This window comes from Sceloporus undulatus, chromosome 6 (genome assembly GCF_019175285.1).
Source record: "Sceloporus undulatus isolate JIND9_A2432 ecotype Alabama chromosome 6, SceUnd_v1.1, whole genome shotgun sequence".
Lineage (NCBI taxonomy): Eukaryota > Metazoa > Chordata > Lepidosauria > Squamata > Phrynosomatidae > Sceloporus > Sceloporus undulatus.
This window is the reverse complement of record NC_056527.1, coordinates 42,009,181-42,081,047: the sequence shown is the minus strand read 5'-3', so window position 1 is coordinate 42,081,047 and position 71,867 is coordinate 42,009,181. Positions and strand designations below refer to the sequence as shown.

Sequence of the window (71,867 nt, the reverse complement as noted above, 5' to 3'; positions counted from 1 at the left end):
TGTTACAGACTGCCAAAATAAAGCTGCTTCGGGTCTCTTTGGAGGTATGCTGTTTAAATGATGCATGGGTCCTAAGAATCCAGAAGCTGCACCAAAGCTGCACTCCAGTGCTTAGGAATGGAGTGTGGCTTTGCCGCGACCTCCGGACTCTTAGGACCCCATGCATCATTTAAATAGCATTCCTCCAAAGAGACCCGAAGCAGCTTTATTTTGGCAGTCTGTAACAGGCCAAGGTGTGGTGCCTTTAGGTTATTTAGGCCCTAGGCAACATATCAAACAAAAATAGAATCACACTTTCAGTTCTCTTAATTCAGAAAACCCTGGCAGCTTTGATGTTAGTGGCACAGTGACTCTATGTCTTAGTGTGAATGGTAACATAAAAGTAGGTTCATCAGCTTGGATAGGGTGACCATTAGCAATGTGATGCAGCAGCTAGGAAAGCCAATATAATTCTAGGCTGCAAAAATAGGAGTATAGAGTTTAGATGGCAAACTGGAGTGTGTCCAAAGGAGGGAGATCAAAATGGTGAAAGGAGCAGCTTAGGGAGCTAGTTATGTTTAGTCTGGAGAAACAAAAACAAACAAGCTTCATTTATATACCGCTTCATACCACCTAAGCAGAGAAGAGAAGGTTAAGGGGTGACATTATAGCCATGTTTATACATTTTAAGAGATATCATATTGAAGATGGAGCAAGCTTATTTTCTGCTGGTCCAGCAATAGGACATGAACAAATTCCACCTAAACATTAGGAAGAACTGGGGAGTTGTGCAGTCCCTTTCTTTGGAGGTTTGTAAACAGAGGCTGGATGGTCATCTGTCAGAAGTGCATTGATTATGTGTTTATGCACGGCAGGAAGTTGGACTGGATGGTCCCTGTGGTTTCTTCCAACTCTATGAATCTATATGATTCTTTAAAGTTTTGACTAAAGACTGGACTGAAGTCACTAATCCACTAAAACTGAAGCCACCAGCTACCACTGCCAGAACATCCTAGACTGGGTTGGCTCATTGATTATTTTCAGTGCAGATTATAGTAAATGGCAAATATGTGTGATGCAGATATGGCCAAGGAATGATAGTTTTAGAGAAATATAAAGTCTGCTTTTAGTTCTCTAGCACTCACTGAGTAAAACCAGAACAAAAGCCATATTAGCTTCTTGCATGGTTTCAAAGTATTTTGTTCTCCCTCTCCAAACTCAGAAGATGTTGTCATCTGCTTTGGCTGCTTCACCAGCTAGTTAATCCAGGTATAATTTGTTGACGTAAGAGCAGTTAATCTTTCTGCCCCATGTGGTGTAGTTTCACTGAAGAATGCTTCTAATTACTAGGTACTGAAGCGACCAGATCCACAGGTCATCTATTGCAATAAGGATGAATTGTCTCACCCTTTCTAGTCTTACCATACAAGATGGACATGGTATTTCTAGCAGTAAGTGCTTGGCACAGTACAGTGGTCAGCAAATAATCTAAAACAACATATTATTACATAGAATCATAGAATCATAGAGTTGGAAGAGCCCGCAAGGGCCATCCAGTCCAACCCCCTGGCATGCAGGAAATCTCATTTAAAGCATACTTGACAGATGGCCATCCAGCCTCTGTTTAAAGGCCTCTAAGGAAGGAGGGAGTGTGTTCCACAGTCAAACAGCCCTTACCATCAGGAAGTTCCTCTTAATGTTGAGGTGGAATCTTTTTTCCTTTAGCTTGCATCCATTGTTTTGGGTTCTAATTTCTGGAGCAGCAGAAAACAAGCTTGCTCCCTCCTCAATATAACACCCCTTCAAATATTTAAACAGGGCTATCATATCACCTCTTAACCTTCTTTTCTCTAGGCTAAACATCCCCAGCTCCCTAGGTCGTTCCTCATAGGACATGGTTTCCAGACCCTTCACCATTTTAGTCACCCTCCTTTGGACATGCTCCAGTTTCTCAGCATCCTTTTTAAATTGTGGTGCCCAGAACTGAACACAGTATTCCAGGTGGGGCCTGACCAGAGCAGAATAGAGTGGCACTATTACTTCCCTTCATCTAGACACTATACTTCTATTGATGCAGCCTAAAATCGCATTGGTCTTGTTAGCTGCCACATCGCACAGTTGACTCATGTTCAACTTGTTGTCTACTTGGACTCCCAGATCCCTTTCACACGTAGTCTCATTCAGCCAGGTGTCACCCATCCTATATCTGTTCATTTCATTTTTCTGCCCTAAGTATATACATATATATCCCTTCTCTGTTCCATTGAGCTCAAAGTAGCATTCATGTCTCCTTTCCTTTCTACTTTCTCTTTACAGCACCCCTGTGAAATAAGTCAGGCTGAGAAAGAGTGAGAGCCTGGCCTTCGGTCACCCTGTGAGATCCATAGCACAGTGGGCAGTATCTCCAAATTCCAGCCTAACACTCTAAACACTATACAACATGGACTGTTCAGATTGAAATTTTGTCACAGATCAATTAAAAGTCCACCATAAGTACCTGACTGCTCTTAATGACTAAATCTGGATCCAAACCTCTGTGAATATTCTGGGAAATTACTAAAGAAAAGTGTCACAAAACAACTGGAACATCCTATCTGCAAAGAGAAACATGCCTTCATTTGTACATGCTACCTTAAAACAGTAGCTAGACAGGCCATTACCATGCTAAAGTTTTATAGTATGAGAGTGCATTATCTCTAAATCATCATCATTCTTGAGAAAACCTTCTCCTTTAGAATAAAGCTCCCAGAATTTTGCAATAAACATGACCAGTAGTTACGCTGTTTGGGGGATTTGGGGAACTAGAATTTTTTTAAAGTGAAAATACATTACACTATTATAGCACTATGTTCCACTTTATCTGCCATGGCAACGTTGTGTGGAATTCCAGGGTTTGTAGTGTAGTGAGGGCCAAGAGCTCTGTGGCTGAGAATTCTAAATGCTTCTCCCTAAACTATAAATCCCAGGATCAGAGAAGTGTGACAACTTGGAAAGAGAAGGAGGAGCAGGAAGAAGATAACTCAAAAACAGTAAGTATTACTACTTATTTATTTGTAAAATTTCACAAAATAGTTTGGGCATGCATGATAGCAGAGTCAAAGACATTAATCATGTCTCAAATAATTTCCAGGAAGATCCCCAGGTACTTGTGTAACCACATTCCAGATAGCATTGCAATTACAGAGAGCAATGGCAGTGTATGAACATTAGAACTATACTGTGGTTTTCAAGCTGGGAAAATGTGTTATCCTTGCAATCAGAATTGTAAAGGTCTCGAAATATGCAGAAAGCATAAAAATGAAAAACAAATGGGCATATGTTGTGCAAATAACTGGTTGTGCAGGTAAGTTTTAATTAAAAAAAATAATTCATGACCTGTACTGTACTCAGTCCTCCTTCATGACAGCTGCTCCGGTTCCATTTACAACTCCGCTCTCTCATATCTCACATCTGTGCATTGAACTTTCTATAAAAAAATTGTCCCAGTTTTTCTACAATTAAGGAAAGTTGATGTGGAAATATAATTCAGAAAATCATAAAAAAAACCTAGAAATGGCTTGGGTACAGACTGTCTGAAGGTTTGTAACTCCCTATACAAGCCAGCCTGAGTGCTAAGATCAGCAGGAAAGAGTTTTTTCTGTCTCCTGGTGCGATTGGTGAGCACTCGGGAGAGATCCTTTTCTGTGGTTGCTCCCAGACTATGGAACTCCCTTCCATGGGAGGTCAGGTCAGCCCCCTCCCTGCTTTTCTTTCAGCAGCAGCTGAAGACATTTTTATTTAGGCGGGTGTTTGGTGGCTGAATTTTACTTGTGCTGGTTTTAACTGTGTTTTAACTTATGTTTTAATATTAATAATGTTTAATAATTTTTAACTTTTGTAAATTAATGGTTTTACTTTGGTCTTTTAAAATTATTTTGTCTTTTGAAATTATTGTATTCTAGGCTGCATCAATAGAAATATAGTGTGTAGATCAAGGGATGTAATAGTGCAACTCTATTCTGCTTTGGTCAGACCAAAATGATGAAAGGTCTGGAAACTATGCCCTATGAGGAGTGACTTAGGCAGCTGGGCATGTTTAGCCTGGAGAAGAGAAGATTAAGAAGTGATATGATAACTCTGTTTAAATATTTGAAAGGACATCATAGTGAAGAAGGAGCAAGTTTGTTTTCTGCAGCTCCAGAGAACAGGACTCAGAGCAATGGATTCAAACGATAGGAAAAGAGATTCCACCTCAACATTGAGAAGAACTTTCTGATGGAGTTGTTCAACAGTGGAATACATTGCCATGGACTGTGGTGGAGTCCCCTTCTTTGGAGGCTTTTAAATGGCCATCTGTCGGGGGTGCTTTGACTGTGTATTCCTGCATGGCAGGTGGTTGGGCAGGATGGCCCTTGAGGTATCTTCCAACTTCATGATTCTGTGATATAAGGGACACAGTTTTACTATGCCATTGTATTTAATGAGAATTCACAGATTTTGATAGCGACAATAGGTCCTGGAACCAAACCTGAGTGGATACCAAATGTGTGCTATATCCCCATTAGTGGGAACTACTGATGGTCTGCATTTTTAAATGCTGAAAACATTTTCAGGGTAGCTGTGTTGTCCATATAGCAAAGTATAATAACACCCCAAATCCATAAAATGGTTTGACCAACCAAAATGCACAAAATACATATGCAAGTTTTTGAAGCTCAACTGCCTTCTGATGAAGCCTGATAAAGACCAGTGGAGCTTCAAAAGCTTGCATATGTATGTTGTGCATTTTGTCTGATCTAATTTTTTTGGATTTGAGACATTTAAATGTGCCTTTATTTGGAGGGGAGAGTGTTACACAATTTTTCAGTGCCTTAAACCACACACTGTATCACATCAATATCTCTTTATCAAATTCACTGGCACTTTCCTGTACAGTATTTTATTATACACAAATATGATTTCTGTCATCTTATAGTGAGCATTGGTCCATTATTGGTTCACTTACTTATATTTAATCTCCAGGGTCTATGACACAAGCTATTTATCTGGAAATGCCAGGGATTGAGAATCAGACCTACATGCAAACTGGATGCTCCACTATATCATGTTGCCTCTGCCCATTGCTGAAACAGAAGTAAAGCTAGTGTATTCATAGTTTAAGGCCTAATTTTTCTAACCTAATTGAAATAATTATAAGTCTTGTAGTCAAAAACAGTGGAAAGATTAACAGCTATCCTGCAGGCAGGGGTGGGAAGAAGGTAGATCTGGTTATGCTGATAAAATCTCTACAGTATGTATAGTAGATCAACAAGGATTTGCCTATCAGTTGTTTAACAACTGTAACAACAAAATGAGTCCATCTGTATCCTAATACAGCTGAAATGAAGAAAGCTTTTAAGATTTTACATTGGAGGGAGGGTGTCTGGAAGATCTCAGAGTTTGTTGGGGAGCACATCTAAAACAAATAAGTTCATGAATACCAAAGAGTTATTAAAACAAATCCAGCGGAAAAATTGTACAGACAAACCTCAGGGTTGGGTTCTTTAAAAAAAATCCAAACTATTAACATGTCCCAAAGCTCCATTAAATGGAAAGAATTTGCCCCCCCCCCAACTGCTTAGAGAATGCTTTCCACCAAAACTCATTGACTAGGTAAGAGGGACATTAGTCAGAGAAGCAACCCAGAGGTTAATGGTGTCTCTGTATGTTTAGAGGGATTTGTAGCTGAGATGGGATGGGAAAAAAACATCCATGGAAAAACTGTCAGCCAAATATTACACAAAGTTAGGCTTTAAGAGTGCCAAGAAGAAAGCCATTGCTGAAACAAGCCTACATCAAAGCCTATTAGAAGATTTCAAAAGCATACGTGGGAGGCACAACAAACAAGTGTGAAAGGGGGTGGTGTGGGTTATGAGGACGGGGGGACAGTGAGATTGAAACTGGACTTAGGGGGTGTTCTCACTGGCTTATACTCCGGGTTACAAATCGAATCCAAGGTTTGGCGTTCCTATTAGAAACCGAATTAACTCTAAACAGTTCTAGATTAACCCGCAATCGTTCCCACTAAGATCTGATTTGTGTGGCACAAAGCCAAATGTTCACTGGCCTGAGAACACCATCTCCAAAGGAAAGCATAGTTATGACAACCTGATGGTGTGAGGATGCTTTTCTCAGCAGGGACTGAGAAACAGGTCAAGAATGAAGACAAGATGTCTGGGCCAAATGCAAGACAATTCTAGGGGGAAACCTGTCTTAAGCATGGTTGAATATCTTGTGTACACCAAGGGGTAATAATGTCAAATCCATTCCAGTTGCAGATTGTAACACAACAAAATGTGGGGGGATACTTTTGAAAGGCTTTGCTTGTCTTTTGCACTGGTTGGTGCTTCTTAGAGTTCTAACAACAACAACAACAACAACAACAACAAGTAATTTGTCTAACATCTCTGTGCTTTTGAACCAAATAGGTACAGCACTGGAAGCTACCAGCAGCATGTTTATGGCTTGCTGAGCAGTTGAGTACAGTGCCTCACATTTTCTCTTCTGTCTCTAAATCAAGATGGCCACAGAACTTCCCCTTGCTCACTACCATTACCTCTTCTTCATAAAAGAGAATGAAAGAATGACAATTCAGATATGGGACCTGGAATTCAAACTACTTTATAAGGCTCAAGAGGCAGAATAAGTGTGTCAGAAATAAGCAGATGATATTTTTAAGGGTATCAGAGTGGTGCAGTTTTCTCCTTGGAAAACTGGCTCCTCTGATGACTCACTCAGCCTTTATAAAAAATCTTCACATCTGCCAAATGTAGTGATCATCCCAAGTGCCCTTGAGTGTAAAAAACAAAAAATGTTAACTGCTTTCAAGTTGACTTTGAAGTATGGCAGCCTTATGAATGAGAGACCTCTAAGTCAACCTGTCCTCAGCTGCTCTGCTCAGCTCTTACAGATTTGTGGCCATGACTTCTCTGATTGAATCTATCCATCTGGTATGCAGTCTTCCTCTTTTCCTATTGCACTCAACTTTACCCAGCATTATTGTCTGTTTTGGTGAGTCTTTTCATCTCACAATAAGGACAAAACACAACCACCTTAGTTTAGTCATCTTTGCCTCTAGGGGAGTTTGGGCCTAGAATCATAGAGTTGGAAGAAACCACAAGGGCCACCCAGTCCAAACCCCTGCCATGCAGGAAATCTCAATCAAAGCATCCCCAACAGATGGCCATCCAGCCTCTGTTTAAAGACCTCCAAGTAGGGAGACTCCACTACACTCCAAGGGAGTTTGTTCCACTGTCGAAGAGCCCTTACTGTCAGGAAGTTCCTCCTAATTTTGAGGTGGAATCTCTTTTCCTGTAGTTTGCATCCATTTCTCCAGGTTCTAGTCTCTTTGTGACATCCCTTCAAGTATTTAAACATAGTTCTTCATAGGGCATGGTTTCCAGACCCTTCACCATTTTAGTCACCCTCCTTTGGACATGCTCCAGTTTCTTAACATCCTTTTTGAATTGTGGTGCCCAGAATTGGACACAATATTCCAGGTGGGCCTGACTAGAGCAGAATAGAGTGGCACTATTACTTCCCTTGACCTAGACACTATACTACTATTGATGCAGCCTAAAATCGCATTGGCCTTGTTAGCTGTCGCATCAAACTGTTGACTCATGTTCAACTTGGAGTCTATTTGGACTCCAAGATCCCTTTCACACATAGTTTCATTCAGCCAGGTGTCTCTCATCCTATATCTGTGCATTCTATTTTTCTGCCCTAAGTGCAGTACCTTACATTTCTCTGTGTTGAAATTCATTTTGTTAGCTTTGGCCCAGCTTTCTAATCTGTCATTTCGAATTTTGATCCTGTCCTCTGGGGTGTTAGCTACTCCTCCTAGTTTGGTGTCATCTGCAAATTTGATAAGTATGCCCCCAATTCTTTCATCCAATTCATTGATAAAGATGTTGAATAGCACTGGGCCCAGGACAGAACCTGATTTGCTTTACGAACAATCCTAACTTTAGTATTCAATTATATATTTTTACATGTCAAGTCTAGTTCCTTCAAAATATACATATTCATTGTGTGTGAACAGATTATTTAACACTTACAGCAAATACTATCTTCTTCAGTTTGTGAGTGCATGTATGTCCTTTCCTGGCAATGCCTAGTAAACAAAACTTTGGGCTAGGACCAGGGAAATGTAAGTTTCAGACCTCATTGGGTGGCCTGAGGAAAGGCTCTTCCTCTCTCAAAATGAGCTATCACTACGTATCATAAAGAAAACACATGTTAAAGAAGTACATGTGCTATCTTGAGACCAAATGAAGACATATAAATTGCATGAATAAACAAATGAATCTAATGTCTTGCCTCAGTGGTTCAGAACTAAAGCATCAGATTTGTTTTAGAATCTATTTGGACAACAACTACAAAATCCATTTGTGTTTTGAAGGAACAAGGAAAACAATGTTCTTGGGAGGAAAGAATTTCAGAACGGCTTAGCTGAGTTCTACCTGCCCAGAGAATGTAAAAAAACATCTATCACAAGATCTCTAGTGAGCCTTTGCCTTCAGTACACAATGTACTGATTGAATGTTTCCTTGCAGAGTTGAAGGAACTGTGGTGGCATTGGCCTAAATGACCTAGTTATTCTTCTAAACCTAACTCTAATGAAGAGTGCCATCTACTGAATAATCATCACAACTGCCAGAGACAACAGATTAGGCTTTATTTGAAGCAAATATAGTAACATCCATCTTCCTGTCTCTGTCAGCAAATTTATTGGGCTATAAAAATACACAGATGCAAGTGTGCAATTGTATTGAGCCTGCACTTGTAGGGAGAAAAGGCGCATATGTACAGAAAATATAGAACATATGGGGAATATACTCAGTAGTCACTGGTTCTAGATGTGGGGGGGGGGGGGGGGGGGGGGGGGGAGCAAGAGAAAGTAATCATTGTAAGCAACTGTATGTAAGGAGACCTTGTAGTCTCAAAGGTGCTACAAGATCTCTTTACATACTGATTTTATAGACTAACACAGCTATATCTTTAATAAGCAACTGTAAAATGTAACATATAGGGAATGGAGAATGACTTGACATACACACTGATGGAATCTGAGCTGGTGGTGAATTTAAATATCAGCCAAGTGCATGGTTACTGCAACAAAAAGTAAATTCCCTATCAGACATTATCTGAAAGGGAACTGAAAATAAAATATAAACATCATACTGCCTTATATTAATCTATAATCCGACCAACATGGCAGACTGTGTACCAGTCAATTCTGGTCTACATCACTGCACCTGAAAAGAGGTACAGTATTAACATCACCCTGGGGAAAAGTAATAGTCTGGAAATGTTTTGGGGAAAAGAAAACAGTGGAAATAATATGAGGTATTTTCTCCACACATGGTGAAGAGAAAGTAGACTGGGACATTTCTCCCTTTCTTTTTTTTCATATTAGAACTCTGAATCTAAAACTGAAGCTCTCCAATGGGAGATTCAGGACAGACAGGCTTTGGTGCTATCATCTTGGTCACCCATGATTATCACTGCATAGGTATTTTTGGAGTTATTCCATATACTTCTTTGTGAAATGTTCTCCCAAGGCATGTAGCAGTAGTGTCAGGGGGCCTTGCATGTGCAGCTCTGTCCCCCCGCTTGGCTCCAGACCAGATATGCATTTGTGGAGATTAAAATTACCCTTGGGAGGCTGCTCCTTCTGCCCTCTTTATACCTGACTGTGGTCAGGCACATTCTCACAGTTGACTGGTAGGCAAGCTGCTCCTATCAGCCACCCTTACCTACAGTTGCGTGCCTAGGAGAGAAGGTAGGCAGGAGGGAGCAACCTTTACTTCACTCCCAACAATGGTGGCATTTGTGATGGCGGGAATTTGCACCCCGCCAGTATGCCCATTGGATCTCAAACATCAAAACAAGTGTTATTTCATATCGTGCATATTTCTGCAGGCCACCTAATTCCAGTGAGCATGTACTTAGGCTGCATCCACACAGCAGAAAGAATCCAGTTTGACACTGCTTTAACTGCCATGACTCAATGCTGTAAAATTCTGGGAACTGTAGTTTTGTGAGACATACAGCCTTTGCTGTCAGGGAATTCTGGTGCCATAACAAACTACATATCCCAGGATCCCATAGCACACTGAGCCATGGCAGTTAAAACAGTGTCAGTCTGAATTATTTCTGTAGTGTGCATGCTGCCCTACATTCTTGTTATTACAGCAGTCTTTCTTATCCACAGCCTTATCCATGGCTTGAAAATATTAAAAATAAACAAGTAAATAAAAATTCAAAAAGCAAAAGTTGATTTTGCCATTTTATGAAAGGGACACCATTTTGTTGTTGTTAACTGCTCTCAAGCTGACCTCAATTCATAGCAAACCCATGGATGAGACATCTCAAAGATCCCTTGCCCACCAGTGTGCTGCTCAAGTCCTGTAGGCTCAGGCCCTTGGCCTGACTGAATCCAACCATTTGTCATGTCGTCTTCCTCTCTTTCTACCTGTCCTAGCATGTCTTTTCTAGCAATTAATGCCTTCTCACGATGTGGCCAAACTGCAACATATTTAGTTATTCTAGTTTCCAGGATTTCTCAGCACTCTTCTCCAGCACCACATCTTAATTGGGTTTGAGTAAAACCATTTTACTGTGCCATTGTATATGGGACTTGAGGATCCATGGATTTTGGTATCCATAGAGGGTCTTGGAACCCAATCCCAATGGATACCAAGGGTCCATTATACATGTCTGCAAATGGAATATCAGCAGGCTCAGTGCAGTATAGTAGGGATTTGTTATCCACTGGAGCTTGTTTCAAGGACTCCCCCATGAATACCATAATCTGTGAATGTTGGAGTCCCATTAAATACAATGGTGTAGTGAAATGGTATCCCATAGGTTCACCTATCATGGGCATAGAACAAGTCTGTGTGAGTGGCCCAAGGCCATCCAGTGGGTTCCATGGCAAAGTGGGAATTTGAACTCTGTTCTTCTGGGCACAATAGAATCCCTCAAATAGAACAGTCAAATAGAAGGGACAATCACTTCTTGAAGAGGCCTATCCAGCTTTTCTCCTTAGGACAATCTTTATTTTCTTCACAAAATTCATGGGATGTATGTGGAGATATCTGTAATAGGAGCACTGAACCCCTTCTAAGGCCATGTATCATTAGAAATACAGTTGGCCATCGGTTTTCACTGGGATCTGTTCTGCCCCCCCCCCCCCCAAATAGAGGTTTGTGCATATTAATGCCCCAAGAATGGGATGTGTACCTGTGTGCACTAGCAGAGGTTGCCCCTCTACAGATTTTCAAGGTCGTGGATCCCAGATCTACAAGTTAGGAAGGGCAACTGTACAGTCGGCCCTTCTTATACACGGATTTTTTATACATGGATTTAAGCATACACGGTTTGAAAATGTTCCAAAAAAGTATAAATTTACCTTGATGTTCCATTTTTTATAATGGACACCATTTTGCTATGTCATTATATGTAATGGGACTTGAGCATACACGGATTTTGTTATACACGGGAGATCTTGGAACCAAACCCCAGCGTATAACAAGGGTCCACTGTATATGCATAAATGCACTGTCACTTCAATTTTTTCCATGCCCCAGCCCAGGATAAATAGTGTTTGCCTGCCAGTATCACCTTCCTCCAAGTCTACAAGCTGGGGAGTGTGGTAGTTAAAAGGCTGATGTAGCCCCTAGAAAAGTATTTTACTTGCTTTACTTTCCCTCTTCAGACTTTTCAGGTCTTGAAAGAGTTTTGCGACCTGCCAATTCTGAAATTCTTTGGCTTCCTCAGACTAAAAGCCTGACACAGCAATGCAACAGCCTTGTCTGATTATTGAATTGTCCTCAAAAATGATCAGTGTGAGGATTCCTCATACTGACAGCCCAGTGTTAAACATGGAAGCACAGTAGTGTGCCCTCCCCAATGGTGAGCTTGCCACCTGTGGATTTGAGCTTCCAGACAGCAACCCCAACTGACTTCAATGGCCACGTGTGCATGCAGCTCCTTTCATTCACTTCAGTAGGAAAGCATTTTTGAGTGGAATTCACAATCACAAGTACAAATCACAAGGAAAATGTGTGGCCTTTCAGCTGGTGCTGAACTACAGTTACCAATATTTGTGATTCTGATCACTATACTTGTGATCGTTTGTGAATTCCACTAAAAATGCTTTCCAACTGAAGTGAATGAAAGGGAAGAAACCATCCAAGAATGTCTCTCTCCCCCGCAGGAAAATGTGGGGCCCTTCAGCTGGTGCTGAGCTACAGTTACCATTATTTCTCACCACTATCAAATATTTGAGCTGATCACCGAGTTGCAAATCAACAGACAATGGGTCACACATTCCTTATCCCCTGTATAAGGGCATAACTATCAGTAATAGAAGCTAACTCTTGTCTAAAGACTTTGTCTTTCACATTGCTCAGCAAAAAAACACCAAAAATATAAAACTATTTTATTGAGAACTCACCAGTATTTACAATAAAGTAAATAATATACATTGCACCTTCAACTTACTACAAAGATTTTACCAGGTCCCCTTAGAACCAAGAAACCACAAATACTAGAAAGAATCATTTTATAGATTTAAGAGGACTAAATAGGGAGAAAGATGCATGCATGTCTGTTGTACAGAGGTTACAAAAAAGCTTTTGAGTTTGAATAAACTGCCATTAAGAGTTACTATTAACTATTAAGTTTTTAAAAAACATTTTACCTAGGATGGAGGAAGCAGTATCAAATGCTCTCCTTTAATAAACAAAACAAGTAGCACAGATCTTTTATTGTTTCTGTTTAGGCAAAACACTTAACTTCAAAAATAAGCAAACTTGTCTCGTTAGAACAGCTTTCCACATTTCTTGTAAGTCAAACTCATATATATTTATATATAAAAATGAACAGGGAACTCAACAATTATTGTGCTTCATCTTCTGGGCACGAGTGCCAAGTTAGCCGTTCTTCATAAAAAGCAATTACAATTTGAGGACATTTCACATTTGCTTCTTTGGCCAGCACCAGGTCTGCTTCATCGGAGTCTTTCCTGTTTTAAGAAAGGATTCTGATTAAAAATATTACTTAAAAACAAATGATCATGAGTTTCCAAGCTCAGACTTCTAAGCATCACTACAAACACCTTCTAAAGCATGGTGTATGCACAACCTGTAAATGTTCATCCAGGCTAGCTTTATATACTGCATGAGACTTTATTCAGTCATGTCTGGATATGTTTATCACCCATACACTTACTAGGAGAGTCAAAGGAGCTGAAAGGATTCCTCCTCAAATCATTCAAAGTGTAATAATATTTGAGAAGTGTGAGGAACTGCAGTTCTTCAGGATCTTACTGCAAGAATGAGATTCTGGGTACCATTTCCACCAGAAGTAATGGCTATGTAGCTATCCACCGGATGTAATATACAGTATACTAGTAAAGTAGCTGATGGCAACTGAGAAGGGAGATTATTTGATTATAGCTGTGAATGCAGCAGTCCCATTAGAAGTATCTCTATGATGGTTTCTGTCAGCCAGTTTCAAATACACATACACAAAATTGGTCTCTCATAAGCTTTATAGAACCAAAGGTTAAATGTTAAACTGATTTCTAAACAGTTTGAATACACTGATACTAAATACTACTAAGAACAGTAGTTTAAGTTTAATATATGTTGTAAGCAAATACAGTATGAAATAGGTCTGTTTTAAAATAGCAGAAAGTACAATTCTCTATCAAGATGACCCTAAGGTTAACTTCAGACTAACTGCTAACATTTCCATTCCACTACTTACCATTTCATAAGAAACATAAGTTCTCCACTGCTGTCTGTGGCTCCAATTATTCGCTCAGGATCAAGTCCTCTTGCAAATCCCCTGGGCTTATCAACCTGTTTGATTAAATATTTAAAGAGAATAATATTAACATATTTTTCAACTAATGTAGACAAATCACCATAACCATTCCTCCGAACAAGCTCAGTAGCATGTACAATGGTGCACACAACCTGAGACCTTGGGCTCCATGTAGTCCTCCACCAATCCCAGTGAACTTCCATCACTCATTTTGTGTGTGTGTGTGTGTGTGTGTGTGTGTGTGTGTGAGAGAGAGAGAGAGAGAGGGGGGGGGAATGTATGAAAGAATGCATATGCAGGTCAGGCTGAGTGTGTGTTTGTGTGTGAATGGCCCAACAACACCAAGAGACCCACACGAGTGAATAGGGATTTGAATGTAAGTGGCAGTGATCCTAATCTGATATACTAACCATGATACTGCACTAATGCATTCAAGAATCAATCACATACCAAATAAAATTTTAATTAACTTACAGAATCCCGTTTTTTCTTTGCCTTGCTGTCATCAGATTCACTATCTGAAACAGATTTTCTTTTGGCACCCTCTGATTTCTCTTTACCAGCTTTCTGAGAGTTCAAAAAAGCTTCTATTAACTCTGGACAATCTAAATTTTCTTCAGGCTCCCATGTGTTATCAGCACTGAAACATTTATGGGGGGAAATGAGAAAAATAAATAATAAAGGACTAAACCTGAATTTCGACACAAAAGCAAATACAGCTCAGTTGTGCTCCATTATCAAAATACTGTTTTCACCAAAATCCTATCCTCACTCAGTATTTTATCTAAGCCAATTGCTACAGAACTGTATTCACTTCAAAGACACTTGTGTACAGTTACTTATACTTAATACTAATAATGTCTTTAAAACTATTGCAATTTACTAGGCTGTACTGGACACAGCTAGTAGTTTGTCAAGTGTATTGGATACTTATCACAAAGTCCACATACAGCAACTCCACAAGCAATGTTATTGTCTTAGCAATGCTTAGTGCACAGAAATCTAGTGAATGAGGAAATATTCAGGAAGTTTCTAAATTTAGTTTCCATTCCATGTGCACCTGAATGACTGAGCAGACTGCTTACTGTTGTACTTCAAGGGGTCCCTGTGAAATCACACATACAGGTCATGCTGACTCATGTCAACATGATACACCATGCTAGTGAGTAATTAGCCAATCACCTATATGTACAAGTCCGGGGGAGCACAAAAGAGCCTACTGCTCTCCTGTAACTGTGCTTCTTTCAGGGGCCACCTGTGAATGCACATAACCTGCTCTCCTGCCATTTTGTAGGTCCTGCTTCCCATGAACTTAATGTTCATCACTGCGATGGACGACTGGAACTGACAATTTGGTGGGAGCTCCATTAAGAGCAGGCACTGTGGTGGAGGTGGGTCTCTCTACAGATAATTTGGCTGTGAAAATTTTCAAATATATGATATCCATATGAGGGAATTCTGTATTATCATGAACAGCATTTTTTTTGTTTTAAAATGCCTTGTATTAATTGCATTTTCTAAGTACTGCCCAACTTTGTACTGTTGATTTTCAACCAATTTATTTAAAATCTGACACACCATGCTAGTGAGTAATTAGATACAGGTAGTCTACTTTCACTACTAACATCTGAACTAACTCTTGAAAAGCGATGAAGTACTATTAATAATAATTGACAATAGCAATTCATTTTTCTTTCCAGCTCATTCTGTACTAGTTAGGCTTACTTCTGATCTGACACACAAATTGCAAAAGACATACTTCCAGTAGTGTAGGAGGATGTTACCTATGGCCATTAATAACATGATCTGCAGAGTACTTTTCACAACTGGTTACAGTGATCCTTTCAAAAAGTTTTCATTCTTCTCCAGCCATGCCCACTTGCCCATATGCCTCTTATATCCACACTTTCTGTGTGCAGTTGCAGTCAACACCCATCATCCCCAGCATAGCTGACATGCTAGAAAAAGTAGTTCTGATGTTGCTTACTCGGTAAATCCTTTCCACTTCAAGAAGTATTCAACCTTGCCATTAACTACACGCCGGTCCAGGACTTTTTCCACAACAAATTCTTCAGGTTCTGCTTCTTCAACTTTTTTACCTTTGCCATTCTGTTTCTTCCCCATCTTATGCTACAAAACAAAATAATCTGGAAAGTAACACCTCTCAACAGCAATGCTATCATCACTCATATACGTAGGTTTTATTTTGCTAATTAAGATGCTACAGAACTAATTTTAAATAGACCCCTTGCATTCTGCCATACCTCCTTTTTATAATATAATTCTAAATCTCAAATTGTTGCAAGCTATTCCCTTTGCACAGACCAGTGTGGGAAACTTGTGGCCATCTAGAAGTCACTGGATTGTCTTTACCATAATTATTCACTAGTGACTATGCTGGCTCATGGGAATTACTGTCCAACAAAATTCTAGAGGACTATAAGTTGGCCACCCTAACAAGTGTTCTGTCAGGACAAAAAACAAGCTTAAGTACCTCTGGGAAGGAGTACAAAAGACAGAAGAGCTCTTCAAAATGCTCAAATATAAACCAGAAATTACAATGGACCCACCGTATTAGCAGGCTGGTATCTGCAAATTAGAGATCCTGTGGATTGTCCCACATTAGGCAATGGTGGCACATACACACAGCTGCACCAAAACATGCACGTCACCACCCATTGACTAATATGGGCTTGAGTGCCTGTTTTTTCACAGCTGCAGGGGGGGGGCGCTGGACTTAAACCCCCAAGGATGGGAAGGGCCCACTGTATATGCACTGGGAATAGCTGGATGGGCATTTTTCAGATGTGCATTTGAACCCACCCCCCCACAATTATATCCACAGATCATTCCAGCTTTCATTATAGAAACTAGTACATACTTGTATAAAGCTTCAGATTTTCTTGTCATGTTAATAGAACTTTCTTCACAGGCACTGCTATAAATAAGGCTAGCATTCATGAAACTTTCATAATCAACCTCCCCAGGTTTAACACAAGACTGAAATGGATTTAAATTAAATTCAATAGAAAGCACTAAGTGGCCCAATATTATTTTGATGGCAAGCTTTTACATCCACATCATCCTCAAAGCATTTCAACTTCAACAAAACACCATTCAGCAGATAATGTTATTTCCCCACCACAATTTTGCTATGTACTGGTTTGAAACCAGTGTATTAGTGTCATGTTAGAATTGTGTAGTTCTATTAGTAGAATATGCAAAGTTGTGAACACAATTTTGGATGCATTCCTTAAGTGGCCATTCAAAACAGCAAGCAAACATAAGAAAGACATAACTTAGTGATCTTTGCAAATATACAATCCTGTGATAATCATAGTTGAGAGAAACCATCTAGGATTTCCAAACTCCAAATTCTGTGAATCCAAGAAAACTTTGGACTTTATTTTTTAAAAAACACCACCATTTTCTTGTACTACAAAGGAATCCTTTCAAAAAATGATTGTAGCTACTTCAGTGGTTTAAATTGAATCATATATACAGGCAGGAAGAAAGATCACTGTAAGCAATTCACACAAGCAGTTCTTTAAATCATAACCAGGATTACTGAAGTGTAATTGCAAGCACACCCCATTTCCTGGCTGCAAAACGGTAACAGAGATGCTACATTTCTGGAAATGGTGAAGCCACTATGCACACTGTAAAAGCATATACACGATTGCAGCCTGAAAACTATAAATGCTTAAATTTGTAGTAACATAGATAACAGCTATTTAAGCTGAGAAGTAAAAAGGTTGATCATGTTTGAGGGGCTATGTCATAAAGACAACAGATGCAGGAGGCTTGCTTCTCCCAACCAGATAGAATACCAAAAGGCATTGATTACTATCTTCGTGAAACCAGCAACATACTAGGTACAGAAATATATTTTAGATTTGGATGGTACTGTATATTTTTCTTGTCTATACTAATAGTTTCATTCTGTGGTGCTGTCAAGACTGCCTTGCATAAAAAAATGTATACTGCACATTTTGAGGTTTTTTTTTTTAAAAAATGATTTTGCTCACTGCAAAAACTGAAGTACATTCATCCCTCCACAATGATGGGGTTAGGGGCACAGGACCCCATGAATGAGGAAAAACCACAAACAACAAAACACTGTTTTTACCTGAGAGAACACCTCTCTAGGAATCTCTAGATCCTCCAGTGCAACTCTGTGGTCAACATCTGCCACACACTGGCCATAGAATTGCACTGGAGGAGCTACAAATGCCTAGTGGAGTGTCCTCTCTAGAAATCTCTAGAACCTTCAACACAACTTTTGGTTAAAGTTGACCACACAGTTGCGCTGGAGGACCTAGATATTCTTAGTCACAAATGTAGAGGGACAAGTGTATTTCACTAGCGTTTTATTCAGGAACACTGAAAAACATCTTCAGATCCAAACATTCTCAAATGTTCCACTGCCTCCATATCATAACCGAGAAGGAAATCTCCATATTTTTCCCAAGTGGAAGATGTTCCAGAAGATATAACTGCAGTTGAAAGAAGGTAAGGTCTGTGCTTTAAGTATTTTCTCTAATAATGGGGAACTAAAAAAAGCATCTCACACTGCTAGCCTGTTTCTCAATTATTTCTTTGATTATGATGTGATCTATCCTAAAACTTGCAATAGTGTACAATATAAATTCAGTTTATAAACACAGAACTGCAAGGCGCAGATGCATTGCTCCCCCAGGTTCTTCATATCTACTCCTCCTGCGCATCAAAATCAGTTTTTCTCATCTGTCTTTTGAAATTTATTGTTGTCTAGAGATATGTGCAGCTGCTTATTCATGTGGACCGTGGAGGTGCAGGGTATGTACTTGGTTGACAAACATAGCATTTATAGACCATGGAAGAATGTGTGGCATCCAACATTCATGATGCCTTTCTTAGAACTATACAATGAGCCCTCCATTTTCAAACCAGATTATGCTGAGGTTTTTAAAAATATTTTCACTCATTTGATGTAACAGCCAATACTTACGCATACTAATAAAGCCACTTTTTACTATGGAATTTGTGTGAAAACCTGTAAGTTATGTAGAAATCTGCATTCATATATTCCCTAACCCTAGTCATCTGCACACCAGGGCACTCCACTGTCTCAAGAGAAAGGCTGAAGCATTTCTTGTAAAGCTAGTTAGGATGTTCTGCCCCTCCACAGGAAAATGGGGAAGGTACTAAGCATCACTGATTGCCTTTCTATATAAAATGTATGGGCAAGTAATATTATTCTGAGAGCAGCAGTACAGACATAGAACAGAAGGTTGCACTTGATGGCCCTTGAGGACTCTTCCAACTCTATGATTCTGTGATACACTGGATTTTATTAAACAGGTCCACAAATTTTGATTTCCTGTGATAAGACAAGATTGGTGTGAGTAATTTCTCTTCTGCACTCCCAACTCCATAGGTTGGACCCTGAGTTCATTTCAGGAGATGCTCCCTGATACTATGTGCTACAACCCAAAACTACACAAGTGTTCTAGAAATACTACCACTGTGCAGAGAACACTTCCATCCCTTCCATGCAGAATAGGTAATGATGGCCGTTTACAGTTAAAGAACAAAGCCATGCTGGATCATATGAAAGGCCTATCATGTCCAACATTTTGTTTGCTGTGGCCAAGCAGTTGTTTATGGGAAGCCCACCAGCAGGACATAAGTGCAACTGCATCCTCCACTTCACAAGTTATATAGTCATAAGGCCTCTGGTACTGGACAGGATAGATAATTCTCTTCACTATCAGCTATTGATGGCCCTCACTTGCATGCATTTATTCCATCTTCTTTTAAAGCCAATTAGGATGCCACTGCATCTTGTCTGAATAAACTCCAGCTTATACAGTCTTGAAGAAGCACTTCTTTTTTAATGTCTATACCCTTAATCCTGCTGTATACCATGGTTGCTAGTATTATATATTATAGAGAAAATTATCTGCTTTCTCCTCACCATGCATAACATCTCTAACATGTCTTCTTTGCTCAAATTATAGTAAAAGAGATTCCACCCAAACATTAGGAAGAACATTTTTACTGTAAGAGTGGAATGGACATCCTCATGGAATGATGACGCTTACCTTTGGAGATCTTTAAACAAAGGATGAATAGGCATCTAAGTGCTTTAGCTGTTTATTCCTGCAGGACAGGTATTTGACTAGCTGGTCCTTGTTCTACACTCACCTTTTTCTAAGCTAAGCAGTCCCAAATGTTGTAGTTCTGCCTCACAGGGGAGTTGCTTCAGTCCTTTGATCACTTTGGTTGTCCTTTTCAGCACTTTTTTCATCCTTCCAACATCGTTTTTTAAGGTCCAGGGACCAGAACTGTACACATTATACTGGAGGACACTACCCTAACAAGTGTGATGCTGCATATTGTGTTTTTAAAAAATCCTTTTCCAATTATATGCAACATGGAGTCTGCCTTTCTGCTAGTACTGTACTAAACTTCCATGGTCAGTTGTTATATTGTCTTTTGTAAGCAAACCTGTGTTATATAGAGTATCTACTGCCTATTAATATAATGTATGTAGCTGGAACAATATGGTCATGCAATTTTAGGTAGAACTAGCAATGGTTTCTTTACTGCTAGTAAAGATTCAGATTTTGCAAAATGTTCTCTAAAATCTGTGGCAACTTACTCCACATTTAAGACTAATCTTCCAATGATGCTTGGGTCATTCCTTCTGTTACACAGAAATGAATAATTGCATTATCTGTAGAATAGGAATCAAGTATTAAGTACATTAGCACAAAATTTACCTGAACCTGGCAAATTCACTGATGCTAGAATTTGCATCTCCCCCCAGTTGTCTTACTTTCAGGGTCCTGTATTTGGTACAATAATGCTGGGAGATGTGGATGTATCTTTTTGCACAGAGATGCCAACAATAAATCTGAAGAAATAAGGTGGTAAAATCCTTACATATTTTATGTGGTCATGAACTTACCAATGTAGATTTATTGGTGGCCATTTTTATTGCAGACTTGCTGAGCTTTTACTAGAAAAATGCATGACAAAAGGAATGTTGCATTACTCAGAGAAAGGCATCTCAATACAAGCATTGTCCTTTTTCTATCCAGGTGATTTTAAAATGCAAGCACATTAGCAAAATTGCATGTTATATCTCTATTAAGCTATGCATTATTTGGAGTCAACTATTATTACCTACAAAACATGCCATGCCACATCACACATTCTGATCTCACACTCCACCAACATTTGCAAGGAAAGCTTACATTGCAAAACCCTGAAAGAGGGTGGAATCATGCAGCACTTTAGATTCTGTTGGACTGCAACTCCCAGGATTCCCTGTCACCAGCAATGCCAGGTGCCAGGTCTGTGGAGAGCTGAAGTTCACAAGCATCTTAAGGGCCACAAAATGCCTATCCCTATCCCAGTGGCAAGGAAACAGGGTATAGTAACATTAGTGAATCCTGAATCCATTTGGATTGTTTTAAAAATTCAATTGGCCAAAACATGCTGCAGAAACAATCCAGTTTGAGACCTCTTCAACTGCCCTGGCTGAATGCTAGGGAATCCTGGGAACTGTAGTTTTGTGAGACCTTCAGCCTTCTCTGTCAGAGAGGGAGAGCTCTGGTGCCACAACTAATGCCTAGGATTCCCTAGCACTGAGGCTGGGTGGTTAAAGCGCTCTCAAACTGGATTATTTCTGCAGTGTGTTTTGGTCCAATATAGTTCCAACAATTCACAAAAATATAGGATTACAACTGAATAAACTGCAGTAAGGAAATAATATATAGGTGACTTATGTATCTTAAAGATGATTACAGAATATTTATACATATGTGTGTGTATCTATCTATCTACACACACACACACACTCAAATAATAATTCATAATGCCTTTACACAGCTCAGATTCAGGGGCTTCTTTGCAAACCGATGCTGAGCATCAACCAGCAAAGCCCCTCTTTAGCCCCGCAGCCTTCGCGCTTCCCTCCTGCCTCCAGAGCTCCAGCTCAGAACAAACGGAGCCAAGGAGCAAGGAAAGGCCTGCTGCAGAGCACCGAGGAGGCCTCGAAGGCGGTTCCCAGGAGGAGGAGGGGAAGGACAATAATCCCAGGCGGGACTGACTCCCACAAACCCAGAGAAGGTTCAAGGTTTGGGATGGAAACACCCGGCCATCGCCCCCCTTCCATCGACTCCAAGGGCTGTGTGTGTGTGTGTGTGTGTGTGGATGGGCACAAACACACACACACACCTTGGAGTCAATGGAAGTGCGGGGATATATATATATATACACATACATATATATATATCTAAACACACACACACACACACTATATATATACTGTATATAAATATATATATATATGTAAAGACCAGTGGACACCCCACGCTTCGCCCCCATTTGCAAGCGCCTCAAGGCGATGAAGCGTCAAAAGATGTGTGTGTATATATAGATATATGCAAATACTGTACATGTAAAAGTCCTTCGACGGTTCATAGTCTAAGACACACACACATATCTAAACTGCACAATCTGCGCCTTCAGCCTGGGCCTCGTTCTTCCTCCTCCTCCACTCGCTTCTGTCTGGTTTAAGGAGGAAAGGGGCTGAAGGAAGGGTTAAAATCCCGCCGCAGACTTAAACCGGGAAACGGGGGCTGAGGGCGGGTCAAAGCCCTTCCCATTGATGGGGAATTTAAACTTCGGGGGAAAAGGGCCTCCTCTGGCCCTCTTTCCCTCCAACCGCCAGCCATTTAAAGAGAGAGGCCTACTGCAAAATGGTCGCCTCATGAATCCCTATAGTAGTAATAATAATAATAGTAATAACGGAGACTTTTCTCGGGTGGAGATCTGGTACTAAACATAGACTTCGATGGAGAAGCGGCGGCGGCGGCGGCGGCGGCGGCTGGGTTTAGATTTAAACACGAAAGAAAATGGAGGCGGGAAGCGGCGCGGAGGCCCAGGAGGAGGCCGCGCCTGGAGCCTGCCTGGGAGTTACATAAAACGCAGCGCTCCAAAGGAAGCCGCCTCACGCGATGCTATTGTAACGATGGCGGCGAGAGCGCTTTTAAAGGAGACGGAAAGGGAGGGATAGAAAGAAAGAGAACGATACGGACTTCAATGGCGCCCAGAAGCAGCGGCAGCAGCGTCGGCGAAGGCGGCAACGGCTCCCCCGCTTTCCCTGAGGAGGAGGAGGAGGAGGTCTCTCGCTCTCTCTCTGCTCGCTCCGGGCGCGCGCTGCAACTGTGGCGTCGTCGTCGTCTACGCGAGGCAAAGGGGGCGGGGGAAAGAGGGGGCGGGCTCAGAACGATCGAGCAGGGCGGGGATTGGGCAGGGCCAAGCCGAGGCGACCAATCCCCTGCCCGCGTTTAGGCCCCGCCCCTCACTGCGCCGCCGCCGTCTTCGTCGTCGCAGCGGCCGCCATTATCTCCACCCTCGAGCCGTTGGCCGCTTCGCGCACTTCTCCTTCTCCTTCCGCCGGCTCGCGCTGAGGAAGACGCCGCTGTAGCTGCTTCGCTCTCCGCGAAAGAACAACCAGGCCTCCCCCCTTCTTCGCTTCGCCGCCTCCTTTCCCGTTCCTATTTAATTATTATTCTTTATTAACAACCTCCCTTTGTCGGCCGAAAATGCCTCGCGGAGACCGGGAGAGCGACTGGGTGAGTGAGGTAACGGACGGCGCGGGTCCGTGATAATGATAATGGCCGGCCATTTCTCTTAAGAGAAAAGGAGCTCCTGGCGGCCTTCACGCCGGGAAGGATAGAAAATGGCGGGCGCTGGGAGAAGGTGGGAGGGAGGGGGAGAGAGAAGGGGAAGAGGGCTCCTTTCGGCCCTCAACGGAAACCTGAGGAGAAGCCGAGGCCCGAAATGATGGCTGTAATGGCGACTCAGGGATATGCCCCCCAACAAATAACGACGAGAAAGCCTTACAGATAGGTAACCCCCCCTCAGTGTCAAACTACAGCTAATTAAGGCCATAAAAACGGAAAGATATGTTATTTAAACGCTATTACCACCGTAGGAACTTTACGGCGTGTGGGGAATAAGGCCTTCGTTAATGGGTTCCTCCCCCCCCTTTTCCCCCTTTTGGCGCGCGAGTAGCCTTCGCGCCTCCTTCGGCAATTTCCGGAAATAGCGGTCGGGTTTCTTCGGGCTTTTCCGGAAACGGCCGAAGGAGGCCCTCGGAGACCGAACGAGCGGGCTTCGGGAGTTTTCGGAAGGAGGCCGAACGGTGCCGGAAATTGCCGAGAGGATCCTCTCCCCCCCAGATGACGAGGCTCCTTTTTGGCCCTTGTCTGGATTAACGTTTCTTGTAAACTTCCCCCAGTTAAAAAACCGTTAATTTTTTTAATTAAAAACAACTGGAAACCCTTGGTTTTACCTCAACATATTTTTAAAAAGCGGATAGGGATGTCGACAAAGCGGCTATTTTCTTCTCAAATTTAAGAGAAAACGGCGATAGCTTTTAAATTTGAGAGAAAATGGCTATACTTTTAAAACCAGAGCAATTTTTGTGGTTTCGCTTTTTCCTATCTGAGGGAGGCGGGGAACGCTGCGTTAATTTCTAACTACGTGACGAAAAGGCCGCCATTTACCCGAGAAGACGGGAGAGCCGTATTCTCAAAACCGCGTTACGCCAAACGTGGTCCGTAGGCCGCTGCGAAGTGGGTGGGACGGCGCGGAAGCTACGTAAATAGCGTATTTACGGAAGGAGCGGGGGGTGGTGCGTCATTCGCCGAGGGAGGCAGGCGGTAACTGCGGCAGAGTTGCGCCGTTGGCGTAGGGCGGTGACGCAGCGGCCGTTAGCTAGCTGAGGAACGCTTGGGGGCGGGGCTTGGTTGCGGCGATAGAGGGGGAGGAAGGTTCTGGAAGGTTGGGGGCGGGTTCAGGGCCAGCTATGGAGGTCGGCGGCTCTCTTTGTTAGTGTATGGGAGGGAGGGAGTCAGACAGGGCTGAGTCTTTTTCTGCTGGGTGCGCGCGCAGCTCTCCTGGCGCGCGCTCAGGCGAGGAAGAAGGGGAGGAGCCGCCGGCCTGAGCGCGCGCCCAGCAGAAAAAGGCTCAGCCGCCCAGCCTTGCGCTCGGCGCCATTTTCTCTCGCAGTCCCAGTGAGGGCTTCGCAATCCTAGAGTCGTCACATGGCGGAGCCATTTTCACTATGTCTCCAGTAGGGTCCCCCCTCCTTTTCTCTTTATTCAGCTAAAAGCCCGGAAGTGGGTTTTTCATCACGCCGCCACCTCCTTCATGGCCCTTGGCGAGGGCTCTGCGACAGAGGAAATTGACACTGTTTTACTTCATCAGGATGGATTACCTGTAGTATTTAATTCCCAGTTAGATTAGTATCTGGTTTCTTATGATTCCTTACTTGTGGCACACCATTGTCAAAGGTTTTAGTAGTGTTCACTTGTAATTAGTAGTAGTGATAATTTATTTCTATCCCGCCTCATCAACAAGATTGAGGTGGCTTACATCAGTGAAAACCATATAATACAATAAAGTCAGTCCCACTTTTCCCCTCCCTCCTTGAAGTAAACCCACATAATAATTACAACATAACATTGACTATAGTAAAATACAGATAAAATCACCATTAACACCATTTTACTTTAGCAGAACAGGTTACTCTATATTTAATTTCCAGTTAGATCTTAGGATGGCTTCTGGCATGAAGTTGTCTAATTCAAGGAGACTACAGTACTAATTTTTTGATTCCAGTTTTAAGTGAACTTTTTTCCCTTGCCTTTCCTGGTTAGTATCAAAAACAGAACACGAGATTGGACTAGATGGCCCTTCTGTCTTTTCCAACTCTATGATTGGTTACATTCCAAGTAGAGATGTAAATTAGTTAAATCAGCTGCACTGGGACCTCAGGTTTATCACATCTGATAGAGATGCACACAGTTTGCTCACTTGAAAGGTGCCTCCTGGTAAGTCAGGAGCGGAAAGAAAGTTCATTGCCAGTATTACTTGATGTCTTAGTTTAGTGTTTTCACTGAATCTCAAAAAGTGAAATGTTTTCCAGCTGTTTTCTCTGCTGGCTGTAAATAGAGATTGTAGAACAAAGCATCTTAGTTTCCTAGGACAGATCTCTAGTGCATCTTGGATCAAACATTTCCAGTACTGTGTTAGATCTGAGAGGAAGTAACCTATTTTGGGTAGAAATGCGGTGTTAAACATAGTTAAAGTATATGATCCCTTCATATCTAGAGTACTTGACTAGTCATCTCAAAATCAAAATGCATCAAAACTAAATAGAAAGTGGTTTTTAAAAAAATAAAAAAGGGTTTTTATTCAAAGGACTCACAGAGAAATTCCAAAACAGAGTAATCTAGATTTTGTAAGTGGAAGGCTGTTCACTGATGAATATCCCCAGTTATGTGGCCTAGCAAATGACTGGCGTGAAACCTATACATATTTCTTGACTAATAAGCTTTTCCTTTGGCTATTTTGAGACAGTTGTATAGTTCTGCTGTATTTTTGGTGATCTTTTGAGCTGTGGGTCCATTGGCTCTGTTCATACTGCTTGCTAGATCTCCACATGGCATATGCATTTGCATGGGAGGTTGAGAATGATGCAAGCTTTTGGATTTTGCATCTGGGAAATCATTTGGAATGCTTTGTACTCCTCCGTATTAACATTTACACAGGCATCTAAGAGCCTAAATCCAATTACTAATCCCAATTAGAATAGGCTCGATGAGGCTATCAAAGTTTTTTAGAACTGTCAGTTTACATTACAGCATCCTGTACTCAGAATAGCAGTTGGATTTGTGCCATGGAATTGCAGCTTTTAAAAAATGCAGTGATGGTACACAGTCTGAAATGCTTTAAACTGCTTTACATAATTGTTATCGATTTGTGTTCAGACACTGCTAGAGCTTTTTTCCTCTATCCATAAATTTTTAGTCTTTATTTTAAGATGAACCCCATTGAATGTAGTTAAAGGTCCCAAAGGCCATTTTTTTCCTGCTGTAGAGGAGGACAAAAACCTGTCGGGCCATTCATAAATAAATAAAGGAGCTTTGAAAGAGAGAGAAAAACAGGAAAGAAATGCAGGGGCCCAATTTCTTTTCTTTTTCTTTGCAGGTTAAGCATAAGGCAAGCCCCTTTGAGATTACTTCTGTGCGTTAGGAACGTGACGCTTGCAGTTTGAGCTGTGAAGGAAGCTTGCAGTGCAACACTCAGGCTGATTTCTTTTATTTACATATAGCAGTGTTTCTTGTTATTGTGGAGAGTGTCCACTTGACTATTAAACTTTCCATGTAGCAATAGCTTACATAGAAACCATAGTGTTATGAATATATAGAAGCACTGGGCTGCATGTCAGTAATTTTTATATAGCCAGTGTTGTATGTAGCAGTTTTGAGGATACAAAAATATGTGTAGTTACATGGTCATTAGGAACCGAAGAAACACTCTTTTGTGGCACTATTAAGAGATAAACATCTGTTTAAGTTATAACTTATACCTGTAGAGATGTTCGCAACATCTCATACTACAGTAATCAAACTATAAAAATGTATTTGTTTGTCATCCTTACTAACAGTATACTCAGGGGACATAGTACTTTAATCAACGTTGGAAGTCACAATAATTTCTTTCTGTTGGGTTTTAAGATCATTTAGCTCATGAAATTTATTCCCCTGCCTGTAATGGAAGGACAGATGAAAAAGCTACACCTTTTTGCCCAGTTAGGCGAATTTAATAAGGCTCTGGAAGGGAAAGAGAAAAACATGATTACCTGGTTGCTTGGAGAGTGCTTCCCCCATTGTCACTGGGGACTAGGCAATATATTTCTGCAATATATACAATATTAATTAATTGAAATGCATTTTGAGTATTGTTAAACTAATTAGGGGTAGTACTAGTGGCAAAATAGTCTGTTTTGCAACTTTGTTTGAGGTGTGTTAATATTAAACTGAGGCTGCTCAAGCAGTTAGAAGGATATTTTCCACCATATATAAAGAATCTCATGAGATCCTCATTTCTCAGCTTTGTTTCTGTAGCTCTGACTGGCAGAACAGATTACTGCTTTTTAATTTACTGTTAGATCAATATCTAATTTCTTGATTCCATTTCTAAATGAGCTTTTTCATGCCTTTCCTGGTGACCATCAGAAACAATACAAGAGTCTATGTTTTAAATGTTATCTCAAGAAAGTGATTGGCCAAATAGAAAATAGCGTGTGCCCTAAGTATATTGGGGAGAATTGAAACCTAGTGCTGTTAAATTATTTAATTTGTGCTATGTTGCTATTTTTTCTTTGTATTAGAGGGAAAAGGAGCAGTTCCGTAAATTATTCATTGGTGGCCTAAGCTTCGAAACTACAGAAGAAAGTCTGAGAAACTACTATGAACAATGGGGAAAGCTAACAGATTGTGTGGTGAGTTTTATGTGATAATCTATGTTTGCATTTTGTTAAATTTCTGAATTGGTTTAAGTAATCTACTCTTTGTGTTAGTCTCTAAGGAGCAGGCTTTAATATTCTGTTGAAATAAAAGAACATAGGTTATATTTGGTAACTGTTTTTTCCCCAGTGCAGGGACACCATATTTAGAGACTGGAAAGAGCTGTACACTAGTAGTCTATGTTAAATTGCTTTCTCAAACCTAAGATCCCCGCTTTATTTACAATGCTGATCTGTGGTATATTGGTTTAAGATGGCAATTTTTTGATTTCGTGATTCAATATTGTTTGTAGATAAAATGCCAGCCTGCTTTTGACACTGAACCAGTTTGCAAATACAAGCTGAGTGTCACTTATCCGAAATGCTTAGGACCAGAAGTGTTTTGGATTTTGAAATGTTGCATATAATGAGATCTTGGAGATGTGACACAGATCTAAACGCAGCATTCATTTACATTTCATGCTCATCTTATACACAAGCCTGAGGGTAATTTTATACAATAGTTTTTAATATTTTTGTACATGAACAAAGTTTGTGTACTGTGAACCATCAGAAAGCAAAAGTTTCATTGCCTCAACCATCCATGAATTTATTTACTTTGCACACGAACAAAATTTAATTTCAGGATTTTGGATAGAGACTCAACCTGTACTGAAACTGTGGTTCAGTGTTATATAGCTTCTTTCTCCTTATCTGTAGCAAACAAACAAAAAAATCAATGTTACATTTTAGGAATTTAAGCAGAGAAAATATCATTATTAAAATTCACATTTCTTCATTTTGTAGGTAATGAGAGACCCTGCAAGCAAACGTTCACGAGGATTTGGTTTTGTGACATTCTCTTCCATGGCTGAAGTTGATGCAGCAATGGCTGCCAGGCCTCATTCAATTGATGGAAGAGTAGTTGAGCCTAAAAGAGCTGTAGCCAGAGAGGTAAACGTGGTTTTAAGACTGGGAAATTTCAGTTTGTGCTCTCCTTACTTGCTTCCTGTACCTTTTAAAATAGTCAGGCACAGTTGAATTTGGTAGTATTTGGGGACCTAAGGTGTAGAATATAGTAATTTAAAGGAGGTGTTTTGACCAGTGAACCAAACTCCTTCACTCTTCACCTGTTTATGAGTATACATGTGGTATATTTGACAGTAAACAGTTAATCTGCAGGATGTGGTTAATATAAGTACAGCTGTCCCTTCCCTTACACGGGAAAAACGCGGCTGCTGAAGCCCCATTCAAGCGGCACCACAGTCACAGGAGCGCGTACCATTGTTTGTGGGCGCACTGTATCTGCTTTGCAGTGCATGCTGATGTGTAGCATATTAGGGTGTCAAAATGGTAGATAGTAATAATAGAAAAGATAATTACTGGAAATGGTTTAAACAAATCCTTAAAGCAAGGGTGGGCAACTGTAGAAAGGTAGGGGGCCACAATAGCCCTCAGCCAGAGGGCTATTGGGCCATACCACATCTGCTCCCTCAAGAAATAAATGTCCTCTAGGGCACAAGGGAGACACTGTCTATGTTTTGGACTTTCCTGGGCCACTATTAACTGCAGGAAGTGAATATCTTTGGGGCCTAAATTGATTCAGGATGGAAATAAAACGTGGAAATCCCCGTCCTCCAGACATATTGGGGCAAAAAACTTTTTGTGAAAAAAGTTTGCCCCCAAGAGACCTCCAAATGATATGGGCATGCTGTTCTAGGGCCATTTTGGAGGAAATCAATTGACCTTCTGGGGGCTATTTGGCCCTATGGGCTCCACCTAACCAACCCTTATCTAAAGAGTAATTGAGTTCATACTGTTTATAATGGCAGTCCCATTTTTTTAAAAAAAAGACATTCAGTGTAGCATTAATAAAGATAGATGCTGACAGTGTTTCCTGTAATAATATCAAGTAGAAATTCATTTAGGGTACTCCACAGCTAACCTGTCAGTTTTATTTAACTTTTTCAAGGAATCCGGAAAACCTGGAGCTCATGTTACTGTGAAAAAGTTATTTGTTGGTGGAATTAAAGAAGATACTGAGGAACATCACCTTAGAGACTACTTCTCAGAATATGGAAAAATAGACACAATTGAAATAATTACTGACAGGCAGTCTGGCAAAAAGAGAGGCTTTGGATTTGTAACTTTTGATGACCATGACCCTGTGGATAAGATTGTGTGTAAGTAAAAATTACTAAATTTTGCTAGTGTTGAAATACTTTACATGTGTGTGATTATGGCCTGGTTCTGTGTACCACTGCCCAGGTAATTGTATACAGATGCGGTGCAGCCAGTGCTGGGTGATACTTTTGACTTAAAATCCACTGTTCTCATACTTGCTAAGGAAAAAGCAACAACAGTCAAGTGCAATTTTTCATTGGCCTTGGTAGACAATAAATGACTTTGGAATTGTTACATTTGCTTAGACTGAATTTTATAATAATTTTTAAAATATGCATAACATGTACAATATACATGATTTTTTAAAAAAATAGTGAATATAATCTTGAGGCGTTTAAGTTACTGGCATTTATTTCCCTGATGACCTGGGCAGAAAGCTCTTTTGAATGGTAGCCAAGAACATGCATTTCTTTCTTGTAGAGACAGAGCATAGAAACATACCAGCTTGTCTCTTTACTCATCAGTGGTACATTGAACACTTTTTACAGGGCCAAGGAAGTTTCTTCTCTTCCCCCCCCCCCCCCCCCTCTAGAAATGGAAAAAGAAGATGTTCTGCAGGGCTGACAGTGAGCAAATGTTGGCATACAACTGCCAGGGCACTTCTTGTCAACATCTGCAGTGTCCAGTTTATGGGCAGGGCTGGTGAAAGTGAACTGCATTCTAGCATTGCAGTCTTAGTTACTGTTTTCTCTAGCATATTGAATAGGATGGTTCTGGGTAGTGAAATTTCCCTTAAGAAAATATCTCCTTTTTTCCTTCCAGTGCAGAAATACCATACAATCAATGGTCATAATGCTGAAGTAAGAAAAGCTTTATCTAGACAAGAAATGCAAGAAGTTCAAAGTTCAAGGAGTGGGCGAGGAGGTAGGTTGTGAATTGGTCATGCTTGCATATAAATCATTTTTAAAACATTATAAATTTACCATACAAAATATTTTCAGGTAACTTTGGCTTTGGAGACTCGCGTGGAGGTGGTGGAAACTTTGGTCCAGGACCAGGAAGTAACTTCCGAGGTGGCTCTGGTAAGTCAGATTATCACTGCCAGCAAGAGACCATATCAATAAAGACAGCTACCAGTTTTCCTCAAGAATATAATGATTCTTCCTCTGCAAGGTGTGGGAGCACTGGGCCAACGCTAGTTTATTAACTGAAGCTGCTTTCTTTTCAACAGATGGTTATGGAGGTGGCCGAGGATTTGGTGATGGTTACAATGGATATGGTGGGGGACCAGGAGGTTAGTATGTTAAGCACTTCCATTTGAGAAACTGTAACATAATTATCTTCTTCTATTTGGGATTTCTGTTTGCCAGCTTACCTTATATTGAGTTTGTTACTCTTTAAACTCCTTGTAGTTTCTTGTTTAGAGATCTTTCTCAAATAAGCATTTAGAAGTTCCAGTATATGAGGCACATTTAAAATGCTTTTCAGGGCTGAAGATTTAGCATTAAAATTACAGTCCTGTTAGTTGTAGTAGAACAACCCAGACTAGTTCTGAAGTGTTTCCCAGCCCTTCAGAGCCCACTTTTGGCTTGGAGAAGGCAGGAGTAGTTAGGGGGACTACCCCTCCCATTTCTACTGGATTCTGGTAGACTGGCCATACACTGCTGTAAGATCTTTCCCATTGCAGTCACCATCGTAAGGCAAACTGTGTACATAAGCAACATATTTGTCATGTTTTAACTTTATAATAGGGGGCAATTTCGGAGGCAGTCCTGGATATGGAGGAGGAAGAGGAGGATATGGTGGTGGAGGACCTGGATATGGCAATCAGGGTGGGGGCTACGGAGGCGGCTATGACAACTATGGAGGAGGTAATGGTATTGGATCTTTAAGCATGATTAAAATGGGGAAACACTGAAATACTATTAACAGTAATCGCAAGTCATTCTTTAAAACATAATGATGAATTATGAAATCTATATTTTAATACAGTTTTAGTAAACAAGAAAAAGCATTGCAAGGAATCCCTAGCCTTGCTTTTCAGCTCTCTTTTTTGGTTTACTTGAACGGAAAATGTGGATCAGAAAAAAATAGGACTGCAGAGGTGGCAAGGTGCAGGAAAAGAATGACATAATTTTCACATGCCATCTGAATTTGCCTCCAATGCAGGTTTAGTGGAGAGAAGGGGAAAGAAGAGGCTGTTGCAGAGAGAGAAAAAGGCAATGTAAAGAGTGTTATGTTAGCTTAAGCCTCCCTCTGCCATTCAGCTCCCACTTAAGTGAGTGCATCTGTCTGGCTGAAAAGGTTCTGTTAGTGGTTTAGAGATAGGGATACAGATTAGTTTTCATCTGTGCAAGGATTTGATGTCATAGCATCTTGTTCTTGGTGCTACCATTCTAGTTATTGAGAATAAACTTTTTTTATTCAGGCAATTATGGAGGAGGAAATTACAATGACTTTGGAAATTACAACCAGCAGCCCTCAAACTATGGTCCAATGAAGAGTGGAAATTTTGGTGGAAGTAGGAACATGGGAGGGCCATATGGTGGAGGTATGTTGAAATGAAATAGCAGCTATATTTCCCGCCAACTTGAATAACAGATAGAACAAGTTGGTCAAGTTGACTGGTCTTTAAACTGCCCTGTGAGAAAGGAATAGGAAATTTGCTACTTCGTTCGTTGATTTTAGCCTGTTTAATACTTCCATCTTTTTCTAAATTTGATATGTTTTCAAAGACTCCTTCCTCCATTAAAAATAGATTTCCCCTGTTCCATAGGAGGGTCTGTCTTCAGAAAGGATAGACGTTTTCTCTTGCTCCATTAGAATTCTTGCCAATTACAGCAGGATTTATCGGGGGGGGGGGTAGTGCCCTCCCACTGTAACTCTACCTGAAGGCTTTACTTTATTTTCTTGTTTAAAAATTAATGCCAGCCATTCATAATCGGCAGAATGTAAGGCAAAGAGGGGTTCTTTCTGTTGACCCAGTAAATAAGAATCAATTTTGTTCCTGCACAGAACCCTTTCTGGAGCTTTTTGGTATGCTGTGTTTTAGATTTTGTTAGAATTGGTGAACCCTAAGCCCTTTATTATATTCAGTATGTCAATGAGAGATGCTGAAAGTATAAAACTTTGGCATGTTTTTATCTACCTTGATATGGGCTCTTGGTCAGTATTAATTTTGCCTTGGTCCATTTTCACAAATGCAGGGAACTATGGTCCTGGAGGAAGTGGAGGAAGTGGGGGATATGGAGGGAGGAGTCGTTACTGAATTTCTGAAAGCTTTTCATGGGTGAGTGTACCATTTTAAATATTACAATTACAGTGTTTCTTGGTTGAGTTGCAGGGGTAAAAGCTTTTAGGATCATATTATCTTTCCTTTAAAAATAAAAAACTGGGTAGATGGATAATTTCGTAACCTATTTTTTTACTCTTTACTTCTGTTGAAACAGGCTTCACTGTATAAATAGGAGAGGATGAGCCCAGAGGTAACAGAACAGCTTCAGGTTTTCGAAATAACATTGTTAAGGAAACACTTATCTCAGTCATGCATAAATATGCAGTGGTATGGCAGAAGACACCAGAGCAGATGCAGAGAGCCATTTTGTGAATGGATTGGATTATTTAATAACATACCTTACCGTGGAGGAAGGATTGTAAAAATGCCTTTGAGACAGTTTCTTAGCTTTTTAATTGTTGTTTCTTTCTAGTGGTCTTTGTAAGAGTGTAGAAGCATTCCTTTGATAATGTTAAATTTGTAAGTTTCAGGTGACATGTGAAACCTTTTTTAAAAAAAATTCTCAAAGTTTTGAAAAGCTATTAGCCAGGATCATGGTGTAATAAGACATAACGTTTTCCTTTTAAAAATTTAAGTGCGTGTGTAGAGTTAAGAAGCTGTTGTACATTTATGATTTAATAAAATAATTCTAAAGGAAATGTTGTGTAATTATAGATTTATTTAAAGTACATTGTAAATTAAGGCAAGGAGTGGGTAGTAGAAGGTCCCACCAATACTACAAAGTTACTGTTGTACATGTACAATGTTGGTCAGATAATGTGTTCTGTAAATCACCAGGTTTAAAGTATCTAGATAACTTAAGGGATATCTCTGCAAGGAGAAACACCTTTTTAGATCTTTTAGATGCTGCTTCTTCAATGGCAAGGAAAGGAAATATCCCCAGCGAGGTACTCTTCCAGGGACACAGGTCTAGTGCAAGAGAACTCTTGAGAACGGCACTAAGTTCAGCCAGTCTTAAAAAGCTGTGCTGTACTTCTGCAAAGCTTTAACTACAGTAGTTTTAAGGATGCCAACGAAAGCTGAGGGTGTAGAGCAAAATAGTTCTAAGCTTCAGTTAAACTTCTTTAGGTAAGATCTTATTTACTTTTTCTTTCTTAATATTCCGAAAAACAAGAAACTAATACTATATGACAGTGTACTGTTTGAGTATAGTGGTTATATTATTTAGTTTAACATAGCAATGAACCAAGTTAACAATTATTGGAAAATTAAGAAATTCTATTTTTGTTTGTTTGGGGGTGTGGGGTTTTGTTATGTTTTTGTTGTTGTTTTTGTTTTGCTATTACATTTTCATTTACTTTAATTTCAGCTGCTTAACCTATCTTTTCCCCTACTGGAATCTAGCTTTATGCATCATGGACAAGCAATAGACCTGCTGAGCAAATGAACCAGCCAAGTGTCCATTAATGCTTTGCAAGGGTTCGGTCCCTGCAATGGTTAGTTAAATGGTATGTTATAGCTCACTTACACAGTACAAATTGTCATGTTTGTCTTTCATTTCCTTGAAAATCTAAATATTAAAAGTTCTGGATGTTAAATAAGCCAGTGAAACACATTCAGAGCAGCTGAAAGTCTTTTATTTGTGGAAGTTAATTGTCTTTGAATTAATGTAGAACTTCTGACATGTGAAAACATTCTTTTTTTGCTGATTTGTGGCAGATTTCTTCTTAGAGCTGTCTAAAACGTGTATACAAGAGCTTATTCTATAACCAGGGTGAAATTTATGATTTGCTAAGTTTGGTTGGGATAAAAATTAGTTTTTCTTGCATAATTACATTGTATTAAATTATAATGTTAATGTTCACACTGCAACATAGATGACAGAGCATTTTGTTTAGATTAACATACTGTTCGATTGAAGTAGTCTGCAAAGGCAGAATCAGTCACAGATTTTTATTCTACTCTTTAAGAAAAAAGACAACCCAACATTTGTTACTTGGTACACAATCTGCCCACTCTTTAAAAGCCTGGAGTTGCCTCATCTATGCTAAACAACCAATTGCTGATATTTTTCCTGCCAGTAATACAAAGAGGCATACATGATAAACATCTTCAGATACTTTTTTTTTCTTTGGCAGGAAGGTGCCAGGCTGCAGGTAACTAATGAAGAAGTGGTCAACCACAGAAACCTCAAGAAATAAGATATTTCTATTGTCATCACAAAATACTTGGTTTTACTGGTTTTATTAACTTTTGGAGGTTAAATAAATACTGCAGCCTTCTGTGTAATGCTTTTAAACATACAGCTACAACTGTTTATAGAATTCATTCTGGCTAGGAAATCGAGAGTAATGTGACGGTAAATACTGTTATTATATTTTTATACGTGATAATAAAATTTTATACAAAAATACTCCTAGTCTGATAACCTTTTGGCATACAATGCAGTTAATCCATAATTCTTCCATGCCACTGTAATGCATGTGTTTTCTGAAGTAAGTCTTCAACAATGCAAACACTCACTTTTATGATACCATACATGCTAACAGTGAACTCAAATTTCTGGCTATACCGTCGCAAAACCAAACCATGCTTGATGGTTATTTGGGAAGAAAAACCTAAAGCACCTCACTTCACAGGTGTTTGCTAAGGGTCACTGTGTGTTTAGAGGCAAGAGTAACAGGAATGGAGTATCCTGGAAGAAGGTATAAGAGGATGGCATGCTTTACAGAAGTACCCTGCACTGCAGCATTTTGTTATAGGTCTCACTAGTAATTTGCATCCAATACACATGATAATACTGCTGGGAAAGGAGGTACAGTGCAATTATGGGAAGAGCTTTTTGTTCAAGGGTCAGTCACCCATATCAGAAATATCACTTCTGATACTACTGGGAAATACCAGCATCTTTGTAGTTTTACATACTATGGTTTCATGTGTGAACAAAAGCCCCCAATAAAGTACATAGCCAAATTATTAGAGGATATGTCATTTTCCCATAATGAGGATCCATCCTGTTCAAAAGCAAAACCATGAACCTGGCTTTGGTGAACCAAATGTAGAACCTGTTTGAGAGGATGCACTCTAATAAATTCCACTAGAAGGTAACACTTCATACAGAAAAAAGACATTTCAAACATGGTAGTATGCCACAATTTCTAAAAGGCATGGCAGGGTGAATGTTGATTATTAACATGACTAAAACATTCTGTGCTTAATTGTTCAACATAAGACACTTGTATCTAGCCCTCAAATGCAAAGAAACAATTTTGATGTGGATGCTGGATTCCTATATTGAGGACAAATTAGCTGATGAACTGTCAGATCTTCATAAAGCATTTTCTCAAGCAACCAGTTTCAAGAGTAAGATACTCTGTTGTGTGCCTTCAAGATTTGTTGAGAGGTTTTGCCATTGCCTTCCCCTAAGGCTGAGAGCATGCAACTTGTTTAAGGTCATATCCAAGTAGGGAGTTGAATCCTCGGTCTCCAAATACCACTATGCCACACTGGCTCCTTTTCAGAGATGCCCACAAGGACATACTACATTCTCTGTTTGGGAGCCTGGGAAGCAGGTTCTGGTCTTACTGAAGGAAGTGAAGCTCCCCAAAAGTCAGCCAAGTTACTCCTTGTGAAGGTGGCTTCAGGTTCTCAGCTTTGAAGCAGAAAACATTACCAGTTATAGGTACTGGCAGCTGGTCAGAAGATTTGATCAACACATTGTCAAGTTGCTGAATAGTCTTCAGAAGGTGAAAGACTGGAATGGTATTTTGTGATTTATTTGTCTGGTGCATTTAGGCCACAATTGCATTTTTTTTTCTGGTTCAGTGCTGTGTATGGTTAAACTAATTGTACATCTAATGAGCATGAGGTTTATTTCCCTCCCCCCCCCCCCATCAAGTGTACTAAATTGTTCAGGATTGTTTTATCACAAATAAGGTTCCAATCTGAAGCCTTAGAATGCAGTTCCACTTGGTTGGAAATCAGCTAGGTTATGTCAGGCAAGCCATAACACTCAGCCTCAGAGGAAGGTAGTGGCAAACTGAATAAATCTGCTCAAGAAAATCCCATCGTATGTGTTCCTTACAATTGCCATAAAACCAAGGCACAAAACAAGAAACGGGAATCTTCCGTTCTGAAATAGGAGTAAATGTGTATACAATTGTGATGCCAATATCCCAAGGTATTTAGCATTTAATATAGAAATGAAGCAGCTGTGGTAACGAGTCATATATCAGAAAGACATTTATGATCCTTTGCTATAATTTCAAAACTGGCTTACAAGGTTAGAATTCCAAAAATCTGTTTGCCCAGTACAGGCAATTGGGATAAAAATGAGTGGCCCCAAGGCATCAATCACCATCCCGCCAATTTCCATCTCTCACCTTGACTTTGTGAACCATAATGAGAGGAGGATTTGTTGTACCAAGGAGGCAGGGCTTAAGCATTCAGAATTTAACAGTGATAAATTATGCAAAAGAAATGTGTAATTTCTAGGTCTTATACGAAATATAAGTAACTTATGCAGATTAGGAAAGAATAGAATCAGAGTTGGAAAAGACCGTAAGGGCCATCCAGTCCAACCCCCTGCCATGCAGGAAATCTAAATCAAAGCATCCCCAACAGATGGCCATCCAGCCTGTGTTTAAAAACCTCTAAGGAAGGCGAAACCAACTGTTTTAGCATCAAGTGTTCACAGCACTATGCATTCATTCCTATGTGTGTAGTAGTTGACAATATTCTATATTGAACTGAAATTTATAACAATTCTAGGTTCATAGGAGTAAAGATTAGCAAAAAACAGCCATCTGCCAATGGCTGATTCAGTTTCTTTTAAAATTTGGAAATTTAATGGTACAGAAGTTATATGGTGTATTGTGATAATCTAAATAGGTCAGGTAAATCCTTTTAGTTACTGTCCTGCATAGAAATTTGACCCACAACAACTAAAAAAGCCCACCCAATCCTCATTTACATCATTGTAACTTTTTAAAATCTTTATACCTGCTGTGTTATTTCCAAAAAAATTATTACCTTATTCATGTTATAGTTCCACTCCTGGACACAGCCAAAACATTGCCATTGCTGTACCAGTGTAGAGTATGTTGATTTAGATTAACAAGTGTTCCTTAATCCACTGAAAATGTCCCAACGATGCTAATTTATTTTTTGTTTTGTGTTGCTGATTGATTTATTCCACTGGGCCTTTTCCTTCTTTAGCTTTTCCCTTTGTGCTGGAAGGTGATACACATAATCTTTTAGGTTTATAATACTGTATTTTAGACCAGCAGTTTTGAGCAGTGTTTTTTTCTCATCATCTTATGTCACAAATGAGTAATAGTTGTTTATCTGTTAGGTGGTATTTTGATAGCATTCTAGTAAATGTGAATGAGCAGGTAAGGTCACAATATCATTTAGGGTGCATGGAATCCTCATAATTCATAATTGCTTTCCTATTTATGTTGCTTATGTTTCTAATTGTGCCTTTACTAGACTTCTCCAGCCATATGTCATGCTTTGGCATTTTGATGTGCTTTGACTGTATGTGTGGTCATGGAACATGTCTACAAGTGATTCTGCAGCCTGACCATAATTTCTTTGACAATCTGTGCAGCAATATTAGCTATATGCTAGGCAATAACATCCGAACATTCAGAAGTCAAAGATTCCATATCACTGTTGCAGGTAAAAACAAAGGATGAATTGCTGTGATTCAGATCTAAAGAAAGGCCAGCCTCCAAGGCTAAAGATGTCAGGTTTAATTTCATCAAGTCCATTTGCATCCACATTAAAGAAAACATCCTGGTTTGTTAGGCTCCTACAGATAAAGATAACAGCTGGTGAAAATATCTCCAACAAGATCATACCAGGAAGTTGTGGTATATTAGAATTGATTAAGCTACAACTTAATGACGAAGTCTCCATCATCTCCAAATCCCTTCTCTGCATTTATTGTAGGATAAATGTGATCCCATTACAGTAGCATGATGAAGGTTCACATCTTGATTGATGATCAGGGTTAAATCTCCAGTGTTGTGGAAGTTTGACGAATTCACACTCCTGCTGTTGCTGATCAACATGAAATGGGGAAAAAAAGTGAAAACTATGAACATACTGTATTAAAAATAAGGTTGCTTTCCTTATCCCTTGGGAAATATCTATGCATCACTTGTCCTTAAATTTCTGAAAGAGTGGTCCTTATTTAGAACATTTAGCTGTAGTCGCTATAGAATTTCTCTTCTTATCCAACTATGCAACACCATTAAAAGTGACAACACAAGACCATTTGAAAATAGGAGATAAATGTGCATAATATGGAATGTCATTTTATCTAATATCTTCCTATTGACAATGCAAACAGAAGGCCATCATCACCCAGTGCTACTGAAACAGATGGAGCCTAAGCTGTTTCTTAAAAGGTTATTAGGCAGAATTATGTAAAATCCCAGGCCTGGGTTTTATAACCTACGTTCCATCCCTTGTTACCAAGGCTACTCAACAGGCTGGAGTTTGGAGTTACAGTATATGAGTACAGAAATACAGATATGCAAACAAACAAAACAAAACCAAAAAAAGCTGTGAAAATATCAAAATAAGCAGCTTGAAAAATGGTATGGAATTAGCCTTTAGTTTGGAGCAGTGATCCCCAATCTTTGCTCCTCCAAAGGTTTTGGACTACTGCTCCCAGAAGCTCCAGGCAGTTTGGCCAACAGGAATTAACATTGATTCCTCAATCCTTTAAACACATCTGGCTATCCTGTGGTAGAAAACACCTCCCATCCAGCTTTTCCTTGCCCCCGTAGAGCATGAAGCTGTAGCATGAGTCACTATTTGCATTTTGTGATATGCACCACCATTTAGTGAGGCCACACACACATAGTAACAGTTATCATGCCACAGAAGGTATCCCTTGCTAATGTACAATTCTAATGTAATAAGGGCCAGAGGAGAAAGGCAGGAAAAAGCAGCTCCAGCCTGCATTATCTGAAAGGGTCAAAACCGCTGTCTGCACCAAAGGCAGCCCAAACACCCACGGTCTGTCCGCACTGCGTGGTATCAAGCCACAGCATGTGATTATTCCCCCCACCTGCCCAGCATGCATGTACACCAACACACTGATTTAAAGCAAAACAGCTGATTCTGCAAGTCAATACCAGTGTCCAGTTTCCAGAGGGGTAGTCCTCTAATCTGTTGCAGCAAAAACAAATGCAGTTTACAATCTCATAACTGCTGAAGAGAATGCTGGCCCAGATCTATATGCTGCAATCATTGTTAATACAACTAATGGGAATCTACTGAATGCAAAGCCTGGATACTGCAATCAAAACTTTTGTTAAGTGTGTACAAAATGATCACAGTGTGTATGTGATCACAATCCAGTAGGCAAGCACAAGAACCCATTGATTTCATTGTGCTAAAGCAGGAGCGGAGGACATGGACCCTTCAGATGATTCTGGGTTTAAAGTCTCCTTATCCTGGACCATTAGCAGTGCTGACTAGACTTAAAGGAAATTGCAATCCAATGCTATCTTTCTCAATCCATAGTTTGAAGTGTGCTGTGCCTCCTTCTGTCTGTCTGTTCACATATTTGATATACTGTACTATATATTGTAAGGTTTATGTTTTTAAAAGGGATCTACAGTACTTTCTGAATTGCACTTAGAGAGAGATGAATCACATTGTGCCCTTTTAGATTTAAAGGTAATGCATGAAATATATACTCAGCTGTTTGGGGGATTAGGAATCAGGATGTAAACCTTATAATGCTTTCTAATCATGTTTGTTAATTACACAACAGCATTGATCTGCACATATGATGGTTTGTTTTTTTAAAACCAAGAGGTTATTAAAAAGCACACTCCAGTTCATCTTAATGCCAGCACAGCAACCCCACTTGGTGTTACCAAAGGCTGTCAGAAAATAAATATAAAGATTAAACACACACAAACACTGATGTTTAAAACACCAAGTCAAGTTGGAACTAAATGGACTAATAAACATCATGGCAAATATCTGGAAGAAAATCAGTTGCATAAATCATCATCTATTCACTGTCCCAAATGCTCTGATATGTGTTGGTGCGCCCTCCCAATCTGAAAAGGCAATATTTGCTGTATTCTGAGAGTTTGCAGTACTGGCAGCTATGTCATTTTTTTGTCATGCAGTAGTGAAATGTCCCTAGATTTAAAGGGTGGTACAGTGCTTATTCCAGAGCACCACAGGAAAATGCTTCATAGGAAGGTAATTCTGAATGCTGGCCCTATCAAATTCCACAAACATACTATTTGGAAAGTTAGTATCTAGTTATATCTGTAAAAATATGTGTTGGATCCATGAACTTTCCTATGCTATCCTATTCTTCCCCCAGAAGTCCTTCCACTGCCCTGAAAGTGCTATATCCAAAGGATGCTGACAGATGAGTTGAAATGTTATCAGGGTTGGATACCCAAAAATTGCCATAAGCCCCTTGCTTCCATGAACAGAACCTTTTTATTTTCCAAGCAACAGCATGGAAAGTTACTTTTAAAAGATTTGTTGCATAAGTCGTTACAAAAACCCTCCCCCAATTTAATTAATAAGTATTAATGGTGCAAAAAAAATAATAATCCAAAACAACCCCTGAGCATATTGTTTGTTATATTCATTGCTCTTTAATTACATTTTTAAAAGCAGAATTAATAAAAGGATGACAGAAAATGTGAAAATATTCCATCAAAATGTCTTTTCAGAAAACATCAAAACATTTAAAAAGTCAGTAAAGGTAGCTGAAAGCTAATTAGAAAATGTTGCATTATATTTTAGTGACATACCTACTTGCTACATTATTTTTAAAATACAGCTTTATTGCATCTTCATTATCAAAAAGTAGCTGTTTGCCGGAAACTCTGTTGCTTGCTAGCTCTGAAATAGGCAGATCTAACTCCCAGGACTAAGTTGCAGGAAAAATAAATTTGGATCTACCTTCTCTTCAAAATAATGACGTTGTGGAAGAAATGAGGAAAAGGTTCTTTTCTTTTATCCAAGAAAGAAGAAAAATACAGGATTCCTGTTGCTTTGTGCATGAAAAACCTGAACCTCAAGGCCAAACCAACAGTTTTAACACTTCTGTGATATATTGCATAGTGAGTTTGTTGTTGTGTGCTGTCAAGTCAGTTCAGACATATGGCTACCCTAAGGCAAACTTATCATGTGAGTTTATCTCACGGGGCAAATCCCAAGCAGAAATGGGGTTTTTCACATGACGTTGTTAAAGTGGTGTTAACCCGAATGGAAAGTAGACAGAAAGTAGACAAAAGCTGCTCCTTTTTACTTTCAGAAAAATCCCCAAAGTAAAAAGGAGTGGCTTTTGTCTACTTTCTGTTCAGGTTAACACCACTTTAACAATGAGATGTGTGAAAATCAACCCGCTTTTGAGGTTTTCCCCTAGCTTTTCAATCCCGTTTTTGCACGGGATTTCCCCCATGTGATAAACTCGGTTTTCTTGGCAAGTTTCTTCAGAGGGGATTTGCCACTGCCACCTGCTGTGGCTAAGAGAGTGTGACTTGCCCAAGTTCACCCAGTTCAGTGGGTTTCCATTGCTGAGTCAGGATTTGAACCCTGGTCTCCCAGTGTCCTAGTCCAACACTCAGACCACTGCACCATGTTGGCCTTCAACTCTGTGAGCTCCTACATCACAAATACTGGTGAAGAGAGACTGAGCTAATGAAATCTGTTTTCTGTGCCAGGACTCTGCCTCAAGTCAAGCAAAGCAAGAAGAAGGCAGTCTCTTTGAATCCAACAGATGACATGTTTCACCAAACCTGATGTATAATGTACTAGAGGGAAGGGATGCAGGGATCCAAGAAGACATTTTTAATAGCAGGCTACATCCTCCTGTACATATTTTAGAAACAGAATGGTCCAAAACACACTGCAGAAATAATCCAGTTTGAGACTGCTTTAACTGCCCTGGCTCGATGCTAGGGAATTCTGGGAACTGTAGTGTTTGTGAGACATTTAGCCTTCTCTCTCTGGAGAGCTCTGGTGCCACAATAAACTATAGCTCCCAGAATTCTCTAGCACTGAGCCAAGGCTGTTAAAATGGTCTCAAACTGGATTATTTCTGCAGTGTGCTTTGGACCTTAGTTAGCGTCTCCATCCCTAACTAGCCACTTGCCAGAAGAAACAGGGCTGTTAGGTCAGTTTGGCAGCATCTCTGTCCACACAAGATAGCACCTATATCTATCCAGGAAAGGTCAGCGTAGTCCAAATGGCAGATATCAATACCTCTTTCAACTTGCTGTTTTCTGGCACAGCCAAACCTATCTCCTTCCTGTTATCTTGTTGGTTTCTAAGCCTGAGGGCAAGGCCTGTGTCTCTTTCTGAAACCACTGCCAATATCCTCCTGTTAACTTAATCTTAGAAAGGCAGTGTGGTGTAGTGGTTGGAATGTTGGACTCTGATTCTGGAGATGAGGGTTCAGTTCCCTGCTGGAGCATAAAAACCCACTGGGTGACTTTGGCAAGTCACACGCTCTCAGCCTCAGCCTCTGAAGAAAACCCCATGACAGGTTCACCATTTGTGTGTGTGTATGTGTTCAGTTTGCTTCTTACAGCAGTACTAAGGTGAACCTATCTAAGGAGCTTATCATACAAAGGAGACTGGGAGTTTATCCTGTGAACATCCTGGAAAAAACTGAGTACTGTACTGTAGTTATGAGAAACAATTTCGCAAGACGTCACACAAAACTAGCCATTAAAGTGGCTCACAAGGAAACATCAACGCGCATCTTTTTTCCTTCCGAGATTTCAGCAGCAATGCATTTCTGATATCACTTTATTTATGCGATTGTGTGAGATAATCATTTGTGCAATTACTCACCGTTTTTGCTTTATCTGTGGGATGCTTCAAATGCGCTTTCATCTCTCTTCAGTGCTGAAACTAGCTCCAGTGTGATCAATTCCATAGGATTTTCTTGCCAGGATTTGTTCAGAGGAAGGTTTGCCCTTGCCTTCCTCTGAGGCTGAGAGAGTGGGATTTGCCCAAGGTGGGGCTTTCATGGCCAAGCCAGGATTTGAACCCTGGACTCCAGAGGAAAGAAGGCAAGGCTTTCGCTTCCTCGCCCACGGATTCTCCAGCTCCTTACCTCTCCTCTGGGTAAGGCTTCCTTCCTCCCTCCCTTCCTTCCGCAGAGTTGCCCTTTTGTCTTCTCCTTAGTCAGAGTCCCCTCAGAGGGAAGGGCAGCAGCCCTTGTGGAAGTTCCTCCTGAACAGAAGCCTGACATGTAGGACATGTCCTGGAAAAGGAGGGCGTCTGGTCACCCGGCCCTCGCAGACCCCTTCCTCCTCCTCTGCCTTCGACCAACTGGACCAGCGGGCAAGGAAAGTTCCTGCGCCACCTTCTTCCTCCTCCTCCTCCTCTCTTCTCCTCTCCCCTTCTTTCCTCTCCTCCTCCTCCTCCTCCTCTCCTCCCTCTCCTCTTTCTCTTCTTCCTCCTTTTCCTGCTCCTCTCCTCCCTATTCTCTCCTCCCCTCACTTCTCCTCCTCCTCCTCTCCTTCCCCTTCTCCTCCTCCTCCTCGTCTCCCTCTCCTTTCTCTCCTCCTCCTCCTCCTTCTCTCCTTGCTCTTTTCGTCCTCCTCTGTTCCTCCTGTCTTATTCTTCCTTCCTCTCCTCTTTCTCCCCTTCTTCTCCTTCCTCTCCTCCTCCTCCTTCTCTCCTTGCTCTTCTCTTCCTCCTTTCCTCCTCCTTCCTCTTCTCTTCCTCCTCCTCCTCCCACCAATCTCCAGTCAGCCAGTGCAGCAAGTGGAGCTGACAGTCAATACATTCCAGCAGGTGGGACCCTTGCACTGGATACTGGGGGAGAGGGATGGAGCTGGTGATAGGACTTAACCACACCAACAGCTGCCATGAACCCACGCACACGTCCTTACGTCCCACCAATACAAGTGGCCTAAGTAGCACAACACTGCCTTGGCTTAGATCTGCCAGGAGTATTTATTTCATTTCATTTCTATTCCACCTTTCTCCCCGGAGGGACCAAAGGTGGCTCACAGATAAAATGACAGCTTTCTGCAACCGTGGATGTTCTTCTTTGCTGCCAACACCTACAACCTGGAGCACTTTCAAGAGATGAAGGACCTGTGGTCATGTTCCATTGGAGGGGACCTGGCATCCCTTCCTACAGGACTCTTCATGCGCCAGTGAACAAGCCTGCTGCAGAGCAAGAGCCATGCACATCTGCAAAAGTGCTGCTTTATTTGCCCAGGTGTGCAGCTTGTCAGTAGTAAGTCCCACTAATTTAATAATAATAATAATAATAATAATAATAATAATAATAATAATAAATCATTTATTTATATCGTGCCTTTCCTTGGAGATCAAGGCGGGTTACATAATGATAAAACATACAATAAAATACAAGATATAAAAACAGTAACAAACAAAATTAAAAATACAAATTACAAAACAACAAGACTAGCTGAAGTACAAGTGCAAAGGGGGTGGAGAAGGGGCATTACAGCGTCTGGGGGAAGGCTTGATTGAAGAGAAAGGTTTTTAATCTCTTCCTAAATAGGTCGAGGGAGGTGGTCGAGCGGAGCTCATCGGGAAGGGAGTTCCAAAGCGGTGGGGCCGAGATAGAAAATGCCCTCTGTACAGTCATAGAATGCTTGGTAACTGGAACCCTCAAAAATAGCTTCCCGACCAATCTGAGTGTGCGGGGCGGATTATATGGGGAGAGGCGGTCCTCCAAGTACCCTGGGCCCAAGCCATTTAGGGCTTTATAGGTTATAACCAACACCTTGTATTACGCCTGGAAGCGAATGGGCAGCCAATGCAGATCGTATAAGACAGGCGTTATATGGCTGGTCCTGGAACATCCAGTGACCAACCTCGCTGCCATATTCTGCACCAATTGAAGCTTCCGGGTTTGGTACAAGGGTTGCCCCATGTAGAGCGTGTTACAGAAATCCAACCGAGAGGTCACCAGAGCATGTACCACCGTTTCAAGGTCCCCCCAGTCCAGGTAGGGTCGCAGCTGCCGTATCAGCCGAAGCTGATAACAGGTACTCCTGACTGTCGCATCCACCTGAGATGTAAGGTGGAGCGATGAGTCCAGGAGCACCCCCAGACTGCGAACAGAGTCCTACAGGGGAAGCATGACCCCATTTAGGACAGGTGGACAAATCTCCAACCCTGGGCCCGGGGAACCTATCACGAGTACTTCAGTTTTCTCTGGATTTCAGCAGGCCTTGTTCCTGAGAAGACAGTCTGGCCTTACTCCTTATTTCTGAGTTCAGTGGTCACAACCTTAGGGCCAGAGCTGTGTGTACATGCATTTTATGCAAACATTTAGTCCTACTTTTGGTGATGGAGTTTATAATGTGAGAACCTAGACAGGGTGTTGGGAGTGCTGGAGCACCCCTTCAAGACTAGGCTGTTGAGCTAGGTCTCCACCCAAAATCAACAGGGGGACGCCATTGACATGTAGATGTAATGGGGGTCACTGGGGTGAGAACCTGTGGGTTACATGATTCCTACTGCATACCCCCCCCCCCAACATGCCTTCATATAGGAAATTAAGCTTCTAATGTAACAGTCTCCTTGGCGTCCAGGTTTTCTATGTGATAAATCCTCCATCACCACTGAAAGAACATTGCATCACAAAAACCACAACCCCAGGAGTCCAGACCGAGTACAGTTAATCATACTGTTGGTTATTTGTTTCATTTTTAATGCACGTCATATTTTCTCCTATTATGGAGCTCAAGCCAGCATACATAGATTTCCTCAGAAGCCTGAGATCCAGGAACTGACCAGAAATAGATGTGCAGAACTTTCAACAAAATTACTGCAGCTTCTGCCCTTTAGTTTATGAGAACCAGACCTAGGTTGGCTGGTATAAACCGATCTGGATCTGGATCAGTGCAGAATGAAATATATTTTTCCCATTTTTAAACTTTCTCATTAAATATCAAATAGTAATAGTGACTGTGGTGGGTTTCTATGTCAAAGCAGTAGTGAGTCTGCATGAGGATTTAATCTGGAGTCTAGGGTTGCATCTGCACTGTAGAAATAATCCAGGTTGACACCACCTGTGTGTCAATGCTATGGAATTCTAGGAATTGTAGTTTTATCTGTTTTTAACTTTTGTATGATTTTAACTCAGTTTTATAGTGTTTTAGTGTTGTGTTTTACATTTGGCTTTAAAACTTTTTAATTTGTTGTAATGGAAGCCACCATGAGTCCCAGCCTGGGGAAAACCAGGTATATAAATAAAGTAAACAAACAAACACACACACAAATAAATATGTTGGTCTATAATTTCTATCATCTTGCATTTGGATGAAGAATGGTAAATGCTGTAGTCCAACAAATATGGAGAACATTGGATTGGGAAGGGTGTTTAGGGTCTCCGTAAATGCATCTGACCGCTCTACTAGAATATTTACAAACTCATATATTTTCTTAAATCCCTTAAAAAATTGTATGTGAACATGGTAAACCTTCTGCTAGTCCTTCCACAACCCCCTTAAGACCACAAAAAGAAATGCCATTTAGAGAGCCATTAACAGAATCACTCAATCTAAGATTTAATGATAATACCATAAAACAAGTTTGCTTTGATGGTTGGATGCTTTGCAGTTGATTTCAGCCACTACATTATAGTAAGCAAAGATTTAGAAGAGAGGATCAAATGTGACAGTCAGACTAAAGACCATGGGGTAAAGGTTAATGAAATCTGTTATTGGGAGCATATTTCAAAGTATTTAAATTGTGTCACAAAAAATATGTGAAGAAGTGCCCTCCATTTCCACTGTAGCCACAGCAGTTAAAGAGAGGTTTATGTGCAGCATCATAATTTAGCCTGAATATACAATTACAAATGGTCAGCTTTCCTCAGCCTGGTGTCCTCCCCCCCCCCCAATACATTGGACTATAAAACATTACATTTCCAGCCAGGATGGCTATGCTGAATGGGAAAGATGGTAGGTATAGCCCAACATGTCTGAAGGGCTCTAGGTTGTATCAGGATGGCCTAGCAATACATTTAGCACCCTTTTCTCCATGTTAGTCATGTGGTGCTGCACATAAACCTCTCTTTCAACTGTTGGCTATAGTAGAAATGGAGGGCACTTCTTCACAACTTTTTTGTGACACCATTTAAACACTTTGAAATAAGCTCCCAATAACAGTTTCTATCCAACCATCAAACCAAACTTGTTTTATAGTACAGTGGTACCCCGGGATACGAATTACCCAGGTTACGAATTTTTCGGGTTACGAAAAAATCCCATAGGGATTTATTGTTTCGGCTTACGAAGGTTTCTTCGGGTTACGAAAAAACCTCGGCGCTATTTTCCGCCACCGGAGGGCAGCAGAGAGCTATTTTTCCATTAGCGCCTATGGCAATTCGGCTTACGAAGGTTTTTCGGGTTACGAAATTAGCCGCGGAACGAATTAATTTCGTAACCCGAGGTACCACTGTATTATCATTAAATCTTAGGCCCCATTCCCACTGTGCTATAAAGCGAATCAAGAATCGGATTATAGGGACATTGTTCCCATTTGAACTCGTGTTCAATCCTTGTTTAAGGAAAATTGTTCCTATTTGAATTCGCATTTGATCGTACTTTGATCGATTTCTCCAGTGAAAACCCAAATCAGTGGTGGATAACTGGGTTATCCTGACTGCACTTTTCCAGCGGGTTTTTGTTTGTTTGTTTGTTTTTGTTTTTTTGCAGCTGCTATGTCGGATCCAGGGCAAACTAATGGGAATGACGGGTGTCCGAATCAGTATTTTAGGAGGGGAGGGGCAATGTTCAAGGGGCTGTCCCAGGGGTGTCACCAGCTTTGTTCTCTTTCCTGGCATTCCTGGTGCCATTTCCCCCCGTTCGTGTAGCTTTTCCCTTGGTGGAGCGGGAAGCAGGGCAAGGAGATCATCTGCGTAGACAAATTTATTTATTTTTTTAAAAATTAAGCTTTCGATCTCCTAGGCGCTCTGTTGGGTGTCCGATCATTGCAAATTGCTCCATTGGCCTCCAAACGTGGTAAGCGCATGACGCCCCCCTGCCAACCCTCCCTGCTCCACATAGAGACCCACTGTGAGGAGATCCACTGCACACCCTTTTTATAACTATTATATCTTTTGTTTCCCCCTTTTTCTGTTTTTGCTGAGTGCCTAAGCGCCTCAGCACTCCAGCGTCTGGGCGGCAATCACAATTACGCCTAGCCGCCCAAGTGCTCAGACACTTCAGCGATCCACTGACCACCCCCCCTCCCCAGAAAACAGAAAAACAGGTTTGGAAAGACGCAAATGGGAATGGGGAACAAAAATAGCTCGCATCAAAATGCATCGAATCAACTGATGTCACTGTGAGTCAAATTACCTAAGCATTTGATTGACAGCTTAAAAAGGGGGGAAAAACGGTTCCAGACAGTCAATGGGAACGGGGAACAAAAAAGTCAGTGTCAAATTACAATGGAGAAATATCAATGGAAACGAGAACATGGGTCAAGAAAAACCGAGTCCGTTTGCTCCCTTTTGTAATGGGAATGATGGACATGCTTCCAATATGACTCGGGAACTTGCTCAGAGTCGGACTCGCAGCAAAATTCGACACTTTATCACTCAGTGGGAATGGGGCCTTAGATAGAGTGATTTTCTCTGTCTCCTTGGTTGCTGTCTCCATCTCTCTTGCCATCAGTGCTTTGGACTAGGGATGCAACAGTACTACCCCACTGCATGTTATTGATAGCATTATGTTTTTATCTATAGACTTTCTGTGATGGCATTTAATCCTCCCAAATTTTCCTAGTTCATTGTACTCAGTTATGTTGTTTACATATAAAGCAATGGCCTATTCATCTAGTCTTCTTGGAAAAATGTTTTCCATATTTTCCCCCTTGGGTCATGGGACTTGGAGACTAGAAAAGGGACCAACCTTTGGCACTGGACTTGGCTGGCTTTCTCCTTTAGGACTCAGGGCTTGAAGAGGAGAGGTTCAACAGGGTCAGGCTTCCTGAAAATAGACTGGCCAATGACAAGCTAAATGGATTAGTTTGCCTCTGGAGTCAGGGGTCACTTGACATGATGAAAAGTAGGTGAAATTACACCTGCTTCAGCATATGCTGTACTAAGCACTAAATATATGCTTCATCATAAACACTAAGCATATGTTTCAGCATATGTCAAATTTAGCACACTAAGCAGCCCTGCTGCGATAAAAATTAAATAGTTAATGAAGCAGCTCTTAGTTTATCGGTACAATTTGTTTGTCCATTTCTTTATTCTGAGTAGGTGAGCAAATAGAACATAACACAATGCAATCTGAGGAATTTTTACATGGAAACAAGTCCTATGGAGCTGACTTCTGAGAAAGTTTATATAGAATTTTGGTATTACAGTTATCAGGCCCAGCCTCACTCTCCTTCTCAATGCAAAAGTGGATTAAGCAAAATGTTCAACGTTATATGATTATTGTCCTGAATTTGTAGGCGAAACACCTTTTTCCTAAGGAGATCTTAAATTACAAAAACCAGATATTACAAATACAAAAAATGCAAGAGTGGGTTAAATCAGAGTTTGTAAATCAATAAAGTATTGGGACAAATTCAATAAATATTTTATTCTCCAGTATGTTTGCCTCCAGACGTTGTTGGACTACAATTCCAGGGCAGCTTACCAGAAGTAAACACACTGAGGGATGTATTTTTACATATTCCTTCTGGATATCACTCCCACAAATTCCGTCTCCTGTGTTGTGCTTCTGTTGATGTATTTTCAAACACTACTTCTTCTGCAGAGGTTTTTGATAACAATTCCCAACGATATGTATATTTACATTAGAAACCTTTGCCATTTTGTATCTCAGCTTTGGACATTTAATTGGGCAGGCTGTTCAAGTTTTCAATGTGAAGTCAAAGGCTTTCATGGCCAACATCCATAGTTTTTTGTGGTTTTTTTCGGGCTATGTGGCCATGTTCTAGAAGTGTTTATTCCTGATGTTTCGCCAGCATCTGTGCCAGCCACAGATGCTGGCAAAACATCAAGAATAAACTCTTCTAGAGCATGGTCACATAGCCCAAAAACCCCACAAAAAAGCTATGTTCACGTTTTTGAGACCACTAAAAATAATGAATCATACACACCATAAAAGAAACTGAGAGCCCTCTACTGGTTGACACTGCTCACCACATTTATTTGATTTTGCAGTCTTATGCAATTTACTTTTGAGTGGATAGGTATAGGATTATGCCCATGTTCCCCAACAGAATCATCCTGAAATGGGCTGGATTACAAATTCTACCATCCCCAGAAAGCTAATAATGCATTGGAATATCATTCAGCTTTTTAAAAAGCTTTTTTTTTCAGAGCCACATAAATAAGCTGTTATTGTATTATGGGTTATCAAATAGGCTTTGACTTTTGATAACCCTGTGAACGAGAGATCTGAAATAACCTGTTTTTAACATCCCTACTCTGGCCTTGAAAACTCAGGGCTTTGACTTTCTTTATTGGGTCAATCAATCTATCTGTAGTCTGGTCTAACTCTTTTCCTACTGCTTTCAACTTTTCCCAGTACTGCTGTCTTTTCCAGTCATTTTTAAAAAATATAATATGCTCAAAGTACAATAACTTTTGTTGAGGCATTTTGGCTTCTATTACAAAAACTAGATTAGGTAGACATGATTTGCTATAGGACCCATTTATTTGTCTTTTTGGTGGTTCATGGCATAGAACCACATTTCACATGAATTGAGTTTTCCTCCTTCTGTTACTGCAGAACAACAAATAGTAAGTGCAATTAGGTATCTACTGAGTTACACAACAGGGAAAATATTTACAACATGACTGGAACCATGAAGTTCAGTGATATGTATTAGACATCTAGTTCATATTGGATGTGCAAAGCAAGTAAACAGTGTTTCCAAAATACAAATCTTTTAAGGGCATATTCTAAGAGAAAATGCCATATTGTGCACTGATACTCTGATATTATAATGCTTGTAAAGAATAAATACAATTTAACTATACTAATATATTGCTACGTTATGATACCATTGCACTGAGCATCACCCCATGGGTTTATAAACTATAAAATGCTAATGTGCTTCAGACACTTTGAACCATTACAAATTGGATGATCTTGCTTGCCATACTGTAATGTAGCTATTAAAAGCGAATTCAAAAGTGCTAGTAAGGGAATAACTTTTATGAGGAGCATAAAAGTGTGATAAAGTGGTGAGCGAGCCTTTGAGTTCTTAAGAACTCTTCTTCACAAGGCGGGGTTGGGGGTATTTAAAAAGACTAGGTATGATGAGGTACACCCCAAAGATAGCAGCTTTTAACAGTGTCACCACGGAACATGGGATTTTATGTAGATTTGCAGGGTAATTCTGTACAATTCTATGCAGAAGCAGGTCCCACATTCAGTTAGACTTACTCATAAATACAGGATTGTAACCTGAATTAGCTATACCATGATAAATTCCAGATAGGGTTACCAGGCCAACAACATCTTCTTACCTGAGATTTTAGAGTAAAACCTAACAACAGGCACAGGCCTTTGTTTACTGAAATCAGCTTTTTAAAGTTTAGAATGCATGTCTGACTACACTTGGCTTCCCCTTTCCACTGTATTACAAATTCCAGGAGAACATGGTCACTCCCACCTAAGGATCCTGTCACTTCCACACATTAACTAGGTCATTACTGTTGGTTAGTATCAGATCTAAAATAGCTGATCCCCCTGTTTCCTCTTCCATGTTTTGGACAATGAAACTTTCTATAAAGCAAGTGAGGAATTTGTTGCACCTTAAATTCTTGGCAGAGTTTGACTTCCAACAAACATCAGGATAGTTGAAATCTCCCATTATGACTACACCTCTCCTTTTGGAATGTTTGGTCATCTGTTCCAGGAAGGCATCATCCAAGTCCTCAGTCTGGCTTGACATCTGTAGTAAACAAAATTGTTGTTTGTCTCCCCCTTAATTTGTATCCAGATGCTTTCAACCTGGCTTCCAGTATTTAAGTCATGGCTCTCTTCACATTCTTGACACATATGCTACTTGTTCTTTTTTCCTGCTTTATCTATTTCTCTGAAATAGGTTATACTCCTCTATTACTACATTGCTTCTCATCAAGTTTCAGTGAAGTCTATTTTATCATATTTGCATTTTCCTGTGACTTCAGCCAGTGCCCTGAGTTATGGCAAACCAGATTTCAGATCTGTTTCAGTGAATGAGGGGGACTGGAAAAAAACACTACAACAGCTTGAAAAATATAAACTCTAATGGTTACTTGTTCAGCTCTAAAGAGGATAAACAGACAGCACAAGTAAGGAGAAAAACAGTAATCTTTAATTTAGCAAAAGCTGGAAATTACTTTTAGTTGATTTACATTTAGGAAGAATCAAAAGAAGAATAATTAAATAATAAAGTCTAGTGACTGGCAGATATGTAATCTCCAAATGTTATGTCCTGTCTTTAGGTGAAAGAATAGCCTTCTGCAATCTGATGCCCTCCAGATGTGAGAATATGTGAGTTGTAGTCTAACATATCTAGAGAGAAAAGGGTTGGGGGGGAAATGGTAGAATATAATTGTTTTTCAGATCTAAGACTTCTTTCCTGAACTACTACCTTAATTAAAAGCTTTATGGCATGGGTGAGGAATCTTTCACCTTTTCTAGATGAACTGTCCCTTACAGTTAGCCTGTCTGAGGTTTCTGCAAACTAAAGTTCAAATAATCTGAAAGACAAAATGTTTTTCACTCCTTAGTGTCTACAATATCATTATTGTTTTTGTTGTGTGCCTTCAAGTTGTTTCCAATTTATGGCAACCCTAAGACTCATGAGGTTTTCTTGGCATGATTTGTTCAGAGAAGGTCTGCCATATCAGATAGTTTCACCTTAAAATTTATAGAATTAAAAATGGAGACTGATAGCATTACCATAATTGGCATTATAGAATGGCACAACAAAACAATAACCGATTTGAGACTTTTTAAAAAATGAATAAAATATTCACACAGATCCATTAGAAGAGGTCTCTTTTAATAAGATTTCTGATTATTTGCTTTCCAATATGCATAAAGATATCAAAATCTGAAACTAAACAGGCAGATGCAATTGATGATATTGGAACAGTATATCACAGAACGTGTCTCAAAAATGACTGGCCAATAAATCTGTTTGACAATTTAATTGGTGTAATTGACAAAATCCATGTAGTTCACCAGGGAGGAAATTTAATTACTCTATACAAATCTGATTGAGATTTAGACTAGAATTTTCTGGGGGAACTTGGTTTCATGCAAATTGTGTTACGGCTAAGACCCCCTTGATTTAGAATATGTTTGGGAAACATTCTCATCAGAAGTATATTTGCTTCACTTACCATGTCATAAACTTCTATACTGGATTACTAGAATGGATTTCTCTACACTAGCAAAATATAAATGTTTCTAATGACAAAATTCAAAGATTGTGCCTGTTCTATGCACACATGCAGGGTTTTGACCGCACTTCAGCCCTTAGAGCAGTAAATTAATTCATATCAAATTACAGAAGCTTTGACTGCATTTGTCTCCTGTATATCAGGTCACCATCATTTTCAAGCTTCAGACAGAAAAGTATAGCCAGTACAGACCAGAAACAACTCATTGGGTACAACCTGATGTACAAATACTTAGGAATAAACTACACTGAGTTAAACACAAATTATTTCCAAATAAACATGCGCAGGATTGAGTCCCACTCAAAATCTCTTTGTCCATTGTTCTGCACTGAACTTTAAGTGTGTAAATTGTGGCTTAAATTCAGATGTAAATGCCAGATCTAAATTAATCTGTTTGGTGATAGATAGTATATGAGGATACGTTGTATAAGATCGTCTGGTTTGTATGTGGAAGACTGTAGCTCCAGCAGAAGTATACAACGCCTAGTCATTAAGAGTCCCATTTGTTCAATTGCACTGTTGTAATTCAACCTTGTCCAGTTGCAACCCTGTCATGTTTGTTTAATGCACATACAATTTTAATTTATTAAATAAATATATCTGGCCAAGCCATTTCCTTTCTCAGTGAAAGTTACTCTGCGGATGCTCAGAGGCACTGATCTTAAGGAAGCAGAGGTCAATCACAGGGACCTTGACTGTGTGCATCAGAGTGGCCCCAGAGTTTTCACTGGATTCATGTATGGTCAGCTACATTAAAAAAGATTTTTCGAGCATAACTTTTTATAATGCTACTAAATGGCCAGTATCTCAAATAAAAGGCATGACAGATAATAACAAAATGGGTCTATTAGGGGAAAAAAACTGGAAAATGGAAAGCTCAAAAAATTCAATACCAACCAACGGTTTTGGAGACAACAATGGGAAAGATTTGTGTGAATTGGCCTTTAGATTCTGTTGTGTATATACCTGGGGAGATTCATTGTTGTTGTGTGTTTTCAAGTCACTTCTGACTTTTGGCAACCTTAAGGCCATATCATGGGGGTTTTCTTGGCAGGGTTTGATCAGAGGGGGTTTGCCTTTGCCTTCCTCTGAGACGGAGAGATGGTGACTTCCCCAAGGTCACCCAGTGGGTTTCCACGCTTTCAAAGTTCTGATGTAAAGCATGTTTCCATGCACTGCACTGGCATGTATTCATGGCAATGAAACAACCCTCAAAAATAAATTATTCTGGCTCCAAGAGAGAGACAGAACAGACAAACAAAATGAATACAGATTTCATTGTGTGAAGCAGGGGGGCTTCCCCCACCTCCAGTGAACATATTACTCTACCTTCGTTAGAAAAGGGAAATCAAAATGATCAGAGGCTCATACACTCAGCGCTTATATGCTCTGTATTCCAGCTGTGCTGTAATATTGTAATAAAAATGTTTGGCCAGTCATTGTTATGCCAGTGCTGTTTAGCAGCTTGCTTCCAATATTGCATTACAAAAATTACATATTTCATATAATCAGGTCTGTCTCTTACTTAATCATCCTACACTACATATAAATCTTTACAATGGACAGGTCCATAAATCACATGCATTTTTTCATTTTGGATCTTATTCTAAGCCAGGCAGATTCTTATTTAAATTGCCCCATGAATAAATCTAATAAACCTTATTCACTTACATCATCTCAAACTTTAAATCTTGTTCTGACTGAGGTCATAAGTGAAATCAGGATTGAGGGCAAAACTAGCAGCTGTAACAACTGTAATAGCTTGCCAAATTATATTAAAGGTCTCAAATAACATTAAAAATGAGGAAGAATTGAATTACTTTATTCAAACATGTTATGCTGAATCAAGCAAATATAGGGCTTAACCAGAATGTGACCGTACTAAATTTAGCATATGCCTCCTTTTAATTTGGGATTGAAACCACCTGCTATCTTTACAGTGAGATACATGTTAAACAACAGATCCTAAAATTTGGTGACTGTTGAGATTCACATGTAAATACGTACTGACAATTTCTGATGTGAATGCATAAAGCAGCTACATATATCTCCTGCTTTCTGGAGATAGTCAGTGCTATCACAAGAGTTGCATCAATTTGTGTTGTGAATGGGAGGTTGGAGAGAGGGACTGAAGAATTTCCAAATGCTCCCCAAGGTGTATCTGTTTCTAATTGCTTGGAAAAGTTACTTTTTTGAACTAGAAGTCCCAGAAACTCCCCACCAGCATGAAGAGTGGTGATTTTGAATGCACATAAATGTAAAAGGAGCCAGTGGGTTGAGTGCTGGACTATGACTATAGAGACCAGGGTTTAAATCCCAGCTTGGCCATATAAACCCATTGCATGAACTTGGGCAAGTCACACTCTCTCAGCCTGAGAGGATGGCAATGGCAAACCTCCTCTGAAGAAACTTACTAAGAAAACCCCATGATAGGTTTGCTTTACGGTCACCATAATTTGGATACAACTTGAAGGCACACAACTTCATATATAAAAACACACGTACATGTACATAAATTACTGGCACATTTTGTGCAAATCTTCCTTTCCTTGTCCAGTTTTTGAGTGAATTACTTCCTCCTTTTTGGCATGGAATAGATGGCTATTTTACTCTCTGGCCAACAACTGGGGGATAACTGCACTATGCAATTACACAATTACACAACACAACTACACAACTGCACACTTTGCTAGCACTTAAGGTGAGATGGTTCTATTCTATGGAATCCTGGGATGCTTAGTTTTATAATGTACTTAGAGCTTTCTGCTAGAGGGCTCTAATACTCAGAGGAGTGAAGTGGAGCACTAAGTATTCTATGTCCTTTACCAAACTGCAGATTCCAGGATTTCAACGGATGCAGCCATGGCAGTTAGAATGTCCCAGTGCTATCATTGGGTTGTATGGATACACCTTTAGTTATCTCCACTGATACATTCAATTGATCTCAAGGTTTAGATTCTGGTATCTATCTTCTGGCCACTTCCAGAGTTAATCAATAGTCAGAATTGATGCAAGGAAAATTTAAATGCCCAGCAAAACTTGCCTAATTTCCCATTCCAGCTGAAGTTACTGTATCTGCATTAGAGAGAGCATATGGAGCAATGGTATGAAAAGAACTGTGTAAGTACCAACTGACATGCTGAATCTCCTTTGTGGGATCTTGATTAAAGCCAATTGGGCTGGAAATTACATATTTCCAAAATCCACTGGTGGATTCTCTCATTGTGAAGAAACATTTTTCATCAATGTAGCCAAGTGACTTCTCAAGACAGATCAGCCCTCTACTGATTAGTGACCAAACTAATTCAATTGGACAGTGTCATAGCATAGACTATGACAAATAGCACTGTATCTATTTCTTGGCAAGAAAAACTGACATAACTTGCCAGACAGTGCTTTAAAGAATGCCACAGGATATGCTGGTGGGAGGATTCTGGGTGTTGTAGTCCAAAAACAAAGTAACCTTTCCAAGCTCTGCTTTTTGTTGTTCTTCTCAACTACTGCACTGGTATTAATTTTCACTCACACTTTTCTGTTTCTTTTTGTTCCTGAGATTTATAATTGCAACCAACTGGAGAAAACATTTGAAACAGTGACATTGGGTCAATCAGATTTGGCTATGCTATAGACAAGCCAATTGAGACTAAGGCTATGAAGCACTGGCAACATTCTTACTGGGGTACTGGGAAAGACACATTCTGAACATGGCTCTTCTTCACATCTAGTGACGCATAAAGTATCACCACTGGGAAGGCTGCTTCTTGCCTAAAGGGAGAAAAGCTTTATGAAAAGCACTTGTCTCAGTTTCAGTTTCATGTTTTTTGACAAGCTCATTTAGGTGACCCTCAAGATTCATGAGTTTATATCTGAGTTTTTAAATCAGTTGTCCTCAACCAGATGTGACTTTCAGATGTGCAGCACTCCAGACCTCACTATGCTAAGTTGGAAGGCCATTGGTCATGCCATCTAGAGACTACATTGTAGTCTAGCACATCTGGAGGGCACCCAGTTGTGGAAGGCTGTTTTAGACATTGCCCTGTAATTTCACAGATAAAATGTGCAAATTCAGAATGGTAACACAGTCAGAATACCTTACCCATTCACTCTAAATTCCCACACAGACACTTCTACAGGGGAAGATACAAAAATATATTGCAAAACCTATAGCTGGAGATAATTGCTCAACTATGTATTGTGCAATCCAAACATTGCTACATATTACATTCTTTACCAAGAGCCATACTGTGAACATAAACAGTGTTTAGCCCATGACGACTTTCTTAAATTGGTCAAGATCACACAAAGGAGACCCAGCAGGCTAATTGGTACTTATGAAGTTCTTTTCATATCATTGCCTCATGAAGTAGACCCAGGGTTGTCCTCACAGGGCAAATAAAATGTCCTCCACCGTTTCCCAGATTGCCCAGCCCTGATGACACAGGGCCCAAACTCCAGTTCTGGTGCAAACTGTCTAGACAATATTCAGCCAGTTCAACACCAAACCAGAGGTATAACACCCTTAGAACATTTTTAATTTACTTTTTGCTCTGGGAAGATCCAGAACCCTCTGTTATGACACCAGGCAGCTATTTTCAATGACTCTCACACTCTGAAGTCAGAGCAAGGCACTCAACCATGTGATAGACACAGGGCACTTCCTTCTAACCTCAGAGTGAGTGACTCACACCAGTGACAGTGGCACTGGGCAGCACAGTCAGACACACATGTGAACAGCTGCCCGATGTCACATTGGCATACCCAAGGTAAGCAACTTCAGGGCTAGAATACTCCAGACTGCTCCTGGAGTATTCTGGCCTGTGCAGACCCATCCTTAGTCTAGAAAACTTTATGCTACCAACTTCATTCTCTCATTTAGTCTCAAAGGCACTACAAGATCCCTAAGTGGAGAGTAATTTAGTTTAGTGTGGGGGACATGGTGGCTTAGCACTTAAGATGCCAACTCTAACAATCGCAAGGTTCAAGACCCAAGTGCCGCATGATGGAGTGAGCTCCCATCACTAATCCCAACATCTGCCAACCTAACAATTTGAGAGCATGTGTAAGTAGATAAATAGGTACAACTTCAGTGGAAAGGTAATAGCATTCCAAGTGTCTCGGTATTTAGTCATGGCCATGGAATCGTCTTTGACAATGGGCCTTATCACATGTGAAACAGGAGCTCCAATTCGAAGCGAGGGGGGAGCAGAGTCACTTCAGATCCAAGGCAATTCATGTCATGGCCAGCCAAGATCAGCTCTCGGAGGATGAGGAGGAGGATGAGCCTCCTCCAGAGCAAGGGCTGATTGAGGCAACGCCAGGTGCTGTTCCTGCCCTGCCAGGTCCCAGCTGTGATCCTCCAGCCCCAGAGGAGGAGGTTCAACCAGGTCCTAGTGCCAAAGAGAGGTCTCATATGGTACCACAGCCTAGTGGTGACTCTGGAGACGAAGCTTGCCTGCAGGTGCCTTCTTACAAAGAGAGAAAGGCCGAGAGTGCTTGCAGACGCAGATCACAGAGGATTGCCGAGAGGCAATTAGCCAACCAGCCTCAGGTGGCACGAGGGAGAGTTTCCCTTACTTAAGTGGGAGAGAGACTAATGCTGGTTGCTAGTTTATTGCATGATCCCTCGGCGTGATTGCTGCTAGCACTAGCTCCTAATATCTGGATTCTTTGTTACCTTGACCTCGGACTGGACTTCGTTATCTCTTGGCTGTTTTGAACTTGGACTGTTTGACTACGCTGTTTCCCGTTATCCTGACTTCGGCTTGACTTTCGGAACGTTGGAATCTCTGGAATCCTGACTTCGGCTTGTATTCTTGACCTGCCCTTGGACTGCTTCTTTGCAAGGTCTGCTTTACTTCCATTAAACTAAAGGCTCTGATATCAGCTACTGTCAGTGTTGCTGGCAGCTTTCCCGGACAATTCACATGATGTATTATCATATTTGAGGAATGAAATTGTTGTCTCTACTTGGGCAAAGCAGAGCAAGTGCACACTGTATTACCACACCAGAGAAACTCAACGATTTGAATTGGCACCCTTGTGCATGCTCAGTGGGGCTCTGAATGCTGTCATCCTTCCCTACCCCCACCTTAGCTGTCATCATTCATCGGGGCAAAGGAGGAGGCAGGAGATGATGGGACAGGTCACTGGAGGTCACTGGGGGCGAGATCGGGGTGAAGGAGGAGGCAGGAGATGATGGTACAGGTGGCAGGGGGTCATTGGGGGTGAGATCAGGGTGAAGGAGCAGGCAGGGGATGATGGGCCAGGTGACAGGGGGTCATTGGGGGTGAGATTGGGGTGAAGGAGCAGGCAGGGGATGATGGGACAGGTGCTAGGGTGCCAGAGAGGGCGAGATCGGGGTGAAGGAGGAACAGGGAATGATGGGACAGGTCGCAGGGGGTCACTGGGGGTGAGATCAGGGTGCTCTTCCACATCAGACCAATTCAAAGTGAAATCGGAGTGAGCTTAGAAACAATTTTTGTGAATTCGCTTGTTACCGATTTCACAACAATGAGGAGTCACTCCGAACTGACTGGACCCGCCCCGGGACGACCCCGAATATTATCATGTCTGGTAATACATCATGTTATAACGTGAATATGCATAGCTAGACCCGCAGTGACTCCGGATCTGAGCTGCAAAACCCCTCATGTGATAAGGCCCAATGCTGGCTCCTTCTGCTTAGTAACAGAGATGAGAACCTCCTCCTACAGTCGGACACGACTAGACAATCATGTCAAAGGGGAAACCTTTACCTTACCTTTACCTTACCTTAACTTTTACACCTTCCTGAATTTTATGCCTTCCCATTTTGTTTCTCACCTTCAGCAAGATAATGTCTTGGGCCAGCCATAGCTGGAAGAGACCCCAAGGAGATTATCCAGACCAGTTCCAGATCACTTCACATTTTTCAACCTGGTTTGGTAGATTCAACTGCCAAGGTGATGGGCAGAAGCAGTTAAAATAATGTGAGCTGGTTGAAGACCATTAAAGGGGGGGGGGGGTCGTCAAACAAACCACTATGAGATCCTTTCATTCATGTTGATACATGGGTTCTTCTGCATACCTGTTTTAAAAATGAATAAGCAGCATGAATAATTCTCCCATTAAAATTGATAAAAACACATTATTAATGTTTTAAAATTTAAAACTGTGAATCACAGAAAACTAGGGAAACTTTACCTTACATTGGAGAATGATACATAGAATCATTGAATCATATAGTTGGAAGAGACCAGAAGGGCCATCCAGTCCAACCCTCTGCCATGCAGGAACTCTCAATCAAAGCATCCCGACAGATGACCTGTTTAAAGACCTCCAAGGAAGGAGACGCCACGACACTCCAATGAAGTGTGTTGTACTGTCAAACAGCTCTTACTTTCCTCATGATGTTTAGGTGGAATTTCTTTTGCTCTAACTTGCATCCATTGTTTTGTGTTATAATATCTGGAGCAGCAGAAAACAAGCTTGTTTCATCCTCAATGTGACACCGCTTCAAATACTTAAATAGTGCTATCATATCACCTCTTAACCATCTCTTCTCCAGACTAAACATACCCAGTTCCCTAAATCTTTCCTCATAAGGTATGGTTTTCAGACTGTTCACCATTTTAGTCGTCCTCTTCTGGTCACGCTCTAATTTGTCAACATCCTTTTAAAATTGTGGTGCCCAGAACTGGACACAGTATTCTAGGTGAGGCCTGACCAAGGCAGAATAGATGGCACTATTATTTCCCTTGATCTAGACACTATACTTCTATTGATGCAGCTTAAAATAGCATTGACATTGTTAGCTGCCACATCACACTGTTGACCCATGTTCAACTTCTGATCTACTAGGACTCCCAGATCCCTTTCACACATAGTCTCGTTCAGCCAGGTGTCTCCGTCCTATATCTGTGCATTTCATTTTTCTGCCCTAAGTGCAATACCTTACATTTCTCCATGCTGAAATTCATTTTGTTAACTTTAGCCTAGCTTTCTAATCTATTAAGGTTTTCTTGTATTTTGATTTTGTCCTCTGGGGTACTAGCTACTCCTCCTAATTTAGCGTCATCTGCAAATTTGATAAGCATTCTATTCCTTCATTCAAGTCATTGATAAAGATGTTGAATAGCACTGGACCCAGGACAGAACCTACTAGTCACTTCTCTCCAGGATGAAGAGAAGCCATTGGTGAGCATCCTTAAGGTTCATCCGGTCAATCAATTACAAATCCACCTAACAGCCACATTGTCTAGCCCACATTTTACCAGCTTATCTGCAAGAATATAATTGTCAAAGGCCTTACTGAAATCAAAATATGCTATATCTACAGGATTCCCTTTGTCTACCAAGTTGGTAATTTTATCAAAAAAAGAGATCAGATTAGTCTGGCATGACTTGTTTCTCAGAAACCAATGTTGATTTTTTGTGATAATGGCATTGCTTTCTAAATGTTTACAGACTCTCTGTTTAATGATCTGCTCTATAATCTTTCCTGGTACAGATTTCAGACTAACTGGACGATAATTGTTGAGATCCTATTTTTTCCCCTTTTTGAAGATGGGGACAATGTTTGCCCTCCTCCAGTCTGCTGGGACTTCTCCTGTTCTCCAGGAGTTCTCAAAGATGATTGCCAATGGTTCCAATGTTACATTTGTCATTTCTTTTAATACCCTTGGATGTAGTTCATCTGGTCCTGGAGATTTATATTTGCTTAGATTAACCAGATATTCCTGTACTACCTCTTTACTTATTCTGTGCTGGATTTCCCCTGTTGTGTCCTCTGCTCCATTATCCTCAGGTTGAGCACCCTTTTCCTTTTGTGAGAACACTGAGGCAAAGAAGGTGTTGAGTAACTCTGCCTTGTCTCTGTCCCCTGTTAGCATGTTGCCATCTTCTCTACGTAGCAGCCCTACCATTTCCTTTTTCTTCGTTTTGCTATGGACATATCCCCCAAAAGCTCTTTTTATTGTTCTTAACCTCTCTAGCAAGCCTGAGCTCATTCTTTGCTTTTGCTTTTCTGACTTGCCTCTTAGATGTACTAGCTTTTTGCTTGAATTCCTCCTTGGTTATTTCCCCCCTTTCTCATTTCTTATACATGCCACATTTAAAACTTAGCTCAGTTGAAAGTTCCTTAGTCATCCATCCCGGTTTCTTGAGACACCACTCATTTTTCCTCCTTGTTGGAACAATTTGGAAGTGTGCCTTCAGTATCTCCCTTTTGAGAAACTCCCATCCATCCTGAACTCCTTTCTCTTTTACTATTCCTGACCAGGGGGTCACCCCCAGTATTTCCCTAAGTTTACTGAAATCAGCTCTCCTAAAGTCTAGAATGTGTGTCTGACTATGCCTGTAATTCTTTGGAATGGGTACCAAACTCTTCATTGTCTAATGCAGCATCAAGCAAGGAATGCAAAAAACAAAACAAAAACAAAACAAAAAAACACAACTCCAAAACCAAAAAACAAACAAACAAAACACCCCAAACACCATCTGGGCACAGTTTCTGTTGCTAGCAAAGAAAATAGCCTGGTCATGGTCCATAAACTCTAGTGGAATGAATTGGTGATCATAGATAAGACATATGAGGCATCCATTATGCATTACATATCACTGTGTATCAGCAGAGGTTATTAATGCAAAAGAACATCTATAATAATAATAATTGAGATTGCCTGTCTGTCTTCTAGTCTGTGGTGGTCATAATTTGCGAGGACTCTGTGCAAAATTGGACCAAGTGTCTTGTGTTTTCAGTAGTCAGCCAAGCTGAAATTTCAGCCTTGAGGGTGAGAGCATGTTGAAGCAAAGAAAAGTGCCTATCTCTTTCATTTTCACTCTCACAATAACATTTCCTTCTTCTTAACTCCCTCAGTTTGTCATCATCTGCATACAAGTTCACTCTCCAACAAACAGTCCATACTTCTCATTTAGTCTCCTTTTCTAACCTTACTTGCCATCATAGCAGATGCCTCAAAAAAGAAGGCTGGGAAAACCGAGGGCCCTTCTTGGGGCATTACAAACAGACCCATTTGGGACATGTCATCTGGAAAACAAGAGACAAGTCACTGAGTGAGGCACTGATGCTAAGATTCCTAAAGTAGGGAAACAAGATTGTAGAACAGGAGATCTAGGAAAACAAGATTGTAGAATGGGAGAGCCAGCATGGTGTAGTGGTTTGAATGTTGAACTATGACTCTGGAGACTAGGGTTTGAATCCTGGTTCAGCCATGTAAACCCACTGGATGACCTTGGGCAAGATACTGTTTTTCAACTTCAGAGGATAGTAATGCAAACCTCCTCTGAAGAAACTTGTCAAGAAAACTCCATGATAGTGTTGCCATAAGTCAGAAAGAACTTGAAGGCACACAGTAACTACAGGAATGGGAGAGGTACAGCTCTCCTGAAGTTAAAAATTGGGGAGCAGGAAAATAGGAGACCCCATAGACCCCTTTAGAGATACAGACCTAGACAGTACCAGGTACACTTTGGTCAGTATGTATAAAACTATTTGGGAAGAGAGAACAACATATAGCTAAGTCAGTTACAAATGATGAGTGGCTGCTCATTAAAAACAAATTATTTAACAAACCTGCTTGAAATGAAGGACCAACATTTGCCACCATTTTATTAAACCAAGCTTTGGTGCACAATAGCAATAGGACTCATCTAAATTTAAGCATATGCTTAAGGCACTTACGTTCAAATCAATGGAACTTTATTTTCAAATACAGTGTGCTCAATATTTTATATCATTTCTATTTCTGCTTTTAATAACTAGGACTTGTCAAATCCATTATATTTCAATCGGTGCAAGGAATTAAAGAGGGCAAAGTTTAAAGAGAAAATAATGAAGCTTTTCCTCCATAAATTATTTTTTAAAAACTAAGATTCTGCAATCTTGTAACAGTTTTGTAATCCACCAACCGTCTTACATTACTTTATCTTTATGAAGGTGATAAAGAAAACATTACATGGTGCACTTGATTATAAATTCTAATTTTATGAGGATCAAAAATTGCAGACTTGCAAAGCTTATGTTCTTGTTTATATGCATACACATTTAAGTGTCAGCAGATGTTCTCTGATCAATAAAACTCTCTTTAGATATATTACACTGAAGTGTCCGTGGTCATAAAAGAAGGCTGGGGATATCTAACTACAGTTTGGCTATGAATGATGATAATCAACTATAAAGTTACAATACACATTGCCAGTGTGGCGAGTTTTATTTTGGCTAAGGAAATAAAAGTTATTGATTTTAACCATGCCATTGAGACAGACTCTGATTTAGATTCTGCGCTGCAGATTTATAGAAATAGGAAGAGGCAAAAATTAGGTGTATTCAGCATGCCTGACTATAAGAACCTTCTATGCAATCCAGCTGCTTCTTGTGGATATTGGCTGCTTCAGTGAAATGTTGTGGAAACATCCTGTTTGTGTTATTTCTGATAACTGTAATGACACAAATATATTGTTTGTTTGTTTGTTTTTTAATGATATTTCTATATTGTGAAGTCGAAGGCTTTCATGGTCGGCATTCATAGGCCCCATTCTCACTAGCCCATTTGCTCTGGATAGAACTGATAGATCCGGTTGCCCCCATACCGAATCAGCCCAGAGGCCATTCAGACTACCTTTTCTACTGAATTGTAACCTGGATTAAGAGTTGGAAGTTCCCATTGGCACTGGTTTAAACATATGTTCCACCCTCTGACCTCCCTCTGACCTAAATCCCTCCCCTGAACTTGACTCGATCATGACCGGGGCCGAGTTCACATTTGCCAGCAGCAAAGAAGAAATGGGTTTTCCTAAAAGACATGGGAAATAATCCACTCTTGGAAAAATGGCTCCAAGGTGGATTTGCCCTGGTTCGGGTGTGTATAACCCTAATTCTTATGTGTTTAAACTGGTGCCAATGGGAACTTCTGACTTTTAATCCGGGTTACAATTTGGTACAAAAGGTAGTCTGAATGGCCCCTAAGTTTGTTGTGGGTTTTCTGGGCTATGTGGCCATGTTCTAGAAGAGTTTATTCCTGACGTTTCACCAGCATCTGTGTAAGGCTATGGAACGCCCTTAAAGACATGGGAGTGCCAACACATCTAATAGTCCTGATGAGGAATCTGTACTCAGGACAAGAGGCCACTGTCAGAACAGAACATGGAGAAACAGAGTGGTTCCCAATTAACAATGGGGTCAGACAAAGCTGCATCTTATCACCCTACCTGCTTGGCTTATATGCAGAACATATTGCAAGGAAAGCAGGCTTGGACACAGAGGGAGGAGGAGTGAAAATAGGAGGAAGGAATATCAATGATCTAAGATATGCAGATGATGCCACGATACTACAGTGGTACCTCGGGATACGAATTACCCAGCTTACGAATTTTTCGGGATACGAATAAATCCCATAGGGATTTATTGTTTCGGGTTACGAACGTTTTTTCGGGTTACGAAAAAACGCCGGCGCTGTTTTAAATGGAGCCGCGGCAGAGCCGCGGCTTTTTTTCCCATTAGCGCCTATGGCAATTCGGGTTACGAAGGTTTTTCGGGTTACGAAATTAGCCGCGGAACGAATTAATTTCGTAACCCGAGGGAGCACTGTAGCAAAAAACCTCATAGACCTGGAAAAACTACTAAGGAAGATCAAGGAAGAAAGGGCAAAGGAAGGCCTACTGTTGAACAATAAGAAAACAAAAATAAATGAAGGCAGGAAATCAGAAGCAGATTAAGAATGGGGAAGGTGAAAGAACTAGAAAAGTTTCTAAAATGCAAAGATACACATTTGAACACAATAGTTAGAATCGTGCAAGCCATTGTTTTCCCTAATTCCATATATGGATGTGAGAGCTGGACCCTTAAGAAAGCAGATAGGAAGAAAATCAATGGATTTGAGATGTGGTGCTGGAGAAGAGTGCTGAGGATCCTGTGGATGGCCAAAAAGACAAACAAATGGGTCCTAGACCAAATCAAGCCAGAAATTTCCCAGGAAGCAAGATAACAAAACTGAGGTTGTCTTACTTCAGACATATCATGAGGAGCCATGACTCATTGGGAAAAAAAATAATGCTAGGAAAGGAGGAGGGAAGCAAAAAGAGAGGAAGCCCACATGCCAGATGGAGGGACTCCATTAAGGAGGTCACAGGTATGGGTTTACAGGACCTAAGCAGAGCAGTGGAGGACAGGGAGTCTTGGATGTCTCATCCACAGGGTCACCATGGGTTGAAATTGACATGAGGCCAGTTAATGACAAGAAATGGTTAAAAAAATACATCAATTTTAATTTTAAAAAATTGTTTGTTTGTTTTTTTAAAAAATTGGAGAGTGGGGCTATAGTGAGGAATGTGTTCCCTGACTGAAGGGATACCTTGAAGTAGAGGGCTGTTCTATGTAAAATATATGCATAAGAATTATCTGTTACATTTATACCCTGTTCTCTTCCTGTTTATTTCATCCTTACAACAACCCTGCGAGGTAGGTTAGGCCAAAAGAGAATGACGGTCACAAAATCATCTAGAGAATTACACTGAAGAGAACAGAACCTGGACCTTTCAAGTCCCAGTCCAACATTTTAAACAATGTTCCATGGCAACTCCATTTCAAGTAAGATATATAGGAGGGTTATGCACTGCAATGTTCCAAAAAGCACTGTGTTTGGAGTATATATGTAAGTAATCCCCTAAGCAAATCACATTCCAGCAGTTATTTTTTAATTAGTCCAGTTTCAGATATGTAGATGAAACCAAAGAAGGCCAGACTGAACATAAACTCCATCACATAGTACTGAGCACAAATAAACTCAGCATTGAATATTTGTTGCCATGAACATTACTGAGCAGCTGCCATGTGCCTGATCATATTAGCAATACTGCCATCTAATGGAAGCAGAACCTGCACAACAGCTGAAACAAGACTGCCGACTAGCAGGAAAATGTGTGTGTGTGTGATTTCCCACATTACAACATACTGTACTAGGGTAATCCAAATGAGGTTGCACACAATATTGGTAACATCAATGGAAAGAGGATAGAGAATGATTTCAGAAAGCATTCTGTGAAATGTGTCTTCATCATGCAGCAGGGATTGAACTTGCGATTCTCTAGCTATTGTTGGCGTACAGGATCATTGGCCCTAACCAGCATAACCTAAGGAGTTATGAGATGAGAGCTGTAGTCCAGCAACATCTGGAGTGTCACACATTCATCAGCCCTGAATTACATGCCTAAGCATCAGTTGGTTCAGAAAAATAATCTTGAGGCTTCTTTACAAAAGACAACTCTCTGCATCTAATTAAAGGGTTATCAGAGTATAGTCCTCTATAGCGGTTCCCAACCTTTGTTGGGCTGCGACCCCCATTGTGGATGAAAGTCCCACCCGTGGCCTCCCTGATTGGTTGGGAGGCCAGGAAGGGGCAGGACTTTTGGTCCAGCGGGCTTTGCAGCCAGAAGACTCACACCTTCCCAGCCACCCAACCAATTAGGGAGGCCACCAGGGGAAGAATGGCTGGGACATCTGGCCACAAAGGCTGCTGGGACTTGCAGTCCCGTCCCCATCCCTGTCCCCCTCTCCCCATGGTTGTCTGGCAGCCGCGGAGAGAAGGGGAGGAGGAGGGAGCCCGTCCCCATCCCTTTCTCCCTGCCGGTGGCTGCGCCAGTGCCAGCACCCGCGGGGAGAAGGGGAAGAGGAGGCAGACAAGTCCCCGTCCCCTTCCTCACGCGGTGCCTGCGCCAGCGCTGGCACCCGCAGGGAGAAGGGGAGGGGGGAGGCAGGGGGATTCCCAACCTGGTGACCCCCGAGAAAGGGTCGAGCGACCCCCAAAGGGGTTGCAACCCCCAGGTTGGGAACCCCTGAGGGATCTTCTGTTGGAAGGATACATCAGTCTTGTGTCCTATTATGTTGCTGAACATTAATCCCAAAGCATGGTCCATTTGAAAACCCTTTTGCATATGCCCTGTTACAATAAATTAGAGCTGAACAAGAGCACAATCATATAGTAGAAACACTATAGCACAGGGAAAGAGAGAAAGTAAACAGATACATCTGGTGGGAACATGGGAGACGGCTTTTTCAGTGGCTGCCCCAGGATCTGGAACTTTCTTCTCAGAAAAATTAAACTGACAACCTCCCTACTTTCTTTTCACAGAACAGCAAAGACTTTTCTATTTTGACAGAACTGATGCAAGGCCCATCTTGTACAGTGTGCTGGATATTGCTGATTGCTGTGCTGGTGTGTGTGTGTGTGTGTGTGTTAATGACATATGTTTTAACCTGGTTTTAATTTTTTCTGATTGTTTAATTGATTTACTTTTTGTATTTTGTGGACATTTAAACAATGTTTTTGAGTAGATGTTAGCTGCTTTGAGTTCCTATCTGGGAAAAAGACAGGATGGAAATCATCATCATCAATCATCATCATCCTTGCTTGAAGAACTGATTTGGAATGAGTGGGATATAGGATAATGGATCATGAGTGAGGTGAGATCTGGTTGCCATTTCTTCCACCTGGAATTTCTGGAGAACTGGCTCTTCCCAGACCACATCATATAGAATCCTTAGTAATGTTATTTGTATGAATGGTAATAGTGTGATATAAAACAACTAGCAAAATTAAAATTATATCTTTAAATTCAATATCATACACTGTTGATGAAGATTTAGGTAAGAATAAAGAAGTCATGGAAAGAATAAATAAGGTTCTTGAAGTTTAGAGGGAGGAAAGAAGGAGAAGGAGAAGTGTTGGGAAAGGAAAGAAAGAAAGAATATATGGAAAGGTTAATAGTAGAGGGTTCTAGCAAGGAAAGAAGTGAATGAATGGTAATGAATAGGGGGGTTGAAGGAAAAATAAATATGAAAAATATAAGAGACAAGATTTAAACCCCACTCTTTCTATATACAGTATATATGGAAATATATATTTCCATATATACATAAACATATATTATCTTCTTTACTCTGTATGTATTAGCATTTGTATAAGTGGTGTTTGAGATTGTATGTATGTAAAGAGTTGTAACTGCATTGTAATGAATTGTTTTAATAATAAACTTTTTTTCAAAAAAAATATTCAATATCATACACATAGCCTAAAAGTATTTACATGGACATAGTTTCATGTGGTTAAAGTGAAAATTGGGTAAGATTTGATGTTTTAAAGAACATTTTAAAATAATTAAAAATGTAATTAAAATATATAGTGTGGTCCGTACCCCCGCATCCCTTCATGATGCCACTGCCAAGTACATTTATTAAATGCCTGACTTCACTGGCTTTCACAATACTGATAAATAATATCAATTGCAGATCTTTGGACTACAATTTTCAGAATACCCTTTAGCAATTCAGCTCTGGTAAATAAGGTAGAATTCTTCATTACATTTGAGGCAGCAGGCTAATTTAGTGGGCTAGGAGAGGCAGTGTGTTAGCCCTATCCTCCAAGTGAGAGGAACAACCAGAAAGTTCAGGTGGCAACATCTAGACAGATGTTGGCATAGTCCTCCAGCATCTTCCACCTGTGTCTAGGGTTGGCCTTGGCAACTCTCCCACTTTATCAAATACTACTTGTGCAGGAGTGCATCTTTCTCATCAATACATATTTAGGGATTAGATTCCAAAGCTACTTATCAGAAAAGCCCAAATAACACAGTATTTCAAAAATCAATATGAAATGACCTTGGACTGTGCTAAAAATAAAATGGAAGGCAGTACAGTTTCAGGAGCAATGCATTCCTTGCCAAGAACATGACTAACTGTGGTCTAGTGAATTATAATTTCTACATTATGGGGAAGGGGGGGGGGAGTGTACCTTTTTCACAGAAAGCACAGATGCCATCAGCTCTGTTTATAAGCAGAATACGTCAAATGATCCACTACCAAAAAAGAACTCTTCCCAAACACTACC

At 40.6% G+C, this 71,867-nt stretch overlaps 2 protein-coding genes and 1 long non-coding RNA gene across 11 annotated transcripts; 1 reads left to right on the top strand and 2 right to left on the bottom strand.

Annotated features, from left to right (window-relative positions):
* Positions 1-12,436: 12,436 nt before the first annotated feature.
* CBX3 (chromobox 3) lies at positions 12,437-24,426 on the bottom strand. 3 transcript variants are annotated; one of them, XM_042475738.1, is made up of 6 exons: positions 24,408-24,426; positions 20,795-20,845; positions 15,827-15,969; positions 14,314-14,479; positions 13,780-13,874; positions 12,437-13,033 (listed from the first exon to the last, which is right to left on the bottom strand). In XM_042475738.1, the coding sequence occupies exons 2-6, from the start codon at positions 20,816-20,818 to the stop codon at positions 12,907-12,909; spliced, it is 555 nt and encodes a 184-aa protein (XP_042331672.1). In that variant the 5' UTR covers positions 20,819-20,845; positions 24,408-24,426; the 3' UTR covers positions 12,437-12,906. The 3 variants fall into 3 exon arrangements, with proteins under 3 accessions (XP_042331672.1, XP_042331671.1, XP_042331673.1); XM_042475737.1 differs by lacking the exon at positions 24,408-24,426 and adding an exon at positions 22,932-23,075; XM_042475739.1 differs by lacking the exons at positions 20,795-20,845; positions 24,408-24,426 and adding an exon at positions 22,932-23,081.
* HNRNPA2B1 (heterogeneous nuclear ribonucleoprotein A2/B1) lies at positions 23,223-35,967 on the top strand. Of its 7 annotated transcripts, XM_042475730.1 has the most exons (14): positions 25,686-25,736; positions 26,896-26,907; positions 28,082-28,192; positions 29,003-29,149; positions 30,168-30,378; positions 31,142-31,243; positions 31,321-31,401; positions 31,551-31,613; positions 32,071-32,190; positions 32,748-32,870; positions 33,526-33,608; positions 33,769-34,682; positions 34,959-35,062; positions 35,693-35,967. In XM_042475730.1, the coding sequence occupies exons 1-11, from the start codon at positions 25,701-25,703 to the stop codon at positions 33,585-33,587; spliced, it is 1,068 nt and encodes a 355-aa protein (XP_042331664.1). In that variant the 5' UTR covers positions 25,686-25,700; the 3' UTR covers positions 33,588-33,608; positions 33,769-34,682; positions 34,959-35,062; positions 35,693-35,967. The 7 variants fall into 7 exon arrangements, with proteins under 7 accessions (XP_042331666.1, XP_042331667.1, XP_042331664.1 ...); XM_042475731.1 differs by lacking the exon at positions 33,769-34,682; XM_042475729.1 differs by having other exon boundaries at positions 33,769-35,062.
* A 3,320-nt stretch (positions 35,968-39,287) lies between these two features.
* On the bottom strand, positions 39,288-44,965 carry LOC121934847. The gene is made up of 2 exons (XR_006104686.1): positions 44,412-44,965; positions 39,288-39,620 (listed from the first exon to the last, which is right to left on the bottom strand). It is a non-coding gene; the product is annotated as an uncharacterized LOC121934847 (long non-coding RNA).
* Positions 44,966-71,867: the final 26,902 nt, after the last annotated feature.

What these genes read in the sequence shown, in the direction of transcription:
- CBX3 (XM_042475738.1), bottom strand. Translation starts at nt 20,818, where the DNA reads ATGGCCACCAATAAATCTACATTG. An exon ending in CCACCAATAAATCTACATTG is followed by an intron (nt 15,970 to 20,794) that starts GTAAGTTCATGA and finishes TTTGTTTTGTAG; the next exon opens with CATAAGATGGGGAAGAAACA. An exon ending in AAGTGGAAAGGATTTACCGA is followed by an intron (nt 14,480 to 15,826) that starts GTAAGCAACATC and finishes TAAATGTTTCAG; the next exon opens with TGCTGATAACACATGGGAGC.
- HNRNPA2B1 (XM_042475731.1), top strand. Translation starts at nt 25,701, where the DNA reads ATGCACACAGTTTGCTCACTTGAAAGGTGCCTCCTG. An exon ending in CCCTGTGGATAAGATTGTGT is followed by an intron (nt 30,379 to 31,141) that starts GTAAGTAAAAAT and finishes TTTTCCTTCCAG; the next exon opens with TGCAGAAATACCATACAATC. An exon ending in CTATGACAACTATGGAGGAG is followed by an intron (nt 32,191 to 32,747) that starts GTAATGGTATTG and finishes TTTTTTATTCAG; the next exon opens with GCAATTATGGAGGAGGAAAT.